This window comes from Gastrolobium bilobum, unplaced genomic scaffold (genome assembly GCF_033153095.1).
Source record: "Gastrolobium bilobum isolate Gb01-03AN ecotype WA unplaced genomic scaffold, APGP_CSIRO_Gbil_v1 utg7904, whole genome shotgun sequence".
Taxonomy (NCBI): domain Eukaryota; kingdom Viridiplantae; phylum Streptophyta; class Magnoliopsida; order Fabales; family Fabaceae; genus Gastrolobium; species Gastrolobium bilobum.
Window position 1 is genome coordinate 470,816 of NW_026899548.1, and position 54,504 is coordinate 525,319.

Consider the following 54,504-nt stretch of genomic DNA (forward strand, 5'->3'; position numbering starts at 1 on the left):
ACCAAATTTTTTAAATTTTCTTCGTACACAAAGAATAATAAAAATAAAAAGAGACAAATTTATATTACACTATTTTTCTTTAAGTCTTAATATAGTCTATAACAAAGATTTAACGAAATTGAGGGGAGCAATAGTCCCTTTTAACCCCACTTTGGTTTCGCCACTTGCTATTTATGTCTAAGTCTTGGTTGCAGGGTGAGCTGTTTCATAACTATCAATCTACATTACTTAACGAGAACATACATTAACTGAATTATTGTGGGCGAAACTCTAGCTTACCTGACAACCGACGAGCTGGTGAAGTTAGAATATGGACTTACGTACCTGAGTCCAAATTTGGGTTGGTAACCGCAAATGAATTTCATTGTTGGGTTGGGGTTGAGCCTTACTGTTATTATAATGATGTCGACAGTTTGGCTCGACTTTAATTTAAAAGTTAAAACATCGTGTAATGGACTAATGGGTTTCTTGGGCTCCAGATTTGGAGCGCATCTTAATGACAGCTGTAATAAAAAAATTGGGTGTGACTATATATTTCACACACAGATTTTATTATCACGTCTTAATCGTTGATTTCCGTAAATAAATGGTTATCATTTATTGTGAATTAATAATTAATTAATGAGTTTGATTTGAAAAATGATAACCGTTGATTAACGGAAATCAACGGTTAAGATGTAATAGTAACATTGACAGTAACATTATTTGATTGTTACAATATCCTATCACTTTACACTATATATTACGTAATGTAAATTATAAAAGTTATTTTTTCTTCTATCTGGCATGTTTCTATTCGTCCGATGGATAGTAGTATATTAGATTTTTCCCCAGATTTGACGGAAGCACCGTTCAGGTCCTTGTTTGTTCCCGGATTACAGCTCCTGTTGAAGGGGTTTGAGCATTACATTCTACCCAAACTCTAGCATATTTAATTCTACTTCTAGGTGACTTCATTGGTTTAACAATCAATTTTGAATACGTTCCCTAAAATTTTAATATTTATTTTGGATGAACCATGGTCCTCCATCGAAGCTCTGAAATGATTTATGGCAAACCGAATTGAATGATGAAGTATCCATGGCCGAGATATGAGAGGTTCATGAACAGTTGAGGCTTATATAAATAGCCCAATCTTGATTTCACTAAAATGCAGTCACAGTTTGGAATCCTAGTTGGAGGGGTTCACAGGTCAATTTTTCCAAATAAAACTCAACTGCTTTAACATGTGCATTTCACAACACTTTATAAAGCAATAAAAAGAACAGCAAAAAAAAAAGGAAATATTTGGACGAAACCAGTCCAGTAAGCTAATGATTTTTTTGTAAAAACCAGACATGCACTGAACTTGCTTTTGCATATTACGCTGGAAAGAGAAACAGAAAACATCAAAAAATTGATTAATAAAAAATTACAAAAGGTATATATATATATATGTACAAACAGATAAATATTCAACTAATCAAGGTTAGCTAATCAGGCACAAACTAAGTCTAGTTAGTGTGTAACCAACTAAACAAACTTTCAACTAATATGCAAAAAGCAGTTAACATAACTACATCCATAAAACATCCCTCAAGAAGGTTGGTGTGTGAATGTCTTTCACAGCCATAAAATTGCATGAATTACAGGGCATACAAGAAGGGTGTTACATTATCCTGGCCTATTCACACTTACTTTCAAGACAAATCAAATTTTCCCAGTGAAAACCAAAATTGAAGTTGGAAAATTGTTGTGGGGAGGACTAGAGCATAAGGAATAATTCCACGGCATGCATATATACATACCCCAAATGACAAAATCCCGGGGCTAAACCCATAGAATATTCGTTAAATTTAGTCAAACAAAACAAATTCTAAGGACTAAATTGTCATTTGACATGTGCGCTTCTTTGAGCATTTTTGTAATAATAAACACAAACCAAATTGGTGGATGCAATTGTATTTGGATAGCGTGGCCCAATCCTCCAATACCCTGATATGCATGCAAATAAATCTCCACTCTCTCTACACACTACACACACACACAGAGATGTCTTTGCTCTGTCCTTCACGTGTAGGACAATAATACACACACACACGACAATATCTTACTTAACTACTGAAATTACCATTTTCTCCCGGAAAATGGCTGTCTCTGCCGGCGGCCAGATAACGCTCTCGTCTGCCGTTCACTTACGTGGACCAACAGGACTTGCCGCTAGGAACTGGAAGCTTGTGAAGTTCTGTAACGGTGAAATCATGGGACGTAAGCTTGAGGTACAAGGTGGTGGCAGTGGCGGCGGAAGTGTTTACACTAAGAATGTTAGGAAACATATATGCATGTCTCTCACTGCTGATGTGGCCAGCCAATCCAAGGTTTTTGTTTCTCCTCCTCTTTGGCACTGTAATAACACAAGCCAACTCTCTGTCAAGAAAGAAAAAAGAAAAAAGAAAAAAACAATGAAAGTTGAAACATGTCAGTTAATAAAATTTGGAATATTGGTGAACGCGACATAGAAGAAATAGTACATGCACAAGGGTGAATGTCGCATTAAATTTTATTGCGCAGGAATTGTTATTTTAGTTCTTATTTTATTAAATAGATAGTATCTCCACAAAAGGTTTTTGCTGTCTAGGATTTTTTTGACCCATGGGTTCAAGTATATACCATAACCATGAGCTTGTTTTGTCAGAAACAAATTTTTTGTTAAATTGAAGTCGGTTTATTCAATCCATAATGGTAGGCTACTTAGGTTTATTCATTTTTATTTTTTTCCATTTTGATTTAATTACATGAGAATAGAACTGACAACGTTCATCTTTAATTTGATTATACCCCGGCATAATACTTATGCTTGCCATAAAGTTTTCAAGTATAGTAATACTGCATAAATTTTGCAAGAACTGTTAATGTGGCTTCATATGAACTTTACAAATAAAGAGTTCGAAACCACTTAAATTTAATGCAGCCATATCATTGGTTTTTGCATAATTTGTGAAGAGTTAGTGAATGAAATGTTAGTCAAAGTTTTCAATGTATGATAAAATGGGAATATGGGGTAGTGCAGTTGAGAGACCTAGATATGGAAAAAAGGAACGCAAGGACAGTTGTGGCAGTTATACTTGGTGGAGGAGCTGGAACCCGTCTCTTCCCTCTCACTAAGCGACGAGCAAAACCTGCTGTAAGTTATTATTCCTGTTCTTTTACCATTTTCTTATTTGTTCTATTAATTTTGAACATAGTGTTGCCTACAGTTTGGTCACCCTGTAAAAATTTTGCTTTTATCAGAAGGGCTTTTGCTATATCTACTGTTTACTTTTTAATTCCTCGGGCTAAGCAAATTAAAAATGTGAATAGTGGGATATCGAAGTTCATGCTATAGTGCACTTCAATTGCATAATGTTATGCAGCTACTTTATGAATTTGTCCATCTTCTCTGGGGTTTCCTGTGGTAGGTTCCTATTGGTGGTGCTTACAGGTTGATTGATGTGCCAATGAGCAACTGCATCAACTGTGGTATCAACAAGGTGTACATTCTCACTCAGTTTAATTCAGCCTCACTAAACAGGCATATTGCTCGTGCTTACAACTCTGGTAGTGGAGTCACCTTTGGAGATGGCTATGTCGAGGTATCTCCCATGTCCCATCTTTTACTTGCTTGCATTGTAAGTGAGCTTATATATGTGTGTGTGGATTATAAGTAGCCAGCCATATTTGAGAACTAGACTACTCCTGAAGATTATCTAAGAGTGCATGTCCTATATCAGGTTCTTGCAGCAACTCAAACTCCAGGGGAGGAAGGTAAAAGATGGTTTCAGGGAACTGCCGATGCTGTGCGGCAGTTCCACTGGCTCTTTGAGGTATTAAGCTAAAACGATTATAGAAACTACAAAATCTATATTGGAGCTCCATTTTTTATCCAGGTTATGTTGTTTAATTGTTTGGGCTGGGAAATATAGAGAGATTAGTGATGAGGAAAAATCCTTTCTTGACATATATTGAGCTTATTACAAATTATAAGGAGATTTTGAAGTTTTCTACTTCAAATTGCAAAGTTTCAAATTGATTTGATTACTCAAATTTCCCAGGTTTTGGAAGGTTGATGTTCTGCTCTATTTTCCTTTTGTCATTTCTTTCCTCATCACAACAAAGGCCAAGAAAAATCTAAATGCTGGTTGGGTGTTAAGTGTGATAATGTAGAATATACTTTTCATGTTGTATAGGATCCTCGAAGTAAGGATATTGAGGATGTCTTGATTCTTTCTGGGGATCACCTCTACCGGATGGACTATATGGACTTTGTTCAAGTAAGGCACCATGCCGTCCAATCAAAAAATTCTTTCTTCTTTCAATTCAGTTAATGCATTCAAATGTTGACTCATGTTTTGACCCATCTTCATATCCAGAATCATCGGGAGAGTGGTGCAGATATCACTCTTTCTTGTCTGCCAATGGATGACAGGTTGGTTGCTTGCCCCACATAATAATTTTCTAATTATTTCAATATAGAAAATGGTACAAGTTTCCAGCTATTTCAACATGCATAATCATTCTGCCGCATAGCTTGAAATCACCATGGCTCATTTTCTCTTTCTTGTACTTGAGACTAGCATATAAGATATACCCTGGGCAGTTGAGAGGTCTTGTGTTTGCTAATATAATGAATTAGATATTCAAGTCAATCAATTTATGCAAGTTAAGTAAATCTGAATTAGACACTAGCATTTCTTTTATCTCTGTTACGACCAGGAAAGTTCAACCGAAAGGACTAGCCTACTCAACAAGTCGTATTAATCTCTAAGCTCAATAATGCTTATCATTTATTAATCTTTAAAACTCAACTGTGCAACCATGATAGCCGTGCCTCAGATTTTGGTCTGATGAAGATAGACAATAAAGGAAGAATCCTTTCATTCAGTGAAAAGCCCAAGGGAGAAGACCTGAAAGCAATGGTAAAACTTATGTTCATCTTAATGCTAACACAACGGGAGTTTCAAGAATTATATTCACAACTAATAGTCTAATACTGCTTCATAATTTAGCAAGTAGATACAACCGTTCTGGGCCTTTCAAAGGATGAGGCTCAAAAGAAACCATACATTGCTTCCATGGGAGTGTACGTCTTCAAGAAGGAGATACTTCTTAATCTATTAAGGTACTAATTATTATGTACCAAAATATTAGGCTTTTCCTTGTGGTTCACTTCATCTATCAATATATTCTTTAAGAATACAGAAATACGCACTGAAAAATAATTTTATCCTATTGCAAAGCTTGTTTGCTAATTGCTACAAATTTATTTAACTTAGATGGCGCTTTCCAACTGCAAATGACTTTGGATCAGAGATCATTCCTGCCTCAGCTAAAGAATTTTACATGAAGGTATGACTGGAAAAAAGCATTACAAAAGAATTTTTTTACTTACGATTTTACCTTTTCATTATTCATTTTTAGTACAATAGATTTTAGAATACCTGTGCGGCAGAGACACAACCAATTTGCATATCTCTCTTCAGTCTTCACTTGCGCACACACAACCCATCAAAACTTTGGCTACTTCATGTTATGGATCAAGTGCAGATGTAGGGGCTTTCTAGAAAAATAGAAGTGGAAACTTACCTTTGAGTCTAGCAGAAAGTTCGTTTTTACTTATTATGAATATTTATAGGAAATATTTGCATACAGGCTTATCTCTTCAATGATTACTGGGAAGACATAGGGACCATCAGATCATTTTTTGAGGCAAATCTAGCCCTCACTGAGCATGTGAGTGTCAAATTTATCTGTACAGCCACTCTTATTGAACTTCAATATCATGAATGTATCGAGTTAATTTGTAATTAATGGAAGGACGTCCTAGAGGTAAACCTAAGAAATGAATTAAACTTCAAGCTTTAAAAACTCAACTATAAACAGATTTCAATCAATCTTAGTCACCTAGAAAAGCTTACTTCTGTAATTTTCAGCCACCGAGGTTTAGCTTTTATGATGCAGCAAAACCAATGTATACATCAAGGAGAAACTTACCACCATCGAAGATTGACAAAAGCAAGGTCAGTTCTTCAAACTTACTCTTCGAGAAATTTTAAAAGAAATTCACATTAGAAGCATCAAAGCCTATATTGTTGCATGTCTATATTCAACCAAAACCAGAAATTTAATATATTGTTGCATGCCTATGTTCATATACGGTACCTATCGATATTGAGTAATTCATGTGGTTGAATGTCAAACATTTTAATTTACTTTCCCGTTGTGTCCCCCTCCCCACACCATGCGACCACCTCTTTTATGTGGTCAAATCTTAAACTACAACTTTGTTATTTGTCCTTCCTTATGCAGATTGTTGATTCAATAATATCACATGGAAGCTTCTTGAATAATTCCTTCATAGAGCATAGTGTAGTTGGAATCAGATCCAGAGTAAACTCAAACGTTCATTTAAAGGTTTGGTGTACCAATTCTACTATCTAAGCTCATAAAGTTGGACAGAAGAAAACAATGCATATGATTTATCAGCATTACCATAGATACCTGATTTATCAGTTGTTTAGATGTCTGAAATTTATAGGCTAAACATTTCAAAAGTGTTTTTTTTTTTTTCTGTGGAAATATATATAATACATATTTTGGTATGTTTATTTCCTATGTTACACTCCTATGCAGGATACAGTGATGCTTGGTGCTGATTTCTATGAAACTGACGCAGAAGTGGCAGCACTGTTAGCTGAGGGAAGAGTTCCAATAGGAATAGGAGAAAATACAAGAATCAAGTACGAACCGTATCTCTCACTCTTCTAAGTCTAACCAATAGTTTCTAGGGGTAGGATATTCATACTACCAAATTTTTTTACTACCACTTCACTACTACTCTAATTATCATTGGATTAGAGGAAAAGTTGAATGAAGAGAGAGAAAAAAATAACTTTTGAATCCAATGATGATTAGAGTGGTAGTAGAGAAATTTAATAGTATGAATATCCTACCTCTAATTTCTCTCGCTATTAGTTGCTCACTTCTTCTCACATATCTGCAGAGACTGCATTATTGACAAAAACGCCAGAATAGGAAAGAATGTTGTTATAGCAAATTCAGAGGTATGCTTTTAAAACTATTTTACAGAATTACATGAGGAACTATGTAGCACCCAAGCCTAGTGTTTGACACTTTCCAATACTTTTACACTGTTTCAATATTTATAATATTTGAAATCTCATTACATATCATAAAAAAAATGATTTACTAAACTGATATAATAAAAATTAAAAATTGATACTGAATAAATCTCACTAAAATGTATAAAAGATTTTCAATTTGGAAATATAATAATAAATATTTACATCTTATGTTTCTTTGCAAAACTAATAGGTATTATAAGTTTCGTTTTATTTTTTATTAAATTATTGAATATTAAATATAATATACATTACATAAATTAAAAATATTATTTAATATTGAAACATGTTCCAACCTATAGAAATATAATATTTTTTAAAATTAACGTATGGAAAGACGAGGACTACGTGTGTGATACACTTACCAGTTGATAGCCAACTTCTTTTATTTGGAGTTATGATATTCTCACACCCTTGGTTTACACAATCCTAATATTTTTACTCAGTAAATCACTAAATCAATGTACAACAACTGAACCCCATTTAAATTTTCCCCTACAACCCTCACCATAAGTCTGAGGCAACCATTGCACTTTTACTGGAATGTCAGGAGATTTCAACAATACTTTTAAGATATAATAGAAAGAAAAAAAAATTATTTACTCACAGCAAGTGAGGCAATTATTTTTTATAGGAAAAATATTTTATCATGTTATAAGAGAATTGTTTTCTCCTATCAATGATCCTTTGATTTTCGTACAATATATATATATATATATATATATATATTTTTTAATAGATGTGGACCTTATATAAAATGTGTTATCATAAGAAAATTTTTGCCAACTGAAAAAATCAAAACCCTTTTTTATATGATGAAACATGTCCTAAATTTGCTTTGAATGAATTGCAGGGCATACAAGAGGCTGATAGATCTTCAGAAGGGTTTTACATCCGTTCTGGTGTTACCATTGTATTGAAAAACTCAGTAATTGAAGATGGATTTGTCATATGATAAATTCACTCGTCATTTGTTTGATCCATTTCGCAATGGAATTTAGGATGAGAATATTTTGGTTTTCATGAATTATAAAAATTGAAAAAACTAAAAGCATCAAATGTCAATGTGCAGTTCTAGTGAATAGAGATAGATTCACACATCATACATCTTGTATTCCAATCCAATCCCTTACAGCTGCTTTGAGCTTTAATCACGTATCATAATTGTAAATTCTAGTACACTTTTTTTACAGAGTAAAACATATAATGCACTTTGTTATTTATACTTGAATATCTCACGCTGTCTGAACCCAAAGGAAGGAAGGAGCTTGAGCTTCTGAATTTGAAGCCTAGGTGACTGAACACGCAATAATAATGGATTCAACAATAAATTCATCGTCTCGATATAAAATCAGAATAGGCCCAATTATAGCCGTATCTTTGATAAGGCTACTTCATCTTCCGAACCAGCCCAACAAGAGAGACCGATGAGTAGCACTCAAATTGTCTTGAACAATCAAATGGGGAGGGAACTTACAGTGGTCTGGGACCAAAAAGTATTGGGTGGGACTAAAGTGAGAGAAAGAGAAAAAAGGTGAAGAGAAAAAAAAGAAAAAAAGAAAATAATACATGTGTCAATTTTTGAATGAAAAACGAAGATCCGGAAGCATATTAAAAAATTTCAATGGGCCGATGAAAAATGACCCAAGAATTTAATGAGTAATGGACAACTGGAAACTCGTTCTCAGCAATTCAAAGATAATTGCCCGATCCAACGCCTCTAATTTTTTGATTGTGTTTATTTATTTTTTATAACACATTATTTTAGAGGCAACAATGGCCTATAATTACAAATAATTTAGAGTTAAAAATGAACTGCAAATCCTAAACTACGATATCCCCCAAATACTGCTGGGAGTCAAGACAATTTATTTGGCATTAGATAAAGGTATTCCTACACTCATTGACCATGCACCCATCCCTTCTAGGTAGAGTCCGGACAATTTGCTAATAATTTTTACTTTTCTTTGCATTTTATTATTTTATCATGTTATAAAAGAAAAAGGGCCCTACCATTTCAGTAACCACATGATGAAGATTATCCAGAACATAAACGATTTTAAAGATGAGGAAACTATGAAGATGAAGGCATTTTGAGGAACATTATATTATAGTCTATCAAATCAAAATGGAGCAAGATCAATTTACACCGGTATAAGAACAAAAAGTCTTACACAAAATCTTAACAGTTGATTTTCGTAAATCTAACAGTCGTGATTTATTGAGTCACACTCATTAAATAATTATTAATTTCCAATAAATCATAACTGTTAGATACACTAAAATCAACGATTAAAATTTGATGTAAGATTTATTATTCTTACACTGATATAAATTGATCCTATACCCATGAAAATATGTGGAACTTAAGAAAAGGTCTATGGAATAAGCTCATCACAGTTGAACATCAACTCATTTTCATATCTCTGCAGAACAAACCGCTCCTCTGGAACTATAATGCTGGTAACAGTACATCTCATGTCAGAGAAGGGTTTTCTACAAGTCCTCCCTGCTCGGTGAAGATAATCTATGGCAGTTCTAGGCAGATCAAAGTTGTAAATGTGAGACATTTCTGGAAGGTCAACTCCTCGGGCAGCTATATCTGTCGCCACTAGGAGATAGCCACCTCCTTTTCTAACCTCCTGAATGAAAGAGACAGCAAATGGTTGTTACCATCCTTTTTTATCGCCCAATTTAACTTGCCATTTACTCACAAAATACATATTTAAACAAGCATACTTCTGGCATACGGTTGTCGTACAAGGCTTAAGTAATATTTTGGTGAGAAGGTTTCATTCCACAAAAGCACTCCCATTAAAAATCTGGCAAATTTTGAAGCCAGGGATTGGCGTAACTCTTAACTAAATTCACCCCACTTGTAGTTAATGTCACCTTGAGGATAAACATGATCCTCAGCCAGTCCCCATCTCAGAGTTCCCTTTGAAATTTGGTTGAATTTTTTTTTAAACCCAATGCATCAATATCAAAGGTTTTATTAAAATGTTGTCTGCGTTACCTAGACTAATATACTTGCTGGTTTCCAGTAAATCCGGTAGGAACAACCATTTCAATTTGGTTATCAGAACAAGATTTGTTTCAAACTCAGCTATAAGGTACATAGTATTATTCACTGACGGATGACTGTTAAAAATGAATTAAGATATCAATACCCAAAAAGAAACCTCCTACTAATATCAATGACGTCATGAATGACACTTACCAACAGTGAAGCTGCTCTTGCATTGAAATTCATGTCATCCTCGAGAAGGAGGATATCTAATGAACCTTGATATGATGTCTTCAGAAAGTCAATCACAAGGGATGTAGATGGAGCATTTCCAGCCTTTTTCGACTTCTCAGACTGCATAACAGAAAATGCTTAAATTAAATTTCATTCCACTCCCTGGGCACAACCTACTGATTGCAAAACCCAATTAATGTAAAATCATTCATTGCATAATCTAATCAAAAGAGGAGGAGGAGGAGGTGATAATGAGAAAGATATTCTCTGCATACCTGCTCACCAACAAATATAATGCCAGACTCAGGTGCATCGGATTGTATCAAGGATAACAGGGTTTGTAGTTTTCTTTTGGTATCACACATCTGATGATTGAAGTAGCATTAGAAACTTAGTAATACCTATAAATAGTACGTATAAAAACGGGATGCTTCCAAGGCCAAAGGGTGGCAGGCAAACATGCTATCAACGCATTTAAAAAAAAAAAAAAAAGACATGGATGAAGGCTTTTTTTTATTATAGAAAACTAGCAATACATGAAATTTCTTCAACACTCAAGTTTTCTTACTATAAATCTATGATATAGGCGAGATGGCATGGGTTCTACTGCACTGACATGAATATGGACCACATCACTCTGTAAAACAAATAAAGAAGTCAGAGTAAAATTTTAAGGTACCTCAGACAAACAAATAATCAGATCGGCATACCTTAGTCCATTTCTGCTGCACAGAGTCATGAAGAAATCGTTTGTGCTGTGGTATAGATGCACTGGCAAAAACTGTCTGACGTTTATTGCAAGATGAATATGAAGTCAAAATCTTTCGAAGAGAACTCACTTGCTTTGAAGAATTGAAAATGAAGTCAACCTAAGCAGACAAGAATGTGAAAATCATAAGGAATAAATACTAGCAAAACTGCTCGGGGACAGAAGGAAAAACAAGAAGCTGGCAGGGCTTATATATTTCCAGGTCTTACAATTTTTGTATTTCTAAACTTATAATTTCCAAAAGGTATGAACACAGCCTCCCACTCATGAAAATGTGGAAACAATGAAATCTAATGTGCTAAATAAACACTTTTAAACTGCCTTTAAATTACATCACTTGACTTTTTCCATTTCTTTAAACGGATTAAATTGCAAGAATAGATTAGAATGAGATGACTAACTACATGACATTTTCAAAGCAATTATAGTTGGATGGTGGTGCAGTCATATGTTTCAAAAGACACACACACAGAGAAACACTGAAAACAAGACAAATCTGGAAATCAGCTTTCTTACCTTTAACGGTACAAATATATAATTACTGAAAAGTGTGCAAAGACTAGCTGATTTAAGTTGTAAAGACCAAAATTTTTACCTCATCAACAACCAGCACTGGCACAGTTTCAAGCAAAAAAATTTGTTTTTCAAGCATTTGGCATAAACTCCCAACTGTCGCAACCACTACTGTTGGAGGCTCTGCCTAAAATTTGAGAAAGTTAAACCAAGCCTGAATGAGCAGGAAAGGAATCTTCTCTACAAGACTCAATGCTGTCAGTGTTCCGTTAAAGAGAAGATAAAAATCAAGGTGAAAGGAAGTGGGCTTCAACCGGAAACATAATATATCGTTATTATATCACATATGTAACAGGTTTAAATGAGTTGCATTACATAATTATTACAAATTTTTAAGAATCAAAGCATAAACTATATATAATATATAAGAATTAAGAAGGATTACACTGACTTTTAGGAAACTAAAACCATCTCCCTACCAAGGCCTAAAACATTAAAATACAAGGAATTAGTTGGTCTGTAATGCCTAATCTTTGATGTCCATTCACTAACCATTTGCATTATAAACATATAGACAATGCAATATATTTCACAGTTTCTTGGAGTTTATTAATTGGGCTAAACAGACAATAGAAATAAGAGAATATTCCTTTCCTTCTATATCACATTTTGGCCAATGGCATGATCTACAAGGTTAGATAACAACTGCACTCAGTAAATATTGTCTGTAAACAATTACAACTGCTTAAATAATCCAATTAACTTTAAGCTTTTAAATGGTAATTCATGATTAAATAATCTTTAGTATTTGTAGAATATACCAAAACATCAGTATCATAAAATTAATTGACATTTGATAATCTATAATTCAAAGTATTCTGCATCCATTGACGAATGAATTGCATCACTGGTAGATATTGTAAGAGTCAATAAAATTGTATCTGACCGACAGAAAAGCGTGATAAGCAAGCAGCAAGTTCATATATTTCTAATAATCTCAAAATGATTAAATAAAAGGATATCCTGTAGTCTTCACTAGAATCCAAAAATTGCAGCAGAAACCATTTGTTAGTCATCAAATATATTTGGCTAAAAGTACAATAAAACTCATTGAAGAAAAAGAAGGGATCTACCTTTAACCAACTCTTGTGCCTTCTCAATGTTCCTCCATCTAACAAAGCCATGATGGTATATGACTTCTGCTCCCCCTCAACTCCAGTTGGCTTTGCTGCCAACATCCTAGCAACCTTAGTGACCTTGTCATTAAATTTTTTTTGCACTTAATGATTAGCCCTTTTCAAGGTAATGGTCACTATTAACATCATAACTCATAAACATTCTTACTTGCATGCCAAGTTCACGGGTGGGCACCAAGACCAGTGCTTGCACAGAAGATTTTCCAGTGTTGATGATGGAATAGATCAAAAGCAGGTATGTAAGCGTCTTCCCAGAACCTGTCTAGATAAGAAATAAAATAAGGTTAAAGATCTCCATTTTGTTATTTCACAATAAATGTGTGTGCAGAACAGGCGAAGATGATTGGACAGGAAGAGGACTGAGGAAGCGGGACAAAAGTGGTAGGATATATTAAGAGAAAAGTATAATAGAAACTGCATAGAACTGTCATGACAGCAAACTAGTAACCAAACAATCACAACACATTACCTATGTAAAAAGATTTCTATCATCTAAGAACTGAATCAATGGAATTGTAGTTTAGTGCAGGCCAAGCAAGATAGCCCCAACTTCATAACAAGGGAGCATAATCAAGGCTTGCAGTAAAATGCAATGAAAAACTACAAAATACAAAGTACAAATACTTCTGTAAGGTGAATGGATTTAACTCAATATCAAGGCACACATAAACAGGGAGTAGTTTGGTTTGAAACTCAATAATTTAGAATTGCATTTCCTCAAACATTTGGAGATGCTGTTGTCATCCACAAAATTTAATAACACTAAATTCAAAATGTAATTGATAATTTGATATAGTAAATATTTATATGTATACTAGTTCTAAACTCTAAAAAGAAGACTTGCAGTTTTCCAGCTGCGCTTTTGGTGAACATGCAAATGAATTAGATGCTCAATCTCTGAAATCTATTATGTTCATCTTTCCTTCATTCTATATCTTAACAAATTATTTCCCTTCCAATCTAAGTTGTTCTTCTCTCTCATTTACTCACCTTGGTTAGGGATTGAGCCTTTTTCCCTACTTACCCAACATCCCCTCAATATATAGGCGTATGAGGAAACTCAACACACATAACAAATTAGGGATGAAGCCTAAGCATAAATAGTATTCATTCTTATTGCCACATCAACAGAGATCAGAACATGAGTAAGTAAGAAAAAAAAAAAAAAAACACTCAAAGGTGCAAATTTACCTGAGCATGAAGTATGCAGTCACGCCCAGAAAAAAGATAAGGCAATGCTTGCCTTTGGATATCTGTAGGCATGACATATCCAATCTCTTCCATCCTGAAACATATTACAGTACCCAAAACACTTTATTCATGTAACCCCAACCAAAAAATAAAAATAAAACACACACACACATATTAAGATAGCTCGCTTAAACTTTTAGACACCCTGTAACAACAATTTGGGCGCATAAAGTGTAGCAATCTGTTGAAAAACTGGAAGAAAAAAAAAAAACTCAAACCAGCAAATTCTTTGACAATAAACAATAGTAAAGACAAATTAGAACATTTAGAAAGAGAATAATGCAGGAAAGGGAAAATATTGTAATTGCCTTTGCAATACATGGTCGGGAACATGAGATTGGCATATTTCTCTGAGAGTGGGATTGGGAGTGGTCACTGTATGAGTAATGGGAGAAGGATTTACAATGGCTTGTGGTGTTCTGGACTTGGATATGCGGTTGAGGTTAGTGAAAGATAAGAGTCTGAGAAAATGGTTATGTAAATGAGGAATATAGCAAGCTCGAGTTGGGTTTTCAGGTGACAGAACACGCAAAGTAGCAAGACTCGAGGCCGAGAGAATTTGAGTGTCCATCTGTAGTGAAGATAGATGATCACCAATCACCTTCACCCTCTCTGATTGTTTGTTGCGAGTTGCGACCCAATGCAACCAACAACTACAAATATAAACAAAAATTGAATGTTTATCCAAAGAAAAAAACGAATTGGGCTGGGCTGGGCTATATAGTCTAGGATAGTTTCAACTTTGCTCCCAGTAAGAAATTCACCAATCTGCTTTGCCTCCACTAGGGTGAGTTCAGAAATTCTCACTAGTTCCCTTGATGTCTGAGAATTAAATATATAAGGATAAGAATATGTGTTTAACTTTTTCCAGTATTGTTTTTTTGAGAAAGATTTAAAGACTTAATTTTGAGACTCATCCCGAATTAAACTAATTGTAAAATGATGAACCAATTAAAATATTTTAAAAGAATAAAAGAATTGACTCGTATTTACAAATGGGAAAGGATATTCTAACAACCAACTAGTGTTACTATCAATGTTACTACCAATCAATTTCACCATCAGATCGATTATGTTGATCCAACGGTTATATTTATTTTCTTCTTTATATGGTTATGATTTCTCATATTTAATACTTTATATTTATTTCCATCTTTGTACGGTTATGATATGAGAAATCATAACCATACAAAGATGGAAATAAATATAACCGTGGATTAACATAATCAATCTAACAGTGAAATTGATTGGTAGTAACACTAATTGCTCGTTATAATATCCTACCTTTTTACAAATAGGTTGAAATAATTAATTTTTAATATAATGAAATAATTTGTTTAGGTGTAGATTGATTGAGTGGGTGTAGAGGGAATAAAATCAATGAGGGAATTCAGGGTTTAGGAGTAAAAAGAGTAGAAGCATAATAATTAACTTACTTTAGGGAATTCAATAAAAATAATATAACTCGACTAGTAAACCTAGGGGTGTCAATATGGGTTGACACGACACGAATTCGACACGACACGAATACATCAATACGAATTTTCATTCGTGTCAAAATCTTCAACACTGACACAACACGAATTTTTTGCGGGTTGACACGACACGACACGAATAACACGCAAAATAGGGGACAAAACGGTAATTGACAAAAAAATTTAAAAAAATAGATCGAAAATAAATAAAAAATTAAAAAATAATAATAAAAAAATAAAATAATAATAATTAAAAATAATACGGGTCGACACGAACACGAATTCATAAACACGAACACGACACGAATTTTTTGCGTGTCATTTTTTCCAACACGAACACGACACGAATTTTTTTACAGGTCAACCCGAACACGAATTTTCGTGTCGTGTCGCGGGTTGACCCGCGTGTCAAAACCCATATTGACACCCCTAAATAAACCCGATAAATAACAACAGATTGACAACTAATAATTAGAATTCAATTGTCAAATTTATAGGGTTGAATGAGTTAATCCATTAGGTTGGACTCATTTTGTCAGATGTTGAAAACAAAAAAAATATGTGACACAATGTCGGACAAAAAAATTTAAAAGATAAAAAAAAAACCCTGATAAATAAATCATTAAAAGAAACTTTGATGGTGAGCTAGTTTGATATTCAACGGTAGGCTAGCGGTGGCTTTGGTTCAACCTTCAACCATGGCTGTACGAGTTTGACCTTCAACGGTTGTTCTTGTTCAATCTTCGACGGGGGGATAGTAGTGGGCTCCTTGGTCAGACGAAGTCAGCTCCCTCCATTTTAGTTTATGTTTCTTCTCTAGAGTTATTTGACTTATTTCTTTTTTCTTTTTAATTATAATGGGTTAATCTACATGTCAATTTTGATTCAATATACTTAATTATGAACTAATTAAGTCAAGTTAAAAAAAATAAGTCAAGTTAAAAAAAACCACAAGTTTTTAGTAGTGAATTCTTATTTTTCCTAACAGTACTTGACCGTGTTTTAAATTATAAAATATAAATAAACAAGGGGCAAAATATTTTTACAAGAGAATAAGAAATTTTATACCAAATTTTTATTATTAATTTGTTTACATCTAACGGTTAAAACATCTAATAAATCAAAATAATTAGATATAAATAGAATCAACGATCAAGATTAAGAATATAATTTAGTGTAAAATGATCCTAACCCAAACAAATATAAGAATTAATATTAAGAAATTTAAGATATTCTAAAGTCTAAACTAATAAATTAATTTATATTCTAGATTAATTTAAAATATTATATTATATTATATTTTCATATTTTTTAAATATTTAACCATATATATTTTAAAAATTTAAAACTATCAGACTACTTTCTATTCCTTAAGTTAACAATAATAATATCCACACAAAAAAAATTTAGAGGGTGTTAGGTTTGCTGTTCGATTCCATGTAATATCCAAAAAAAATAAGAAATGGAATGATATGACACATACACATATAATTTTGATTATTTTGTTACATGTGATATCGTCTCATTTTATATATACTCATATTTTAATCTAATCGCCATAACAAATGTGAGAGATATGAAATAAGATACGATGTCTAAAAAATATTATAAAAATGTTGTTATAAAAATGTTGTAGTGTAAAATAATGTAATGAAATATAAAATAAAGATAATGTTGTTATTTAACAAAAAAAAGAAAAGATAATGTAGTCAATGTAATATATAAACCATGTCATCCCATAATCACATATTTAAAAGTGATTTTAATTAATATTTATATATTTGCTATATCAAATTTTTTTTAAAGAATTTAAACATAAATTATCTTATTACAAACCCATCTTTTTTTTTTTGGTAAGCATTGCAAACCCATCTCTATCAAAATATAGTTTGTTAATTTATTTAAGTGATAAATTATGGATTCATTCTTTCTAAAGTTACTTTAAACAACTTTGTCTAATGTTTATTAAAATAATGTGAAAATTATGATATATTTATAATTTTAATTTATTTCAGGATTATAATAGTCTTTATAATTTTAATTTTTTAACCCAAAATAATATGGTTTCGATGAACATTAGACAAAATTATTTAAAGTAATATTTGATATTTTTTCCTATAAATTATTATATTTATACTTTTTTCATACCTATTTTACCTATTTGTCTTCAATATCTTTAGATTTAGTTAGAATCTTAATTAATATTTACTATTTCTCTTTTATTTTATAATTTTAATCTAATGATATTGAAAATTTAATAAATAAGGTAGAGTACAAATCAGCGGCAATACAGTATAGAAAAAAATAATTGGAGTTAGCGTTAAAATGGAAAACAATCCCAAATGATAGTAATTATTTATGTTAAGAAACGATTAGATAATAATTGATTTGATTCGATTTTGTCAAAATCAAACCGTCCGATTCGGAACTTTCCTACGTTTTCTGCTTTTTCCTTCTTTCTTTTTACAATTCCGTTGTTTTTGACCTTTCGCACACTCACTCACCCCTCTCCATCTTTATACGTTTCTTTTGTTCTTCGCGGTTCTTCTTCTCCACCACTGTGCTGCTATCTATCCATGGCAAATTTCACCTCCTCTTCTCCTCCTCCTTCTCCATCTCTACCACACATTTCAGCTCCGTCATCTTCTGCGCCTTTCGACGACAGTTCCGAGGACGCCTGCAGCATATGCCTAGAGCCCTTCAGCACTGATGATCCCGCCACCGTATGATCCGTGTCACACTCTTTTTTTTTTTCTCTCTTACTCATTACCTTACTTTGTTGTATTTTTAGTTTGTGCGTCTGGGTTTGTGGAGAAGTTACAAACTTGAATGAATGGTCCCATTCCTCGGGCTTACTGGTTCAGTCGTTTTTGAATTTTCATTAGATGAACTTGTGTGTGATGAAGCTATAGCCTATAGGTTTGCTACATGGACTGTTGTTCTGTTGGTTTTTGTCTAATTGTTAAAAGTTCCATTCTTGTTGGGGTTTTTAAAGAGGATCTGGGACTGGGTGTGTGTTTCTGATAGGTTACTAATCTTTAGGTTTAAGAGATTGGTATGGTTGGGAATTTGATATATATTCACATATATATACTCTAATGCAAATCCTGTGGAAGTTCTTCCATGCCATGGTGTCTAATTTAATCAGCATAAGGAATGATACACATAGAAGCAACAAGAAATAAACTGACACACAATGTGCATATTTGCAGCTGTGTTATTTCATCTTATTCTGCTCCAATTAATTTAACATCTTGATTTAGATGGGTATTTGAGGATTAAGATTGTTAAAACCTGTGAATATTACATATTTTAAATCAACGAGATGTTTTTTTATCTCGTTTGTCAAACTTTATAGGCACTCATCTTATGTCTAAGCTAGTCATGTTATCATGCTTTATGTGTGGATGGGTTGCAACATGCAAGCTGAAGAAAGTCCAAATGAAATTTTGCAATCTGTAGTTAAAGAATTAACGTCTAAATCTAAACGTTGAGAAGAGTATATTGACATTTTCTTTTTCAACTCCAGATTACCAGTTGCAGACATGAATATCATCTACATTGTATTCTTGAATGGTAAGCCTACTTGTCCAATAGATAGATCGTGTTTTTTAGGATTTTTTTAGGACACGGGAAATGATGTGATTGTCTGTTTCTAACCAAAAACTTTTTCTTTTCTTTAGGTCACAGAGAAGCAAAGAGTGCCCAATATGTTGGCAGTTACTTGTCATGAAAGACTCTGCCAGGTATGAATTTTCTGTTTGAAAACTTCTGCATCCTTTTCTATTTTCGCGCCAACCCTCGCCTCCCTCGCCTGACTCTTTGGTACATGCCTTTTGATAGTGTGCTATGTAGTTTGGACTTTTAATCAATCTTCCATTTTCATTTTTATTTTGTAGCCAAGAGCTTCTAACTGCTGTGGAGGCTGAAAGACGCTTAAGATCAAGAGATGTTTATTCATATCCATTCACTAATTCTCGTAGCTCCCTTGAACGGCTTAATGATGACCATGTGCGTGATATATCTAAGATTTGAAAATTTTATTCTGTTCTGTTTTATTAATGATTGTTTGTATGGGTGGGGTTGAATCATTTCACTGATTTGAGGAAAACATAACATCGTTTATTGATGCGAGGCAAATTATTCTGTTACAGGGTGATTCTAGTTCAGATTACTCTCACTTCGATGAACAACTTATGCAGCACCGAGTTGCTGCTGCAAATAGAGCTCATTATGTCACCACGCGGGAAAGGCAGAGATCTTCTGGAACAGGTTCATCAGAATTTATTGCTTTTAACTCTTCTGTGCATGCTTCTGGGATGCATTCGATACTTACAACTTCACCATCTGAGGGTAGTTCACCAAGTTCTGGTGTAGCATCTGCTGCTGACTTCCAACCTCCACCATCTGCTTTTTTCCCTGTTAACATGGTTGCAGGAAATATTACTTCTGAGAGTGATGCCCCTTTCAAACCCAGGTATAATGCAGTGCAATCAGTTATTTATCAGGAAGCTTATGCCTTTCCTCGAGTATTCACTTATTGCTTTCTCATGCGGTTCCTTGGTCATGTTCAGAGTTCTCTACGGCCTGCCACCACCTGAGAGTGCCAGGAGACTAAACACTTCTGAGATGTTGTCCTTACCCGAGTCCATCAAATCCAAACTTTCTGCTGCTTCAGCGAGGTAAACATGTTTGTGCATGAATTCTTGCATGCTCCTGTTAGAATCCCTTTGGTGCTACTGCTAATATATATATATGAAATATTGTAACAGGTATAAGGAATCAATCTCAAAAAGTACCCGCGGTCTTAAAGAGAAGTTAATTGCTCGTAATGCCTCAGTAAAAGAGCTGAGTAAAGGTGTTCAGCGTGAGATGAATGCAGGCATCGCTGGTGTTACACGAATGATTGAACGCCTTGATCTTACCTCAAAACGTTCCACATCTCCTCTCATCCCTGTCTCTACTCATGGGGGGACTTCAAGCTTCCCTATGGAAGGAAAGTTTGTCCAAGAGAATGGTATTGGGCAGTTTTTTACTGAAGAGAGTGGAGTTGTGGTTCGTGATGTTAGTTCAGAAGCTCCTTCTCCCGTTTGTAGCTTGGTTGCTAATGGAGTGGAAATTCATCCTTCCTGTGTTCAGGTTACTCCCTACATCTAATCTTAGTTTTGTACTTTGCAAGAAGTTAAGTGATGCCGTATTTTTTGCATAAATCCATTCACAGTTTCGATGGGATTTATCATCTACTTAAGAAAAACAGAAAAAAAGAAAGGGATTAAAAATAAAAGGAACAAAACAGACACGATTTCAGTGTGACAGGCTTTGTTTGGTATGAACGGGGAAGGAAATGAAGGGAGGGGATACCATAGAAAATAAAAAAGGAAAAAGATAAGAGAAGTGAAGGAGTTTTTTCTTTCCTTGGTATCATTTAATGGAAAAGAAGCGTGTTTTCCTTTCTTTAGTTGGTTTCATCAAGAAAAAGAATGAAAATGTGTTGATAATAATGAGATGAATAAATACATGTGGACTCTCTTCACTTTATTCCCTTCCTCGAGGAATTGTAGGATTCTTTCTACATCCATATCTTTCCTTTTTCTTTTCCTCTCCTTCATATCAAACAAGGGATGAATGATTTTCCCAGTCACACCTGGGCATAGCATTAGCTGGTTACATGTTCGATTTCTTTGGTCTGTTTGCAATTGGGTGCAAAATCATAGTTTGAAAAGATGAATGCTTATGGACTAATTTTAAATGATATTTTGCTTTAAGTTGGCTAATTTTTTCTCTCATGTGTATACTTTCATCATTCAGAGTGGACATGATGCTGAGAAGACTAAGCACGGATGGTCAAATCCACCACGCAGGCAGTCTCAGTAATCCAAGAGGCCTGCAGTGCAAGAGACGACTTGTTAACCAATGTGTCTGTTGGTATGCGTCCTGCATTTGTTTTGGTCAATAACTTGTAGGAATTTTTTTTTTTTTTTTGGTGGATGTAGGAATTTTAATTATATATTATAGACTTCTGTTGGTGCTTCGTATTTAGTTCCTAGAAATATGGCATTGTCAAATTAGTAATATAGTGGATCAATTATAGAAAACATTTTCTAATTCATATATTATAAGGGACTGTTTAGTTTTGTATCAAGTGTGAAAAAAAAAAATTGAAATCATTTTCGTAGTTTTCCCCTTCTTCCAAGATCAAGTTCCCAAAATCCCTGCCATTCATGTTTAATAAATGTATCTATCGATAAAAGAGTACAAAACAATGTGACTCACGTAAACTTTATTCATCTTTAACACCATATATTATATAACATAAAATATACATCCAAACGAGTTCGTTGTTCATCCTTATCACATCATAACCTAGTAGTCTCGCTAATACTGCTTATTGACGGAGGCGTAACTCATAAAACCGGTTTAATAGTAAATATGCAAAAAGGCACGATAGCATGCGGTATTAAGCATTGACGATCATCCCTCCTGCAAAAAAAAACCCCAGAATCGGTAAGCAAGCTTTCAGAAGTTACTCGTGTGAAAAATATAATGACGAGGCAGATACCATTTGGATGGAGGACTTGGCCAGTAAAGTAGGAAGAGTCCTGAAGGGATGCCAAGAATAAATAACATGGTGCAATCTCAGAAGGCTGAGCTGCTCGCTTCATTGGAACATCAGAACCCAAGTTCTGGATCATCTCAGGAGGCTTGGTAGCAGGTTGTATTGGCGTCCACACTGGACCTGGAGCCACAGCATTCACCCGAATTCCCCTGCTCACTAGTTCCTGAGCAAGAGCTCTAGTGAGAGCCACAATGGCTCCCTTTGTGGCCGTGTAGTCCAGCGATTCTGGATTCCCACTGTAGGCATTAACTGAAGTTGAGTTGATGATGGAGCTCCCTTCTTTCATGTGCTTCAGAGCATGCCTGCACAATGTACAATCATTCGGGTCATGATATGTTTTGACTCTTGTCTAAATTCAAAACCAAAATCCATGTTGGATTTTCTATACTTGACCAAGAAGAACTGTGAAAAGATATTGGTCTTGAAGACCCTTTCAAGCTGCTTTTCAGTGATTTCCTCTACTGAGTTTCTCAAATGCTGCTCGGCTGCATTGTTCACTAGAACATCAATGCGTCCGTATTCTTTCACAGCTAGTTCAACGACCTGTTTGCAGTTCTCATCATATCCAATATCAGCCGCTATTGCCAACGGTTCTTCTGCATCGCTTGTCTTAGCTTCAAGCAGCATCTTCAAAGTATCATCCTTATCCTTGTCCTCGTGACCCTTCACGTATGTAAAAGCCACGGTTGCACCCTCTTTTGCGAAACACAGGCACACCGCTCTGCCAATCCCTGAGTCACCGCCTGTCACCAACACCACCTTCCCCTGCACATATAGCCACACCAATAATAAGCCAAACATGCATCTAAAGAATTTATAAACAAGAAGCATGCATATACAGCTAAAATATGCAGTACTCAAAAATTAGAAAACACGTACTCTTGACACAATAAAGTAATAATTTCTTGCTTAACACGAGTTAAATTATGGTGCCTACCCGAAGCTTATTGGAGGGCTTGTAGTCAGGATTTATAGCTTGTGGGATTGGTTCCATCACATGCTCTTTGCCTGGCTGAGTTTCCTGGCTCTGAGGTGGGAACTTAGCTTCCTTGCTCGCCATTTTCAGAATCATAAACAGATTGTGAATGAAACTTTATGGTACTTGAAGTTGAGTGTATGGTATGAGGATATATAGATGTTTTGGACTTTTGGGTTAGAACTACGTGTTGTTATGATGAGGAGAGGTCTACTTTGTTGGGATGAGTAATGTTCCCAAAGCAGGAATGGCTGCCAAGTCGAATGTGATGGCGTGCCACGTAGAAGTACATGCTGCCAACGTGTCATATGTCCTTACAAGGTCCTTGGTCAAACGGTGGAGTTCAGCACCTTGTGTGAGATCATAGAGATAACGATCAGTTTATGGCAGATTTTACTATAACTAATGCATGAAAAACGAAAAAAACTTCAGGTCTGTCCCAAACTGGTCTCTTCGCCAGAAACCTTGACATCAGATAGAGCTTGCTCCCTGTTAAGACGAGCCTTAATCTTTCCATCTACTACATATACATATGCTCACGAAAGGCATAATAATAATAGCTTTGTATTTATTGTGCATAGACCAGTGTCTTGGGGCTAGCCTAACTTCTGGTCCCGTTACTCTAATTAAGACTATACTTAACATTTAAAAGCACACAAGGTAGTGTCCTTTTAGTGACTTACAGTCATATTCTGTATAATTCTGAAAAGTTACTTTTTTTCACTTTACACGTCAGCGATATAATAGAAAGAGAAAAAAAAGCAGCTTTTCAAATTTACTCAAAGTATGACCGGTCATACTTTGTGTAAATCATCTAAAAGACACAACTTGTATCCTTTTAAATGATAGTCTTTTTTCCCATACTTAAAACATCTGGTGAATTGGTCTAAAAACCACGCTGAACCAGAAATTATAAAAAGAAAGCATACTTTTAATTTTAATTAATATGTTATACATGTAAAGCCTTTCTCTTTAAATATAAAAATTTACGAGCTTAAAAATAATTTGACAATGTTAAATATATTTGCTTTGCTATTTATTGTTATTTGGTAATTTCTTGGATGCTTTATATCCATATTTCATTTGAACCCAAGGGGAAAAAAAAATCCATTTTGACTAGCAGTCAAGTTGGTTGAAACGGTTAGACCATCAATTTCTAGATTAATTTTTTAAAACGATTAGTATAAAACAATTTCTCTCAAGCACGCAGAGGACTAAACAATGCTCATGTGGCTCCAACCTTAATCAAAGAACAATAGTTAAAATACCTTTGAGATCGAGTTCCAAGCAAAACTAAATCCTTCATAAGCTTTTATGGAAGCTATTGTGGAAGCTTCTATAAAGACACATGAATCAGAAAGAAAAGAAAAAAGAAAAAATGGAAATGGAAAAACAATAAGCTTTTATGCCATCAAAAATAGAAGAATTCTAATTCATCAAGGTGTTATCATATGCTATCCAGACATAAACATTTATAATTTATATAGTAATTAATAATACAATTGTGCTGGATAAGGGTGGAAAGGGACCAATAGCATCATATATGGCCTAATAGAAGTAGCCCAAAAAATTTAACAAAAAAAAAAAAGTAGTAGCCCAAATTCGCCTCTTTCAATCGGCTTAATAACAAACCTGTTAGAATAAACAATACCCTTCAATTGTATAGTAGACCCCACAGCCTACGAGGAATAGTGGCGATTGGACGTGTAGATCCCATCATGCCCTGCGACACCTTTGGAGATTCTCTGTCCACGCAGTCATAACGAAATAGATCTATAATAGCCACACAAATAACGAATTCAATCCCCTCTAGCCATAAACTTATTGATATTATCCTTGTAACTTGTAAGTATGAAGATATCAACTCCTGTTTATGCACCCTGAAGAGATAGCTTAATGCATCAAAATAGACAAGATACATCAACCTTTTGATAATCATAAGATGACACATTGAAATCAAATTAAAATTTTAAACTGAAAGACTAAATTTAAACTGATTATTAATTTTCATAATTACTCGGGTGAATAGTAAATTAATCCTTCTCCTCATCTTCCATGTTTTTCATTTTACGCTTTTAGTACACGCAGCATTGTGCTATTTTTGTTAAGTCCATAAAGGAAAGCAAAAATTCCATTTTGCGAAAATGAAAAAAATAAAAACAAAATAAAATAAACTCGATTCTGGGGGCAAGGACTTGTTTGGAGTTGGTTTTTGATCATGTGGACCCTCGAACTCTCATTTATGTATAGCGAAGATGAACAAATTAGGTTTAGTGAAAGAACAAAATTGCATGTGCGAGGGCTTGACTGTTACGGTTAGGCGTTATGACTTATCCTCTCATTGGGTCCTCCTCAGAAAAATAAGGTCACGGATGATCTTGTTATACAATTGCAGTATCCGAATGAACACGAATAGTATAAGAGGTCTGTTAACAAAATCTCTTGAAAATAGAAATTGGAAACCCAGAAAATTTGGACACTTATGCATGCAATCATATTATCATATACACTTTGTCAACGATGCTCATAGAATCGAGTAAATGAACATTAACTATAAATATGTGTTACAATTTCATATTTATAGTGCCTTTTTCCTCTGGATTGTCTTCCACAAAGCAAATTGCTCACTTTTATATTCATTATACAAATAATAATAATAAAATTCTCTGTTTTCTTTTATACAAGAGGTCTTTTAAGATTAGAGAAAGAATAAGTGAAATTGTTTTGATAAACTACGTGTTGAGATTCATAGGGCCAAGTTCTCAACTCTCCAAAAATAAATAAATTAATTAATTGAGTGCCATTTAGCTAAAAAGTTATTAGCTAAATTAAAACTACAAAGTTTGAACAATTTTATGAAGAACGAGCCATTATATAAGAATCGAACAACTTAACTTATACTTGCTCATGGTGATTCTATTAGCATGTCAAAAGATTTTCCTAAAATAAACTAAAGAAGTTACACGTAAATAGATAACTTTGTATAAAATGATTTGATATTTAATTCTCGAGTAACTACTTTTTTTTTTTTAGCGAAGAATTTAGTGAAAATGTTCTTTGCCTAGGCTAATTTGCCAGTACTTGCAATTTTTGAGATACAATCGTTAATTGCTCACCTTTATAAGTGGATATAAGTGTCTAGCCATAAGCATAACATAATGAGTGATTTGATTTGATGTTTCTTCGAATTTCCATCTTACAAAATACATAATGGTCGTACAAATTAAGTGGATATACATAGGAAAACATAAAGCAAATTCGAAAGAAATACAATCTAAACCAGAGAGCAACGAATCGTGCTTCTCCACATGGGCGAAGGGTTACAAAACCTTGCTATAATAGACTTAAAATTATAAATGGCATTCCCATGTACATAATGATCTATTATATATAAATCCTTGAAATTAACCATAGAATTATTGCCTAAATACTAAAGAATTAATTAGACCCATAAATAATTTTAAGTTGGCAAAGTGATTAATCAGTAGAACTTTGTAAAGCAATGCTGTTTTGCATAAGGATATATATATATGGGGCAGGTTATATTTACAAACTTTTTTGTTTACAAACTAGACTATGTAGGATCGGTCCTACATTAATCACAAAGTGTACGACCGGTCCTACATTAGTGTAATTGCCAAAAAAATTTGTAAACGGATTCTGTTCTTATATATATATATATCCTCAGCCCTTTCTCGGTTCGAGAGAATTTTTTATAGGAACTTGAGAAACCATTCTTGTATCTTGAGACTGCTTCTGATATTTTGCGTATGAACTGGATCTTCCTTTTCTGTTCTTCCTTCTTGGCTGTGTTGACTGGGGAATAAACACGCCTGTTCCTTTGCTTTGTCTTCTCAAATAAGCCTGCTCATAAAATAAAGCAGACTGTGGAGGAGGATGGATTGCTCCAGAGAAAGACTGCAAATTAGTTTAAGCATGTTGAGATCATAAGCATAATGAATAAAACCTCTGTTCAAAACGTTAAAGGAAGGAAGGGTGTGTTGGAGCAGATGAAAGTAAGTACGTAGTGAAAAACCTGAAGTGAGTGTTTAGGGAAACAAGCAAGGGGGTCTTCATCTTCATCCAAAATTAGGAGAGAAATTTGCTTGCTCAAGTCAGCAAAAAATAGATCATCTTCTAGTTCCACAGCAACCTCCATATCTGTGTAATCTAAGTAAGGACTTTAAATTTGAGTTGCTAATCTCCCTGCTGTTTCAACTTTGATGTTTCTTTTCTTATGTTGTCCCAAACGTATTGGATATAAAGGTTTTAATATAGAGAAAAAGGGTAAGTATGAGTGAGTTGAAATGTATGGGGTGCATGTGGGTTGGTGGGGTCATGGTCACAGTTGGCCAATCTGTCTATGACCCACAAACCCCGCTACTAGAATCATTGAAGTGTATTGTATAGTGATATTATCCGGTTGAGTGAAAGAGATAAGGAACAGCACGCAACAACAATTGTCCAGATATCTATTCCAAGATAGATTCAATCTCCAGCATACTTGGTTGTGGATAGTCCTCTCTCTTTCTCTCTCCCTCTCATCTCCTTAATAAGTTATGGCTCATCATCATATTCATAGCCCTGCATAGGTGACAATAAATTATTGTCCCAAAGGTTCTTATCTGTTTGTATCTTCTAGCTGGCTCATGGTTAAGAATAAACCAGCGAGACAAATCTTGTATGTAGCGGTCAGTGAATCTTCATGTTGAACAACTTGTAATGGACCCCCCCAATAGTATCAAGAGATTTTGGAGTAATAGTTCAATGAGGAGAAGGGGTTTGATTATATACCAGTGTCTGATTCGTACAGTGGCAACTCAACTTGCATTAGATTTGACAATAAAGGCTCAATTTATTCCTAACTCTAACTAGTTAACTTAAAAATAGAGCAGGTACCAATGTAACTCATAAATAAATCTTTGGTGATAGTGTTGTACCAAAGATTCAGTACATCCTACTAATAGAAATATTACATATCAGTTAAAGTTTTTTTTTTCTCTGCCAAATTTTCTTTCTCTATGATGTGTAATACTTTTATTGGTGGGATGTACTGAATCTTGATGCAACAGTAGCACTAAAGATTTATTCGTAACTCATATGGAAATATGGGGTTAAGTAAGTAGGGAGAGAATATGTATTCGACTCTCACTAAATATATATTTGAGGAGGGACGAACAACTTTAATTGTGACTAAGTTCGATCGGAATTATTTTATAGTTAACTCAAAGAGTTGATACTTATGGAGAGATATTCAAAAAGTCGACTCGCCTTAAAAAGATAATTAGAGTTTATAAAAATAAAAAAATAAGAGAGGGTGGGTTTAAGTTATTTTTTTAAAAATGATGAGAAGCTATACTTACTTTATTTTATGATGGGTTAACCTATCAATCCACTTGTAGATAAAATCATAAAAATAATTTTGATAAGTCAATTAATCTGAAACTAAATAAAAATAAAGGAAAAAGTATTTGTTCTTTTAAATGATATAACTTGAGTCATTTTACTCTCACAAAAAAGTGAGACCCACACTTTTTTTTTGTCCACTTTTTTTTTTTGTTTATCTTTTTTTTCATTTAAAATGATACAACTTTATATCTTTTTAAATAATATACACTTTTTCCAAAAATAAAAGATTCTATAGGTCAATTCGGGCTGACTCACCTTCCTCATCCAACAACAAAAAAAACTCAACAAGTTAACTAGTCCGTTGAAAGTCTTGCTCCAGAAAAATTCTAAACACCGAATTGCACACCCATCTTAAATCAACATATTTTGGGGGACATAATTTTTAGGGAATATTGTTTCTACTGTCTCATGCAACATTCAACATGTAAAGAAATTGATAAGATCCACTTTTTTTTTTCTTTTTTTAGTGGATCACACTTATTTTTTTTTGTATTGTACGAGACAATTTATCTCATGCGAGGAATAATATTTTCTAATTTTTATGGAATTAATATTTCTCATGTTGTAGGAGATATAAGATAATTTTATCTCCCGCCCATATTTATGTCTGGAGATAAAACATCATGCCAAATTTTTATTATCTGATTGCTATTTGTTCCACCTCATGTTTTGCATATCAACTCTTCATTAAGGAGATGTGCTAATATTGCTAATTCCCCATCAAGATATTTTAAAGCGAACTTAATAATTTTAGAGATGAAACATGGGCAGTGAGAAACATTTAGGCAACTTGATTCCATCAGATATCCATAGTCTAACGGCATAAGATAAAATGGAATTGCCAAAAATGGGCCCATGTGGGCAACAAACCCACACAATCAAATGTTATTTCGCTAGTCATCTATGAATAAGTTTTACAGGGTAAAAAATGTTTAACTTACATGACCGCACAAATATTGAAAACAGGCTGTTCTAAGTTATTCGGAGTAGAAGAATTCATTCAAATATCTTTAGCACCAAAATATTTTTCCTGTGGGTTTGTGCAATTGTGCTTGCATGTGTGTTTGAATGATGAATTGATGATCTATATGCTTCTCTGGTAGAGGAGCCAATTAATACACGCTTCGATATAAAGAATATGTTGATTCTGTTGTAAAGAACTTTTAGGGTAACTACAGCTTCAAGGAACTACACATTTGTGTTGTCTCTATGCGTGTGTAAGCATAATTGCATGTATTTGAATGATGAATTATCCTTCTGCAGTAGACTACCAATTAATACATGCTTCTATGGAACCAAAATGTTGATTCTGTTGTAAAGACCTTTTAGATTAACTGCAGTGTAAGGAACTGCACATGAACTGCACATTTCATCAATGATAAGTTATGTATTTTTCAGAAAACTGAGCTCCTATTTTGTGATTACGTGACAGTAAAGATTCATTCTGATATTCATAATGATTAATAATCTAATACTTTTCCAACGCCTTTATGGATTGGCATTTTGTGCTGTAAATTGGAACGTAATCCGGATTGATTGTATTCTTTCAGGTTTAGGGTGGAGAAGCTAGGTTAACAACTTTAAGCAAGTTATTTCCTCTTATGGGAGATAAGAAGAGCCTAGTCTCTGCAGAGGAACTGGCCAAGGTTAAAGGAAAGGCATCACTATTAGCTGCTGTTGATTATTATGTGAGCATGCACAGTGACATCTTCATTTCTGCTTCTCCCGGCAATATGCACAATGCGCTGGTAAGAATTATTGTTAAATATTTTATTTGAAACTGAACAGTTGTAAAGAATTACATTACGTAACTGCTTATAGGTTTAATATAGCTTTAGCAGAGCTACAATTTGTTTTGTAGTGGTGCAATAAATGAAGTAAATTCCCAAAATTTACCATTTAAACCAAACATCTTCCGCATCTTTAGGTGGGACATCGTGCTTATATGAATCTGAGGACTATCAGACCAAATATGGCACTGTTGGATCAGCTATTTCTGAATAAAAGCATGGGGTTGTTAGAATTTCAGCATATGCACATTAGAACGGACGAGGGCAGATAAGATTAAGAAAGGAGAAGCAAGTGTATAGCTTAATGGAAACAAGTTTTGGCAGTTAGTAAATTGATATTTAGCTTAATTACTTTTTGGGTTCTCTGATTTCACCTAAGTCCAGTTTTTCTCCCCCGAGTTGAAATTGCAGTGGTTATGTTCTGATAGTTTTCGAATTCATGCAGTTCGGATATTGTCATGGAACTCTTTTATGTGAGGTGGCACAATACTCAGCACATGCGTCACCTAATCATTTTATGTTAGGTAAACAGTGCTCATTATATCAAGCTAATATGATAACTTTAAGGTGCATCAATCTGTAACTGATAATTTTGTAGCAACTGAAATAAGGGGCCAAAATTGAAATTTAGAAGTAGGACCAAAAGTGTAACTTATTTTCAGTGTACTATAGCATACAGTTCATTGTTTACATCTCCTGCTCATTTGAACAGTGTGTGATACATTGATCTTGGTAAATAATGTGAGCAAAAGGGCACATAAAAGTTGGGAAGACTGAAAATTTCAAGCAGCAAAGCATATTTGGATGTCCTAAGTTATGCTCCTCCAGCTGTATCCATATCTGCAACCCCATCAACTCCCTTGAAAACAACTCGTAGTTTTCTCAAACATGAGATTTTTTGGTCGTTCTTGCTTGTTGTACCATTCACATGCACAACGTCCTTGGGCAGTTTACCCATGAGGTTAAAAAGAGTTAGACTCAGGTTTGATCTAGTCATTTCTTCCAATACAGGGGGAGCTTGCATGTACAGATTCTTTCCTCGATGTGTTATACTAGCTTTTGATAATCGCAACACAGGATGCTCTTCCAGCAGATCCATGAACTGTTACCACAATTTAATTAAAAAGACGCATCAGAAAGGAACATGCTAAATATGCATCAAGATATGATCTGGTTAAAAACAGCAACAAGAAAACTAAGTTTATTTGTTGAAAAACACACATATATCCTAAGCACACTAGCTTTGTCTGTCGGTCCAGTACTAATTTCACTGATTTGGAGCCATGATGCAAAAAATTCCATTGGTGACACAGATTATATTACCTCTAATTATGGAAATATGTATTTCATGAAATAAGCAAGGCAGATCCTGCCAGCAAAAGAAAGGACTCTTCCCACAAAAGTTCCAAACATTAGCAATTTCCAAAGATCAATGCTTCTTGATAGGACCCACCATAGTTTGGGCCCCAAATGTAGAAATAGGCCCAAGTGAAAATACTGGCTGTGCTGACTCAGCAGAATAGAAAGGAAGCATGGGAGAGCAAGGTGGTTACGACTTACGGGGGAATTGGTTAAAAGGGGAGGATTGGTGCTTGAAAGGATCATCTTGGAGAATATTGTTGGATTGGAACCCTTGGGAGAGTGTTTAGGGGGGAGTATTGATAGGACCCACCATAGTTTGGGCCCCAAATGTAGAAATAGGCCCAAGTGAAAATACTGGCTGTGCTGACTCAGCAGAATAGAAAGGAAGCATGGGAGAGCAAGGTGGTTACGACTTACGGGGGAATTGGTTAAAAGGGGAGGATTGGTGCTTGAAAGGATCATCTTGGAGAATATTGTTGGATTGGAACCCTTGGGAGAGAGTGAAGCCTCTCCAATTGCTTCACAACTATCCTTTACTGTATTTCCTTTACCGTTATACATTTCCAGTCTTGTAATTGTTTCCTTTACTTGTAATTGGTCTCTGTTTACTATCATAGGTTCTGTAATTGCCACTTGATTTCCATAAATATATGAAACACTTGATTATTCAGGCCAAAGAGTTCCGGGTTCTCTGTTATTAATTGATTGTTCCTTATTTTACTTTGAGGTCTGTATCACTTCTCTACCTATTCAACATTCTAACAATTTCTTGTACAGCCATCAATAAAAAAGGGAAAAGGGAAGGGGGATGGATTGAAAAGAAACTCACAATGAAACCTTCAAGACTGTCTACCCCAAAATAATATTTTAAATTCCCCCCAAGAGCATAAAGTTAATGATAAGTAAATGCACTATGTCCATAAGTGCCGAAGACTATAATAGCAAATGAAGACTAGTAAGATCTGAGAACAGGTATATGCAATTGGCATTCCTGCCCATTTTCAAGGTCAGTATGGCTTTATATTATAAATAGCTAGCTACCAAAACAATTTTAAATTAAAATTTCAATACTCTTTATCAAGGAATCTTCAGACCCCCTACAGATCGAAGGAATGGACATTTACTAAATTCCTAATTAATGTATAGAAAAAACTTGAGGAGTTACTGATTAAAATTTTGAAAAATAACCTTTTGCAATGTGATTGAAGGGTCCAGTTCAATTCGTATACCAGGACCACACACAAGACATTCTTTGTCCCTTTCAAATTCTGCCACTTTAGTATGGAGGCCTTCTGATCCATTGTACCTGCATGAGGTATGATCCAATTAATAATATTTACAGCCAAATAGAAAAAAATATAGAAGATAAAGAACACACGTTAAATAGTTTGACAAAGTTTTGCTGCACTCTGTTGCAATCTTCAATGTTTCCAGCGCACATGCAGCTGATATAATTGCATTTGTTGAAGCTATAGCCGGTATGATGTTCTTCACAACACCCTATTAAAACAATTAATTTCTTAGCAAAAAGGAAAATACGCTTGACTATCACAAAGGGAAAACAATAATAAATGACATAAACATCAAACAATTCATAGTTAAGAGAAAACCAAAAAACTATATTGCACACATCAAACAAAAATTCAGAATTTTGCTAGGGAGAACTATAGTATCCCAAATCATCTATATACCTGGGTAAGAGAATAAGTAACTCCAGGAATGCCAAAAAGCTCAGCTCTCTTGACAGCCTATAAAATATAAATAGGAAAACTTGTAAGTTGTAACTGATCAATGGGCCAAAAATGTATATTAAAAGGTCAAGAAACTCATTATGAAATAATAGTTACCTCGTTATAGACCCATTTCATATGCTCAGGTTTATCTGGATCAAAAGCCACTCCACCATGAACCTATACATTAAATTCTGGTTGAGATAATGGATATTACAAAATAACAGAAAGGATGAACATGAATCACCTCATTCCATTTAATTAAGTGAGCATATTCAATACAGTGGGCAGCAGTTCTAGGGGTTTCTGCAAGGGTGCACAGAGGAAACTTCACTTGAGGTGGAAAAAGCCAGATGGTACACTCAAAGCATGGGGTGATCCCGGGCAAGATAACCCTAGCATGGCCCTTGAAACCTTCAGTACCACCATCTACCATAGGTTTGATTGTCTCTTCTCTTGGATTATCATCAGAATCATACTCTAGATTTATCAGTAAAAAGAAAAGGGGAAAAAAAAAAACTGAACATTAGCATAAAGCCATAAACAGTCTGCAGCAAACCTTATGGGAGTGTGGAGGTGAAAATTCACACAGTTGAGTTCAGCATTATATAGAATGAAAATCTTTAGGTCAAATGGCCTGGGAAAACATTATATTATGATAACAACTCAAGTACTAAAACACAACCACCTTTCCAAGGAAAGCAAGCAAAGAGGCATATAAAGGCAAGTAATAACAATTGCAAGTTAAAAGGGATAGAATAGAACCCGCACCTAGAAAACTACAAGCAACAGTATTGATATAGCTCCGTGCCTCAATGGAATCAAGACCAAGGGCAATAATGCTAAAATCATTATAAAAATCAATATCCTTGTCCTCAATCCTGCAAAAATGTGGCACAATATGCACACCACTAATTCTTTCCATGACACGCTTGGCAGCTACCTCAGCTTTTGGTTTGCCAACATCTTCAAGTCTACCACAAAAAGATATAAATAAATCGAATACCCATCTCCCCTTTATGACAAAAAAACTAACGGGGTTACAGAAGTAAAACATATTGAACTTTAAAAAAAAAAAAAAGGTTTACCTGAACAAGAATTGGCGATTGAGATTAGTAACCTCTATGCGATCCATATCAATGACTTCAAGGTTTCGAAAACCAGACAAGGCTAAATCCTTCAACAATTCACAACCCAAGCCACCTGCCCCTACCACCAAAACTTTGGCAAAGGCCTGAAGATCATCTCTCAACTGCAATAGACCCAAAATAAGGAAACCAGAAAACCGAACAATTTGAGGAGATTGAGGAAGAATGAAGAGATTACCTCAGTGCCAGGTTCAAACCTGGGACCCACGAGATTGCCAGGTCTGAGGAGAAGCTTGTCAAGGTCCCTCGATCGGCTCGGTTGAACTGAGATATCTGCCATTGAAGTTGGGTTTTTGATGCTAAAATTCAAAACCCCACTGAATAATTTCAAAACAACATGAAGCCAAGATGCTTGCCTTTTACTCTCTTTTGATATATTTAGAGAGTTCGCAACTGAGATTTTCATTCTGTTACCAAAAGCTCTCTCTCTATATAAAAGTAACGTCACTGGCAAATAATTTTATCTCCCGTGAAATTTACGAATATAAATGGGTCATTCGGTCTATTAAAAATTAGGGTTTTGTTAGAGATAACTTATCTCATGTTATAGAGATAAATTTGTAAGCTTCATCACCTGATAAAATCAAAATAAAAATAAAAAGTGACACAGTTGTAGAAATGTGTGTAGGAAAAAAACTTATCTCACGTAACATGAGAATAATTTTTCCCTCAAAATTATAATCTGTCTTACTTTAAACCTGATGTGTCCTACTCTATTTTTTAAATAAAATAGGTTTAGATTTTTTTTAAAGTCTATTTTAAAATTAAGCCACACTTTAAACAAATTGGCCCAAGAGCCTGCAGACTATTTTTTTAATTTTTTTTAATAATATAATATCAGAAAAATATTTCTGCAATTACTACATATAAGTTATTTTTATTTATTTCTAAAACGACGTCATTTTGAGATTGAAACATTTTATAAAGATCATAATAACCCTGAAATAAATTAAAATTACAAAAACACCATGATTTCCATCCCAAACGACATTAGATTGGGCTTACTGCGGGTAATTAAAAAGCGAACCCATATAATATATTTCTGATATACATTATTCACTTAAAAATATATTTTGAAATTATGATTTATAACACTAATTTTCAAAATACTAGAATTGATATTATTTTAAGAAAAAACTTTATATTCACCCACCGTGATTTTGAGATTTATCATTTGACCTCCTTTGGTTTTAAACTTACAACTAAAACCATAGTAGGTTAAATGGTAAATTTTTTACACGTAGTTGGTCTAAATGGTAAGTTCAAAATCACAGAAGGTTAAATGATAAATCACAAAACCATAACGGAAGAAAATAAAAATTTTCCCTTATTTTAATAAGGGAAGTATATTTGTCCTTTTAAAAGACACATAGTTGTGTCATTTTAAGAGAGAGAAAGATATAATCTAATATTTTTTCTTAAAATTTAAATTTAAAAAATATTCATTTTCTCTCCCATAATTTTCATTGCTTGTGTTTTTTTCTCACTTAAAATGACATATCTCTATGTCTTTTAAAAGTAAAAATACTAAACCCTTTTAACAAATAATAAATATTTATTTAAATTTTAAAATATAATATTAAATTAAATGAATAAAGAAAGTGCAAATTATATATATATATATATAAAAATTTAGGGAAAAACATTTTTCAAGCTGCTTGGGATAAGTTTATCTCCGGCCACCCCAAAACTACGTCGTTTTGATTATTTATTTCCTTATATTTATTGATTCACCTTTGAATAGTTATGATTCCCTTTTTTTTTCTCTTCCTTTATCACCATTGATCCATCTTTGTACGGTTATGATTTAGTAGCCGGAGATAAAGTTATCTCCGGCAGCTTGAGAAATGTTAAGCCCATATATATATAGGGAAGGATTCTTTTGACTTTAGTGCAAATTCATTAGGGGTGTATTGAATTGAGATTTCAAAAGATTTTAATGGATTGTTTTTGGACAAAAAAATCCGTTGGTATTCGATTAGGATTTTAAAGGATTATTTTAGAATTGTCCAAATTTGTTGGTATTCAATCAGCATTTTAAACAATGGAATCACAATCTTGTAATATTCAAAAATTCGACCATTTTAATGGATTTTCTATTGGTGTGGATTTCGTGAGACTTTTTAATGAAAAATATAAATAGGATGTCTCTCTCACAATTTCACTCTACCCTTAGGATTTCTTGAGATTCTTCTATTGCAGTGTTTTCTTCTTCCTATGTCAGGTTGACTACTCGAAATTGGGTTCCGCCATGAGAGCTTCGTCGGAACTCAAAAAAGTAAAAAAAAAAAAAAACATATTTTTAAGCGATTTTCATCACAAAACAACCCAGAAACAACAAACCAACGAGATTTTAATATAATCTATCTCAAAAATAACATATTTTTTAGCCATTTTTGAGAAATTTTGGAAGTTTAAAAAGTGATTTTTCAAACTATGGGTCGCGATTTTTCTTGGCACAAAAACGTGTGATTTTTGTATTAAAAACAACATAAAACAGTGAAAAAATAACCAATTTTTGTTTTACATCAATGAAGCAATATCAATTTAAAGAAAGATTGAAACTTTCATAATATGAACCTATATTTCGTAGCAATACATTCATGAATGAAATTCCTTCACTATAGGAAACAATTTCAAACAATTTTTGTGTCAATAGATAGCTAAAAGCTTGTTTCTCAAAAGCCTCAAAACAATTTAAGGTTTCAATGTATCCATTGAAAATTTTCTAAACTTTCATGTAATTAAACCCAAAATTTCAGATTCAAAATTTCCTTAGAATATTTAATGAAAATATACATATGATATATGGTTAGAAAACTCTCATCACGTAAAACAAAAAACCCAAGGTTTTCAAGATCAATTGCAAGAAATTTCAAATGAAATTTTATCATGAACTTTATGTTCTATATACAAATTTAGAATTATTTTTATAATTAAAAAAATGGGTCTTATAATCATATATGATAGCTTTGATACCAAATAAAGAAGATAATTTTCAACCCATTAGATATGTGAAAAGCCGTTGTTTAGTAATTTTGAATGTTTGTTAAAAATTATATTATTTGTACTAATTAAGAAAATTATTTTAGGTTTTAAATTTTTTTATTAATTTCATTGCATTTCTTTGTTATTTTTTTATGGGGAAGATTATACTTACAACCTATTTTTGTTTACAACATTTTACAATCATATCTTAACCGTTGATTTTCGTCAATCAATGGTTATTATTTTCGCAAATTAAACTCATTAACTAATGTTTAATTTGCAATGAATGATAACCATTGATTGACAGAAATCAACGGCTAAGATATGGTTGTAAAATGTTGTAAACAAAAATAGATTGTAAGTATAACATTTCCCTTTTGTATTGACTCTTGTAATTTTGAATGTTTGTTAAAAATTCATATGATTTTTTGTTATCAAAAAAAAAAAAAATTCATATGATTTTTTAAAATCTTATAAATCCATATTGTACTTTCAAATCTTATAAATTCTATTAAAATCCAATCTTATGAAATCTTGATTGTAAAAAAAGTCTTTTAAAAAAGTCGTTTAAAGTCTCTCGAATTCTAAATAGTCTTTTAAAATCTATAAGATTTTTTAGCTTAAAAAAATCTTTTAAAATCCTAATATGATACACCCCCTAAGTCTTATTCCTCATCCAAACAATTTACTCTGAAGTCAAAAGAATCCTCCTATATATATATATATATGAAAAAAAAACATTTCTCAAGCAGCTTGAGATAAGTTTATCTCCGGCCACCTCAAAACTACGTCGTTTTATTTATTTATTTCCTTATATTAATTGATTCACCTTTGAATGGTTACGATTCCTTTTTTCTCTCTCTTTCTTTATCACCATTGATCCATCTTTGTAAGATTATGATTTAATAGTCGGAGATAAAATTATCTCAATCAACTTGAGAAATGATAAGTCTTATATATATATATATATAGGCTTTAATGTTTCTAAAGTGAATGTAGATAAGTTATTTACATTCGCTCTCAAAACGACGTCGTTTTGAGTTGAAAAATTAAAAAAATATAATGAAAAAGACTATTATAACCCTGAAAAAAATTATAATTACAAAAATACTTTGATTTCTGCCTCAAAACGACGTTGTTTTGGGCTCACTGTAGATAAGTTATCTACATTGACTGTAGAAAAAGCAAACCCATATATATATATATATATTAAATTTTTATGTGATCTTTATAAACATTTTTTCATGTGTTGTTAATGAAAATACTATTTCATGTGATCTTTGTGAATAAAATTTTTTATCTTTTATATTTCAGTTAGGCTTAGGCCTAAAAACTTCAATTTGAAACTTGGTAGGCCTTATAGGCCGTGTTTGACTTTTTAGTTTTTATAATAGGCTAGGTCATATCTATAAATCAAGTCTTTAATAGGCTAATAGACAAGTAAAGGCTTTAAATATTTTATATAGATTTAGGCTATCAAAATCAAAGTATGACACAATCTGGCTTATCTATACGCCTAGTGAGACCCATATGGGGCCATTTGAAGAGAAGAAAGAGAAAAAGAAAACATATGAATTATTACATTTTTCACAGGGTGCTACTTTTTATTCTTCCATGTATCAATGTCCTATTTAATCCGATTATTAATTATTTGTTTGGAAATATACCTTTTTCTCCTTTTAAAAGATGGCTTGTTTTTTAAAATTCAAGATAAAAAAGGATGTAGTTAAGCACTTAGCAAGTTACATGCTTTCAGCAAATTGATTTCGTAGCAAACTAGATTTCACAATTGTTTATAAAAAGAACCAGATTTCACAATTCGCATATGTATCGTATACTATACTTGCATGACGCCTTGATGCACTAGGTTAGAAAAGCGCTACATTGAACTACACAACTCAAGAGTTCCACTTCAGATTCCCTTCCTGCTATGTTTTGTCCTCTGACATAGTTATTTTGTTGAACCAATACTTTAAGTTTTGTCCAATAATTAAAATAGAAAATATGACTTATTATTCTTGTATTGGAGTAAAAAAATCATTTCCTAAATATAATAGAGAAACCCATATTCGAAATTTAATAATTATTTTATTTTATTTTATTTGTAATAATATTTAAATATATTTTTAACTTTCTATACATAATTTAAATAAAAAGGTTTATTATGTTTATTTTGACATCTCAATCGAACACTTTTATGACATGAAAAATGTTTATAATTATTACTCTTTATTTTATTTTATGAAATAATTTTCTAACTCCTAATTAATATCATTTTGATAAAATTTTCTTAAAGATATTATATACGAATCAAAATATTTATTTATATTATATTTCATTTATAAAAAATTTGGTCCAACTTATACAAATATTATTAATATAAACACAAAATAAATATATCTTTAATGAAATTTATACAAATTAAATAAAATGATAATAACAACCTCCAATTAGCCTATTGAGTTATTGAATTATTTGTTGGTTGGTGTAGTATTTGGCCAAGTGGTTTTTGTATGTTGGAGACTTGGAGAGATTTTCTTTCGCTTGAATTGCTGACATTCTCCGGTTCTAACACACGTGAGTGTCTTGAGATAGACAGATGATGTAAAGTTTTTGGGATGTTCTAGCAAAAAACGATGGAGTTTTCTACTTGTAGATCGAAGAATATAAGGAAGGTGTGGTTGATAATGTCGTGAGATGGATAGTTGTGGTGTTACTGCTTGTAACACGGGAGAAATTCATAATCGTATCCACGGGTCGATTTTGACTAGAGAATATTAGAGGTGTTGAACAATAATGTCTAGCTGGAAGAGCTATATCTACGGAGTTTATGATAAAGATGATAGACAATGAAAAATTCTGCAACTTAGGTCAAAATCTGATGGTATGAAAAATGTGTGTGTATGAGTCAACTCTTAGTGGATAGAAAGTATTTCAAGTACAAGTGTAAAGGTTGTAGTCATGGTAGCAAGTCTTGTGAATGTTATAAATAACTTATGAGATTATCTCCTCATTAACTATAGGGCATCATGTATAGATGAAGTGTACTAGCAGTTAAAGAGGTTGGACAGAGTGGGTGGTTTAGCAGGTGACTAGTGGTGTGATACAATGGTTAGTGGGTGGTTATATATAGACAATGGCAGAGTCAGAAGTAAAACTCAACTGATGCCAAAAGATCCAACCACGTAAAATTTAGCCGGTATTAAAGTTGTATTGTTTATAAAAACTCAACTAGTGCTAAAGTTATATCATAATTTTTTTAAAAAAAATTGTATCATTTCTAAAAATTAACTGGTGCCAAGACACCAGCTGGCTAACAAGTGGCCGCCAGTGTATATAGTGTAGAGAAATTGAGAAAAAGTGGTGGAACGAGATGCTTAGTCCATATCATGCGGTGGGGTGAGAAAGTTTGGACAATTTAACTAGTTCAAGGCAAGGCTAGAGAGTTTGAGGTAGACTTCCAGACTCTTTGCCTGATACCGAACCATACAACTTGTTTCAGGAGATTTTCAAAAGGTCTAGAGAAGTCTCTATGAGTTGGTGTCCTCCCAAATAAAATTAGTTTCCTTCTTATGCTACAGGCAGCTGTTGATTGTGTTAAAAGGATAGAAATTAGACAGTTGGAGGATATAACGTTACATGGTATGCAGCAGAAAAAAATTAGATAAGATAAATTATTTTGAGATTGTAGAGATATATAGTCCACATTGGTTGTATGAGCAACTAATGTGGAGTTTATAAGGCCTTGGGCACTCCTACCCTTTGAGCTAGCTTTTGGGGTGGTGTATCCCAAAGTTCTTTACATGGTATCAGAGCCTCACCGTCCCCTAAACCAAAAATTAGGCCTGTGCATAATCTACGCTTCAAGCCCAAAGGGCTCTCGTGTGAGGGGGCGTGTTGAGATATATAGTCCCACATTGGTTGTATGAGCAACTAATGTAGAGTTTATAAGGTCTTGGGCACTCCCACTCTTAGAGCTAGCTTTTGGGGTTGCGTGTAGAGATATATAGTTACACATTGGTTGTATGAGCAACTAATGTGGCCTTTATAAGGCCTTGGGCACTCCCACCCTTTGAGCTAGCTTTTGAGATTTGTTTTTATATATATCTCAACAGAGATCATAGCATTGGTAGTAATTTTAGAGGAGCACCTGAGTGATCTTGGCAGCAAAAATCCTTTCGGCCTGCTAACGACCTGAAAAGTTCTTCCCAATATAAATCAATCGGAGGTGGTTAACAAGGTTCTTCGAATTAGCATTATGGGAGATTCTACACAGGGCATGTTTTTCAGCAAACCAGTTGTTTTAAGTGTTGCGAGGTTGGTCATTCGAAAAGAGATTATCCTTAGTTGATTCATGGATTGAGCCAGCGTCACACAGTATCCTCCTCTATAATGCGAATGGTAACACATTGTTTCAAGAGTAGTAGTTGGCATGATGAGTTTGCAATAATCTAATAATCTTTCAGTTTGTATCAAAATCGTGTTCATAATAACTTATAAATTTTTTGATAATTACAGTTTCTTTCCTCCCTCATCTAATCACAAGATGGTTACCAAAAGTGAGAAACTAATGGTTTCTTGCTGCCAACAGCGTTGTATTTCAAAACTGATGTCCAAGCCCCCAAAATGTAGAGCTTCTTATAAAGGCAAATAATTATTACTGGTGATTGGCAGCAATAAAATCTGATACCTTTTGTCCCTATTTGTAGATCTCTGCTGTGAAATATCTGGTGTTGTTCTTTGCAACACTTATAGGAAAGAATTGGTATATTCGTGTGTATAAAGCTCCATGAATTCATGCAGCACAATAAAAGGATTTCTCAGCGAATCGTACTCATGGCTGTTACAAGTTTTGTATGTGAGCAGCATCATATTTAAGCAACAGTGCATAAAGCAGCTCATTCCATGAATCAGGCACACCAGGCAGGCACCAATGGCTGCAATCTTGGCGATGAGGAAGCACAGGACCCACGGTACGACCCAGATAATAGATAGATGAATGCCCATCTTTTCTCTGAGCAGTCATCTGGGTTACATTCAATACCTTGAACTTGGTAATTTCAGAAGTATTTATGTGTGCTGATAACACAGCATTGGCTGCTTTAAATTGTGACCAGTTGTCATTAGGCACCAATGAGGAGCCAAGCTCTGGTACTGTTTCCAAATGACAGTTTCCACCATTTCTCCAATCCCCACCTCTGTGAAACATATCAGACCAATCAATTTAGTTAATAAATTGATGACTATGGAAGCACTTTATATCATTCAGAAAACAATATGCAAATATATGATTCACAGAACCCAGGCCTAGGGATCCAAAAATTTAGGTTCAACAGCGTTGGATCAGTTCAAATATTAAATATTTAGAATATTCAAGGCAGTGGTACACAATTGTACAGTATAGTGAGGTAAAAAAAGAAGTCAAACAATAGAAGTGCAGGGAACTCATCATTTGAATTGCCAAACAAACCTGAAGTGTACTGGGGCTAGAGTACGAAAGAAAACCTGCGTCTTGCTATGATTTACTGTTTCTTGTATCCAGTTCAACACTGTCTCAATGGACCTCTTGTATGCATCTTCTACCTGCATTTCCAACTTCACTTCCATACCTTCTTGGAAATAACAGCGCCTGAACAAATATAGAAAAATTTCAATCCTTTTTCCAGTCCAAAAATTATAGATAAATGTCATTATGTCACAGACTCACGGTTTAAGAGTGATGCAACCACTAGTTTGGCATAGTTGAAATTCAAGGAATTAAGAAGGCACACAGTTAATCATATTAGTGGATCTTAGTGCCACGGTTTGCTCTGATTCAAATCTGATAAAATATAGAGTTGATATCTTACATGGATTCAGCAGAAAATCAGATGTCTTGGGCATCATAATCCAATCAACTGAAATTTTATCTCAGCACAAAAGGAAGGGAAAGGTGAACTCTTGAAAAACAATAGCATGGAAAATAATAAATAAAAATAGCTTGAAGAAAGGAATGGCAGAAAAACAAAATGGGAAAAGATCCTCTTATAACCATTCTTTTTAAACTATCATTTCCCCATAATTAATTAATCATCATCACAATTTCAATCCCTTTTGTTATCATTCTGGAGCTGTCTAATTACCACTAAAAGATAATAGATAAGAATAGCTTAAGTTATAGATATTCAGGACCCCATCAAGAGGTGAACAATCAAGCATTTCATCCGGGGTTAACAGGTGGGAAAAGCTAACCCCTGATGCAACCCAATTTTAAATGTCATTCTGTTTGAACTTTTTTTTACCAACGTATTTTGATATTTTAAAGCTAAACTAGTGACAGGAAATGCTGAATCAATAAAAATCTGGGGAGGATTGAAATACCCTCTTATGGTTTTCTCATAATTCCACCAGTGCCCTGTGTTAAGAACCAGGATATCTGCATCTCTCCACTTCAAAGAGTTCCAATCCATTTTATCCACTTTCAGAGTTGTCCTAATCTTTCCAGGAGCTCCAGTAGGAGGCCTGCTCTGCAATACAAGAAATGGAGCTCTATAGTATTCCACTGTACAGTTAAAATCCCTGAATTTGAACACCAAGAACCCCTTGTGCTTTGTAATTGGGCTGCCGTTCACTTCATATATTGATTCCTTGTTAGGAACTCCAGAAGAGAGCATGCATAAGAGCGACTCCCATTGGTTTCTCCCAATTGAGTCCCCAACAAACACTAAGCGTTTGTTTCGCAGTTTTTCCAACATCTTTGTTCCATTGAATCTGTTTTTATTAGTGATAAATCAAAGGTGTAAGTATACTTCCTTTACTTTTGCATTAAATCAGAGGAAACAATATTACAACTCAATATAAATGAAACAATTGAATACAAAGCCATTGGCCTCATCGATAAAACCCCATGATTCATTGGTACCACCAACCTCAAAACATCACAACAGAGACAAAACTAGTCTTTGATTTCAGCATTCAAAACACTGACAGGTAGGCTACTGTGCAGAAATAAAATTATTGAAATTCACCAATTTTATATTTTTATTATTATTATTTCACAAATACAAACAGGCAGTATAAAAAATAAATAAATAAATAAACAATACAAGATGTATAAAAGGCCTGTAGACATATGAAGGAAACAAGGGTTGCTGTTTATTCCAAATGAAGGAAAAGATAAACGAGAAAAATATTGAAAATGACGTGGAAGCATGGAACAGGAAAACGAAAGACAAATATTTACTGGTAAAATAGGAATGGTACTTAAATTGTCTTCCACCGTTAATGAAATGCAAACGAAATTGAACATTTCATCATTCTTGTTATTTTTCACGGAGCTTCATATTCTGAAAAAAGTGATTCTGAAAAAACGGATAGCTAAATGTAATCCAACCGTTAGGTCTCTGTCAAGATGCCGGATAAGATGGTCGCTGTCAAAGAGGGTTTTAAAGATATTCAAAATCATACACATTGAGTTTTTTCCCCTTTATTTTATTATTTTTTATTTCATTCCAAGTTCCAACTTGCCAAATACTCAAAATTAAGGATAAACATTGTTTGCTGGTAGCATCATACCAGATTTTGTTTTTTTTTTCCCTTAAAAAGACAATTGAAATTATTAGACCAGCAATTTAATTTACCATCTTCATCTTTATTTTCTCAGAGTTGAAAGCAACGAAAAACATAATCAACTTGAAAGTGATAAAGTGAAACTGTGAAAGCAATGAAGAACAATCAACAAGCATCAAACCTCTACCTGGGTAAGTTGCAATCTTTGGGTTGCCATCTCCATTTGGTGTAAAACAAATCACGTCGTCCATTCTCTGAACACCGAAATCCTTCATCAAGAAAGCTGCAATCTTTTGACTGATACAATGGGTAGCTCTCATCCCAAACCCATTTCCCATCAAACAAATCACACCCACCACCCTTCTCTCCAAGAAACTCAACTCTGCGTTCCTCAGTAGAGCCTTTTATCCGCAGCCAAGTAAACCTCTGAGGTTGATCCAAGAACCCAAATCTTGTAGCAAAATCTCTGTTATCCAAATAGAAGAAGCAGCAAATCACAAAGGCAGTAACAACAACAAACCCAAGAACGCCCAGAGACGGCTCAAACAACCTAAAGCGCTTAGCCCTCTTAAAAGCTTCAAAAACTGACATGGCTTCAACTTCTTGCTGTTATGAGCTCTTTTAAGTTACAATAAAATTCAAATTTTAGATTCTGGGTATTGCTCTAACGGTCGCAGTGGTCAACACTGATGACGGGACACACAGAAAAACGGAAACTTGTAAGCACAGAAGGGTAGCATGCAAGCAACATGGCATTCATTCATGCCCCACACCACAATTAATCAGAAGCATCTTTTGTTAGCTTTAGCTTTGCTTGGTAGGTCAGTTTAGTAAATACCATCAATGAAAAGCCGAAAGAAAGAGATGGGTGTAACGAAAGCAAAGGAGTATTCATTCACCGGTTTTCAATTATTTTCTTTTCTAGACGCAGTGAGATTTGGTGAAGTATTGATTAAAACAAAACGGGGATTTTGCTTCAGAGTTATATAAGACAACTTGGCAATGGTGTAAACGTGGGTGAGTCCACTATACCTCTATCTCTATGGTAATTGACTAATTGGAATGAAAATGGGGTAACGGTAGGATGACACGTGTCACACGTTCGTTTGAAAATACTGGAAGAAATTAGGCTTCTGAATGGACCGTAATACACGCGCCAAAAATGTATGAGTTGGAGGTATTGTGAAATTTGTGGGTCACTGTCTTGTGTTGTCTGGGAATTTTGAGTCTTGTATCTGTGTCAAATTCATAAACTTGTATCTGAATTCGATCACCCTTGCCGGGGATTTGATTAAAATAGAAAACATGGCTTAATTTAAGATAAGCTGAAGAAATGCGGTATATTGCAGGTTTCTTCAGCTAAATATCAAGAGATTAAGTGCTATCTTAAGTTCTTTGAAATGCGGTATATTTCAACCTAATGTATTTACAGGTTTCTTCAACTAAAAAATTCATATATTAGGTTGAAATTTTTAGTAACTTTGAAATTAGTAATTTATTTTTGAGATATTGCAGGTAAGAATTTTAGTTGGTTAGCTGAAGAAATTAGTAATATACCGCATAATGCTAATATTGACATGCTAGCTATTATTATTCGCTTGTTTGTATCATAAATAAATTAACTTTGAAATTTAGTGCTTATGAGATGAACATTTTTTTTTTATATTCAACTCCCGTTTTGATGACTATCAAATATTCTGAATTGTTGTGTTTTCTCATAAATCTCAAATAAATAGCTTGTCACCGTAGGACTATTTTGCTTTTACAACCATCTGGTCCCTTGGACACCTAATTATTTGTCACATTACTAACACTAACCCTGTTGTACATAATAATTTTTCGTCCTGGTTTTAGAAGATTTTCTTAACTCTGCCCATGTGTGCTTGCATGCATGGCCTGTCCCAAGCCAGGATAAAGGAGGAGGGTTGGCGTCAGGTGTTGCGAACCGGCCGTAAAAAACAGCTATATTTTTATGTGATGAACCTATATGATTTTTCGTTGGGGCGTACCCTTCATAGCGACGCGTTGCACCGGGCCCCGGGTGTAGCGAAAAATGGGCTAGGGTCCTTGCCACAAGGCAAGGCGCTGCATCGGGCCCGAGGTGTAGTGAAAAGTGGGCTAGGGTCCTTGCCCCAAGGCAAGGCGCCAGGTCTTCACCCGGATTTGGTGAGAAGTATGCCAGGGTCCCAACACGCAGATGGGCGAGCGTGGCGGGCAGGCACAGCCCAGGGGTTAAGGATGAGATTGGGAAGCTGGAACATAGGAACCTTAACGGGTAAATTGAGGGAGTTGGCAGATGTTTTTGCTAGAAGGAAAGTGAATATTGTTTGTTTGCAAGAAACTAAGTGGGCTGGAGAAAAGGCCAAGGAAGTGGATGGAACTGGTTTCAAGTTATGGTACACAGGTACGAACAAGAGTCGAAATGGTGTTGGAATTATGATCGACAAAAGTTTCAGAAATAAAGTTGTGGACGTCAAAAGGAAAAGCGACAGGATTATTCTGGTTAAGCTTGTTGTGGGTGACTTAATCCTGAATATCCTCAGTGTGTATGCACCCCAAATTGGATTGCAACCAACTGATAAAAGCCAATTTTGGGAAGACTTGGAGGAGGTTTTGAGGGGAATACCTCGAGAGGAGAAGATTTTCGTAGGAGGAGATCTAAATGGTCATGTTGGTAAAAACAATGGAGGTTTTGATAGAATCCATGGAGGTTTTGGCTATGGGACGAGAAACGAGACTGGAGAAGATATCTTGAATGTTGCACTAGCCTACGATTTGATGTTAGTGAACACCTTTTTTCAAAAAATGGAGTCACACCTGATCACTTATCATAGTGGCCATAATCGTAGTCAGATTGATTTCTTTCTGGCTAGAAGAGAAGATAGAACTTCTTGTGTCGAATGTAAGGTCTACCCTGGAGAGTGTGTTGCTACGCAACATAAGCTGGTAGTCTTGGATGTTCGGTTCAACAAAGTACGTACAATGAAGAAGAGGGCTCAGAATCCAAGGATAAGGTGGTAGAAGCTTAAGGAGGGAAAAGAGAGAGAGTACAATGATAGAATGTTGCACGAAGGACCTTGGGAGTTTGATGGAGGAGTAAATGCAATATGGAATGAGATGACTAAGTGTATTCAAAATTTGGGAAGGAGGGTGTTGGGAGAAAGCAAAGGAAATGGATTTCATACAAAGGAAACATGGTGGTGGAATGGAGAGGTGCAAGAGGCAATTAAACATAAGAAGGAGTGCTTTAGATCTTTGCATAAAAGTCCCAATGAAGAGAACCTGCAAAAGTTTAGATTGGCGAGAAAAAATGCAAAGAAAGCAGTGCGAGAAGCGAGAGGCAAGGTTTTCGACGAGTTGTATAAAAGTCTTGGGAGCAAGGATGGTGAAAGAGGTATTTATAAACTTGCAAGGATAAGGGATAAGAAAAGTAAAGACCTCACTCAAGTTAGATGCATCAAGGATGAAAATCAAAAACTTCTGGTGAGAGATGAAGATGTAAATGAAAGATGGTTGAAATACTTCAACAAGCTGTTTAATGGGGATGGAAATACAAGCGAGGTGGACTTAGAGGACGCATATGATGATATGAATAGAAGATTTGTACGCAGAATTAATACACATGAAGTTAAGGAGGCTTTAAAGAGGATGAAGACTAATAAAGCCTTGGGGCCTGATGGTGTCCCTATTGAAGTGTGGAGAGGCCTGGGGGATGTGGCAATAAAATGGTTGACCAATCTTTTTAATAAGATTCTCCAGACGAATAAGATGCCTGATGAATGGAGGAAAAGTATGATTGTGCCTATCTACAAAAACAAGGGAGATATACAGAATTGTTCAAACTATAGAGGCATTAAGCTAATGAGTCATACTATGAAGCTGTGGGAGAGGGTTATTGAACATCGCTTGAGGAGAGATACCAAGGTTTCTGTAAATCAATTTGGATTTATGCCAGGAAGATGTACCGTGGAAGCCATTTTCTTGATGCGACAACTAATGGAAAGATACCGAGAAAAGAAGAAGGACTTGCATATGGTGTTCATAGACCTTGAGAAAGCATACGATAGGGTTCCAAGGAAAGTTTTATGGTGGGTCCTGGAGAAGAAAAAGGTTCCATTAAAGTATGTAAAGGCAATCAAGGATATGTATGATGGGGCTACTACATGTGTAAAAGCTTGTAACGGATCATCAAGTTATTTTCCTATCACGGTAGGTGTACACCAAGGGTCGGCTCTAAGTCCTTACCTATTTGTCTTAGTTATGGATGAACTAACAAAAGATATTCAAGAGGAAGTGCCATGGTGTATGCTTTTTGCAGACGATATTGTGCTTATTGATGAGAGCAAGGAGGGTGTTAATAGAAAACTTGAATTGTGGAGAAGCACATTGGAATCCAGAGGATTCACATTAAGTCGAAGCAAGACTGAGTATCTGAAGTGTGAGTTTTCTCTGGTACAAGATGAGGACCAAGAACCTGTGCATCTAAATGGTCAAGAGGCACCCAAAAAAAATGCTTTTAAATACTTGGGCTCCATTTTACAAAATGGTGGAGAGATTGATGAGGATGTAAATCACAGAATCAGAGCAGGGTGGATGAAATGGCGTAGTGCATCTGCATTTTTGTGTGACCGCAAAATTCCCCTGAAGTTAAAAGGAAAATTCTATAAAACGGCAGTACGACCGGCAATGCTATATGGAGCGGAATGCTGGCCAGCACATAGGCAACATGAGCATAAGATGGGAGTAGCAGAGATGAGGATGTTAAGGTGGATGTGTGGGTACACAAGGATGGATAAGATAAGAAATGAAGATATTCGACGAAAGGTCGGAGTAGTACCGGTAGCCGAGAAGATGAGAGAACATAGATTGAGGTGGTTTGGGCACGTGATGAGAAGACCCATGGATGCTCCTGTAAGAACAGAAGTTTGTTACCAAGAGCTAAACACAAAAAGAGGCAGAGGTAGGCCGAAGCTTACTTGGGGGAAAGTAGTAAAACAAGATTTAATGGAGTGGGATATAGATTGGCGGACAGTATGTCTTAGAAAGGAATGGAGAAAAGCTATAAGTATGGTGGAGGGTTAGACTCGCTGTTATTCCTATGTTCCAGATGGTCCTTTTTTAGTCTTTTTCCCCTTCATTTCCCCCACTTCTTCTTGTCCCTTTCTTTTTTACTTTTATTTATTTATATATACATATATTTTTATTTCATTTTATTTTATTTTATTATTTTATTTGTGTATTTTTATTTATTTATTTATTTATTATTTTTTTTTACTTTTTTTCAACCGTTTTGTATCTTTCATGTGGGTTCATCTACCACCGACCCCAATTAATTTGGGATAAAGGTGTTGTTGATGTTGATGTTGATGTTGTTTTAGAAGATTTTCTTGAGTTTATTGCTCTTTTATATATATATATATACACACACTCGGACAGAGACAATGAGTGGAGCCTTTTTTTGCTCATTCTGATAAATAAAATGGGGTTCTTCATCTTGTCACTTTTGGAAGTATAAGAGAGATTCTTGCTTGGGTTGTGAATATGGGAGTGTCATTTGCTCATGTTAATGAAACATGGCATGAATTCCCAGATAGCCTTCTTGGATTGTGCAAAACGTTGTGTACTGGCTTGTTCTCCTGTTTTCAGAAGACAACAATTCTTGATAAGATCTGTGGGAGGCTCCATTGGAATTGATCAACAAATCCATTCTAGAGATATGCAAGGCCTAAGGTCTGTTGAGGTTGACTCTGAGAGTATTATTCGAGCAATTATTCCAGCCCTTGATCCTAGCAGACATAAAGGCCAGGCAGGTATAACATTCTTGTAATTCCCAATGAAAAAGTAATGTCTTTCGTTAATCATACCATGTTGCAATTTACTTGTTATACAGCTATGCTTCTTTTTTATTCCTTGTCCGTGTTATAATTTTTTTTTTACCATCACTGAAAGTATGCCGGGGCAAGTTTCTTTCTTAGTTCTTTCATTCATTTCATGTGGTGAGCTGTGTTAATCTATAATAGATAATTCAGAAATTTATATTACATGTGACTTATGTTTTTTATTTTGTGGCTGAAGAAAAGAAGAAACATCTAATGTTTCCTTCACATGTTTCAAATCAGGAAATATAGCTGTTATTGGAGGCTGCCGTGAATACACAGGTGCTCCATATTTTGCTGCAATTTCAGCCTTAAAAATTGTTAGTACCTGCACTATTTTACTATTTAGCCTTTTCCCCCTGGCACTGAATTCTCCATTTGGTTCACTTGATTGAATGACTCACAGATTACCTTTTTTTTTATTGGTATCCTGACTCACAGATTACCTTACTATTTCTTCAAGTTTCTATTTGTCTATATATTTTGAAGTTATTTCTGAACCCTCTTCTCTCTCCCCTCCTCTCTTCCCCCATAAATATAAAAACTATTCCTGTTAATTTAAATTATCCTACTATTTTCCCACCCATGCAGGGTGCAGATCTATCCCACGTGTTTTGTACAAAAGATGCTGCTCCTGTTATTAAAAGCTACAGTCCTGAGTTGATTGTGCACCCTGTTTTAGAAGAATCTTACAATGTCAGGTACACAACTTTCAGTCTTCTACTTAATCTTCATCGTTCTGTATGGACATTTCAAAATCAAGTGGATGTTGTTTTTAATGAGAGACTAATTTCAGGGAGGAATACAAAAGATCTATGTCAAGCAAGGTTCTTGCTGAAGTTGATAAGTGGATGGAAAGATTTACCTGTCTAGTTGTTGGTCCAGGCCTTGGAAGAGACCCATTTCTTCTGGTATGCTTTCTCTTGAATGCTTCTCTGGGTGCCAGCTTTATTAGACACATGGGTATCTTGCTTATCTTTAACATATTGTGTTTACTCTTGGATTTAGTGCTATCTTAAGTTCTCAACTTTTCTTTCTCATTTTTAGTGAGTTGTGTCCATTTAGTCTTTTAGTTATATATCTTCTGACCAAATGACGTGTGACATTAGATTGGGGCCTGGTTATAACTATACAGTTTACACAATTCCCTAATATGTACAACATGTAACCGTGGAGGGTGGTAAACTACATTCATTCTTTTTTCAGTAAGCATATATTATCTCATCCTTTCATGTAATGTTAGTTATAAATATGGATTATTCTTTCTTTTTTAAAAAAAGAAAAGAAAACAGCTATGGCATAATGAATAATGATGACTAAGAGACTGAAAAACAAGTCTCGTTATAAGAAAATAAACTATTGGAGAAGAACCCAAGAACTTTTTTTGTTTGTTTTTATTCATGTGAAAGCTCGAAGGGGAGGCCTTAGCACAACGGTTGGTGCTGTCACCATGTGACCTGGAGGTCACAAGTTGGAATTATGTAATTAGCCTCTTACTAATGCAACATAAGGTTGCCTACTATACACGCACACAATGGGCCTGACCCTTCTATGGATTCTACCCCTTATTTATGTGAAAGCTAATTTGGCTTAAATTTTGATAAAGCTTGAGCTCATAACTCTTGAAACTTAAAACTAATTTGTACTGAAGTTCTAATAATAAAGTTTTTCTCTTTCCCTGTTGTGGTATAGGGACATAGGCAATACATTTTTTTCATTTGAGATCTATGATATTGTCTTATATGCTTTTAATTTTATGACCCTCCACCTGCCAATGTCCATGATCTTTTTATTCTAATATTTGCAAGATGTTTTCAGGACTGTGTGAGTGACATCATGAGACATGCAAGAAAGTCAAACATCCCAATAGTTATAGATGGGGTATGTATATTAAGGTTTAGACACCCTGGCGCTGAGTTAGTGGGGTTGGATATGTGTTCGATTCCCGCTGAATGCATTCTTGGGGAGGGGGCTGAACCTTTAGCCATCACTGTTCCCCCGCACTCCAGATTAGTCCCATAGCCGGCTCAAAGAGTCGAAGCTCGTGGGGATACCAGAGGGAACCAACTCGTCTCAAAGAGATAATTAGGGTTGGGTAACTCCAAAAAGGTTTAGACACCCGAGACATGGCCTGATTAACATGTGCATATTCTTGCATTTTAAGACGGTATATATTTGAACATTCTGGTCAAATTTTGGGTGATTTTCAGGATGGACTTTTTCTTGTTACAAATAATCTTGACCTTGTTAGTGGCTATGCCTTAGCTGTTCTAACACCAAATGTCAATGAATATAAGCGCCTTGTTCAGAAAGTACTGAGTTCTGAAGTAAATGACGTAGATGCTCCTCAGCAATTGCTATCTGTTGCCAAACAGTAAGTTTCTTGTTTCAAATTACCGATTTTGTGTCAGTGTTTTCAGGCAATTGATCCTTGTGTATTTATTGTATTCTATTTATGAAATCTATATCTAGATAGTCAATTTGAGTATGCAAATTCTGTAAAATCCAAACAAATACTCTTACTAACAGAGATTTAAAAAAGTATCAGTTGTGATATACAAAAAAAAAAAAAAAGTATCAGTTGTTTGTCTTTATTCTGCATTGTGAAATTTACTTGCTTGAGCACAGTGCGGAATGTGAAAGCAGAATATGATCCTTTTCATGTCTTGCTAAAAGAAAATTAGCATCATTTAGCAATACAAGGAATTAGATAATGGCATAATTCCAAGTAGTTTGCTTTGATGCCAGATGCATTTCAGTGATTTTTCATTATTATCTGTGATTCAGCACACCATTTTAATGACAATTATGGACTGTTCATGGGTAGGATTGGTGGTGTTACTATCCTAAGGAAAGGAAAATCTGATCTCATAAGTGATGGTGACACAGGTAGGTTTTTGGTAAATGTAAGTCTTTCTTTTCCAGAGAGGTTCAAGATGAACTTAGTTTCTCATTCATCGTTCTTTCACTCGAACATTTTGCAATTGCAATAAAGAACTTTGTCGTTCTAAATTTGTCTAGTTTGGTGCATATGTTGGGTGTCTCCTATGCCTGAATTGAATAAGGGCTTTAGGTTTTGGAACAGACAGAAATGTTCTACCAAGCATGACCTAAAACCTGGGGATGGTGCAATAGACAGTCCTGTATGCACATTGCACCAGCATATGTAATATCATAATAGAGATTTGCAGATATGGAAATCATTTGACTGTGGTTATATTATTATTCATACAGTCAAATCAGTGAGTATCTATGGTTCTCCTAGGCGTTGTGGTGGCCAAGGTGATATCCTTTCTGGAAGGCAAGTCATTTTTCTTTTTCTTTTTCTTTTTCTTTTTGGGTTTCCTCGACGGGAAATTTTTTGCTATATGTTTAGATGCCTCCTCTCTTTTGTGAGATGGAGTTTTTTTTCTTCGAATAATTGATTTTTCTACACCTTCCTTCACTCTTCTATGCTAC

The 54,504-nt window shown here is 34.5% G+C and overlaps 8 protein-coding genes across 9 annotated transcripts in view; 3 read left to right on the top strand and 5 right to left on the bottom strand.

The window, feature by feature from the left end:
• Positions 1–2,030: 2,030 nt before the first annotated feature.
• Positions 2,031–8,351, top strand: LOC133291295 (glucose-1-phosphate adenylyltransferase large subunit 3, chloroplastic/amyloplastic). Its single transcript, XM_061489535.1, has 15 exons — positions 2,031–2,357; positions 3,050–3,163; positions 3,438–3,611; positions 3,750–3,842; positions 4,206–4,289; positions 4,389–4,444; positions 4,841–4,934; positions 5,025–5,137; positions 5,292–5,364; positions 5,668–5,748; positions 5,949–6,035; positions 6,325–6,429; positions 6,649–6,755; positions 7,019–7,079; positions 8,011–8,351. The coding sequence occupies exons 1-15, from the start codon at positions 2,127–2,129 to the stop codon at positions 8,110–8,112; spliced, it is 1,575 nt and encodes a 524-aa protein (XP_061345519.1). The 5' UTR covers positions 2,031–2,126; the 3' UTR covers positions 8,113–8,351.
• Positions 8,352–9,167: 816 nt separating this feature from the next.
• LOC133291287 (DEAD-box ATP-dependent RNA helicase 58, chloroplastic) lies at positions 9,168–14,742 on the bottom strand. 2 transcript variants are annotated; one of them, XM_061489523.1, is made up of 10 exons: positions 14,436–14,742; positions 14,068–14,161; positions 13,025–13,138; positions 12,814–12,936; positions 11,763–11,867; positions 11,109–11,267; positions 10,967–11,035; positions 10,674–10,763; positions 10,378–10,518; positions 9,168–9,799 (listed from the first exon to the last, which is right to left on the bottom strand). In XM_061489523.1, the coding sequence occupies exons 1-10, from the start codon at positions 14,696–14,698 to the stop codon at positions 9,536–9,538; spliced, it is 1,422 nt and encodes a 473-aa protein (XP_061345507.1). In that variant the 5' UTR covers positions 14,699–14,742; the 3' UTR covers positions 9,168–9,535. The 2 variants fall into 2 exon arrangements, with proteins under 2 accessions (XP_061345507.1, XP_061345508.1); XM_061489524.1 differs by lacking the exon at positions 14,436–14,742 and having other exon boundaries at positions 13,025–13,134; positions 14,068–14,163.
• A 3,379-nt stretch (positions 14,743–18,121) lies between these two features.
• LOC133291316 (E3 ubiquitin-protein ligase RHF1A-like) lies at positions 18,122–21,720 on the top strand. The gene is made up of 8 exons (XM_061489567.1): positions 18,122–18,325; positions 19,132–19,178; positions 19,286–19,348; positions 19,502–19,613; positions 19,757–20,079; positions 20,177–20,284; positions 20,375–20,741; positions 21,411–21,720. The coding sequence occupies exons 1-8, from the start codon at positions 18,179–18,181 to the stop codon at positions 21,474–21,476; spliced, it is 1,233 nt and encodes a 410-aa protein (XP_061345551.1). The 5' UTR covers positions 18,122–18,178; the 3' UTR covers positions 21,477–21,720.
• Positions 21,721–22,059: 339 nt separating this feature from the next.
• LOC133291317 (NADPH-dependent aldehyde reductase 1, chloroplastic-like) lies at positions 22,060–23,278 on the bottom strand. The gene is made up of 4 exons (XM_061489568.1): positions 23,156–23,278; positions 22,607–22,983; positions 22,162–22,520; positions 22,060–22,082 (listed from the first exon to the last, which is right to left on the bottom strand). Exons 1-4 carry the CDS (start codon positions 23,276–23,278, stop codon positions 22,060–22,062), a joined length of 882 nt encoding a protein of 293 aa, XP_061345552.1.
• Positions 23,279–26,353: 3,075 nt separating this feature from the next.
• Positions 26,354–27,467, bottom strand: LOC133291306 (uncharacterized). Its single transcript, XM_061489548.1, has 2 exons — positions 27,231–27,467; positions 26,354–27,112 (listed from the first exon to the last, which is right to left on the bottom strand). Exons 1-2 carry the CDS (start codon positions 27,351–27,353, stop codon positions 26,879–26,881), a joined length of 357 nt encoding a protein of 118 aa, XP_061345532.1. The 5' UTR covers positions 27,354–27,467; the 3' UTR covers positions 26,354–26,878.
• A 3,529-nt stretch (positions 27,468–30,996) lies between these two features.
• LOC133291280 (NEDD8-activating enzyme E1 catalytic subunit) lies at positions 30,997–35,047 on the bottom strand. Its single transcript, XM_061489514.1, has 9 exons — positions 34,812–35,047; positions 34,574–34,737; positions 34,257–34,459; positions 33,733–33,965; positions 33,603–33,665; positions 33,447–33,503; positions 33,134–33,255; positions 32,944–33,061; positions 30,997–31,495 (listed from the first exon to the last, which is right to left on the bottom strand). The coding sequence occupies exons 1-9, from the start codon at positions 35,037–35,039 to the stop codon at positions 31,208–31,210; spliced, it is 1,476 nt and encodes a 491-aa protein (XP_061345498.1). The 5' UTR covers positions 35,040–35,047; the 3' UTR covers positions 30,997–31,207.
• Positions 35,048–41,390: 6,343 nt separating this feature from the next.
• LOC133291338 (protein trichome birefringence-like 11) lies at positions 41,391–45,929 on the bottom strand (the record flags this gene model as incomplete). The annotated part of the gene is made up of 6 exons (XM_061489591.1): positions 45,873–45,929; positions 45,357–45,775; positions 43,982–44,371; positions 43,092–43,250; positions 42,490–42,819; positions 41,391–41,412 (listed from the first exon to the last, which is right to left on the bottom strand). Coding segments are annotated over exons 1-6 (1,377 nt in total), but the record flags the coding sequence as incomplete, so codon positions are not given.
• Positions 45,930–50,735: 4,806 nt separating this feature from the next.
• The window catches only part of LOC133291323 (ATP-dependent (S)-NAD(P)H-hydrate dehydratase), a 12,371-nt gene continuing 8,602 nt past the window's right edge, over positions 50,736–54,504 (top strand). Inside the window, exons 1-8 of the mRNA XM_061489576.1 lie at positions 50,736–50,979; positions 51,289–51,365; positions 51,637–51,746; positions 51,842–51,956; positions 52,864–52,926; positions 53,256–53,419; positions 53,873–53,934; positions 54,280–54,346. Coding sequence (XP_061345560.1) covers positions 50,736–50,979; positions 51,289–51,365; positions 51,637–51,746; positions 51,842–51,956; positions 52,864–52,926; positions 53,256–53,419; positions 53,873–53,934; positions 54,280–54,346 — 902 coding nt within the window. The remainder of the gene's footprint in view (positions 50,980–51,288; positions 51,366–51,636; positions 51,747–51,841; positions 51,957–52,863; positions 52,927–53,255; positions 53,420–53,872; positions 53,935–54,279; positions 54,347–54,504) is intronic.

What these genes read in the sequence shown, in the direction of transcription:
- LOC133291295 (XM_061489535.1), top strand. Translation starts at nt 2,127, where the DNA reads ATGGCTGTCTCTGCCGGCGGCCAGATAACGCTCTCGTCTGCCGTTCAC. An exon ending in TGTCTGCCAATGGATGACAG is followed by an intron (nt 4,445 to 4,840) that starts GTTGGTTGCTTG and finishes CAACCATGATAG; the next exon opens with CCGTGCCTCAGATTTTGGTC. An exon ending in GGAGAAAATACAAGAATCAA is followed by an intron (nt 6,756 to 7,018) that starts GTACGAACCGTA and finishes ACATATCTGCAG; the next exon opens with AGACTGCATTATTGACAAAA.
- LOC133291287 (XM_061489523.1), bottom strand. Translation starts at nt 14,698, where the DNA reads ATGGACACTCAAATTCTCTCGGCCTCGAGTCTTGCTACTTTGCGTGTT. An exon ending in CCCGACCATGTATTGCAAAG is followed by an intron (nt 14,162 to 14,435) that starts GCAATTACAATA and finishes AATATGTTTCAG; the next exon opens with GATGGAAGAGATTGGATATG. An exon ending in GCCTATATCATAGATTTATA is followed by an intron (nt 10,764 to 10,966) that starts GTAAGAAAACTT and finishes TTCAATCATCAG; the next exon opens with ATGTGTGATACCAAAAGAAA.
- LOC133291316 (XM_061489567.1), top strand. Translation starts at nt 18,179, where the DNA reads ATGGCAAATTTCACCTCCTCTTCTCCTCCTCCTTCTCCATCTCTACCA. An exon ending in GATGCCCCTTTCAAACCCAG is followed by an intron (nt 20,080 to 20,176) that starts GTATAATGCAGT and finishes GGTCATGTTCAG; the next exon opens with AGTTCTCTACGGCCTGCCAC. An exon ending in CTTTCTGCTGCTTCAGCGAG is followed by an intron (nt 20,285 to 20,374) that starts GTAAACATGTTT and finishes ATATTGTAACAG; the next exon opens with GTATAAGGAATCAATCTCAA.
- LOC133291317 (XM_061489568.1), bottom strand. Translation starts at nt 23,278, where the DNA reads ATGGCGAGCAAGGAAGCTAAGTTCCCACCTCAGAGCCAGGAAACTCAG. An exon ending in AGCCCTCCAATAAGCTTCGG is followed by an intron (nt 22,984 to 23,155) that starts GTAGGCACCATA and finishes CTATATGTGCAG; the next exon opens with GGGAAGGTGGTGTTGGTGAC. An exon ending in TCACAGTTCTTCTTGGTCAA is followed by an intron (nt 22,521 to 22,606) that starts GTATAGAAAATC and finishes TACATTGTGCAG; the next exon opens with GCATGCTCTGAAGCACATGA.
- LOC133291306 (XM_061489548.1), bottom strand. Translation starts at nt 27,353, where the DNA reads ATGGAGGTTGCTGTGGAACTAGAAGATGATCTATTTTTTGCTGACTTG. An exon ending in TCCCTAAACACTCACTTCAG is followed by an intron (nt 27,113 to 27,230) that starts GTTTTTCACTAC and finishes ACTAATTTGCAG; the next exon opens with TCTTTCTCTGGAGCAATCCA.
- LOC133291280 (XM_061489514.1), bottom strand. Translation starts at nt 35,039, where the DNA reads ATGAAAATCTCAGTTGCGAACTCTCTAAATATATCAAAAGAGAGTAAA. An exon ending in TGAAATGGGTCTATAACGAG is followed by an intron (nt 33,504 to 33,602) that starts GTAACTATTATT and finishes TATATTTTATAG; the next exon opens with GCTGTCAAGAGAGCTGAGCT. An exon ending in ACTTTGTCAAACTATTTAAC is followed by an intron (nt 33,062 to 33,133) that starts GTGTGTTCTTTA and finishes TACCTCATGCAG; the next exon opens with GTACAATGGATCAGAAGGCC.